At 33.4% G+C, this 71,914-nt stretch overlaps 6 protein-coding genes across 8 annotated transcripts; 4 read left to right on the top strand and 2 right to left on the bottom strand.

Annotated features, from left to right (window-relative positions):
* The first annotated feature begins 12,423 nt into the window (after positions 1-12,423).
* On the top strand, positions 12,424-15,884 carry LOC111371464 (CASP-like protein 1E2). Of its 2 annotated transcripts, none has more exons than XM_022993470.1 (2): positions 12,424-12,810; positions 15,463-15,884. In XM_022993470.1, the coding sequence occupies exons 1-2, from the start codon at positions 12,539-12,541 to the stop codon at positions 15,728-15,730; spliced, it is 540 nt and encodes a 179-aa protein (XP_022849238.1). In that variant the 5' UTR covers positions 12,424-12,538; the 3' UTR covers positions 15,731-15,884. The 2 variants fall into 2 exon arrangements, with proteins under 2 accessions (XP_022849238.1, XP_022849237.1); XM_022993469.1 differs by having other exon boundaries at positions 12,436-12,810; positions 15,391-15,884.
* An 870-nt stretch (positions 15,885-16,754) lies between these two features.
* On the bottom strand, positions 16,755-22,207 carry LOC111371463 (E3 ubiquitin-protein ligase MIEL1). 2 transcript variants are annotated; one of them, XM_022993467.1, is made up of 13 exons: positions 22,141-22,207; positions 21,972-22,064; positions 21,490-21,577; positions 21,148-21,204; positions 21,007-21,039; positions 20,837-20,914; positions 20,647-20,690; positions 20,160-20,200; positions 19,806-19,888; positions 19,629-19,720; positions 19,450-19,519; positions 17,347-17,388; positions 16,755-17,232 (listed from the first exon to the last, which is right to left on the bottom strand). In XM_022993467.1, the coding sequence occupies exons 2-13, from the start codon at positions 22,025-22,027 to the stop codon at positions 17,107-17,109; spliced, it is 810 nt and encodes a 269-aa protein (XP_022849235.1). In that variant the 5' UTR covers positions 22,028-22,064; positions 22,141-22,207; the 3' UTR covers positions 16,755-17,106. The 2 variants fall into 2 exon arrangements, with proteins under 2 accessions (XP_022849235.1, XP_022849236.1); XM_022993468.1 differs by having other exon boundaries at positions 22,182-22,200.
* A 10,852-nt stretch (positions 22,208-33,059) lies between these two features.
* On the top strand, positions 33,060-34,266 carry LOC111371212 (high mobility group nucleosome-binding domain-containing protein 5-like). The gene is made up of 2 exons (XM_022993107.1): positions 33,060-33,806; positions 34,054-34,266. The coding sequence occupies exons 1-2, from the start codon at positions 33,215-33,217 to the stop codon at positions 34,131-34,133; spliced, it is 672 nt and encodes a 223-aa protein (XP_022848875.1). The 5' UTR covers positions 33,060-33,214; the 3' UTR covers positions 34,134-34,266.
* A 580-nt stretch (positions 34,267-34,846) lies between these two features.
* Positions 34,847-40,960, bottom strand: LOC111371462 (lipase). The gene is made up of 11 exons (XM_022993465.1): positions 40,660-40,960; positions 40,500-40,569; positions 39,930-40,027; positions 39,613-39,678; positions 39,433-39,480; positions 39,235-39,302; positions 37,339-37,411; positions 37,077-37,238; positions 36,466-36,660; positions 35,887-35,975; positions 34,847-35,273 (listed from the first exon to the last, which is right to left on the bottom strand). The coding sequence occupies exons 2-11, from the start codon at positions 40,564-40,566 to the stop codon at positions 35,060-35,062; spliced, it is 1,080 nt and encodes a 359-aa protein (XP_022849233.1). The 5' UTR covers positions 40,567-40,569; positions 40,660-40,960; the 3' UTR covers positions 34,847-35,059.
* Positions 40,961-57,351: 16,391 nt separating this feature from the next.
* Positions 57,352-58,031, top strand: LOC111371461 (monothiol glutaredoxin-S2-like). The gene has a single exon (XM_022993464.1). It carries the CDS (start codon positions 57,466-57,468, stop codon positions 57,772-57,774), a length of 309 nt encoding a protein of 102 aa, XP_022849232.1. The 5' UTR covers positions 57,352-57,465; the 3' UTR covers positions 57,775-58,031.
* Positions 58,032-62,636: 4,605 nt separating this feature from the next.
* LOC111371460 (probable serine/threonine-protein phosphatase 2A regulatory subunit B'' subunit TON2) lies at positions 62,637-70,432 on the top strand. Its single transcript, XM_022993463.1, has 12 exons — positions 62,637-62,978; positions 64,665-64,756; positions 65,021-65,083; positions 65,367-65,465; positions 66,095-66,253; positions 67,016-67,087; positions 67,214-67,346; positions 68,031-68,095; positions 68,493-68,568; positions 68,850-68,951; positions 69,368-69,560; positions 70,066-70,432. The coding sequence occupies exons 1-12, from the start codon at positions 62,837-62,839 to the stop codon at positions 70,304-70,306; spliced, it is 1,437 nt and encodes a 478-aa protein (XP_022849231.1). The 5' UTR covers positions 62,637-62,836; the 3' UTR covers positions 70,307-70,432.
* Positions 70,433-71,914: the final 1,482 nt, after the last annotated feature.

Genomic DNA, 71,914 nt, shown 5'->3' with positions numbered 1-71,914 from the left:
AGTTCACCAAGTGGGGCATCGACTTTATTCGCCCGCTCCCAAAAGGAAGAGAATGTGCTACCTTTTTCATTGTTGCCATAGACTACTTCACCAAGTGGGTTGAGGCTGAACTCTAGCAAAGATCACCGAGGCGAATACCACAAAATTCGTTTAGAAAAACATCATTTGTAGGTTTGACATTCTCCAGTCCTTAGTGTCTGACAATGGAAGGCAATTCGATAACTCAACATAAAAAATGACTTCTCAACGCCTCATCACTTCATCACCTTCAAGCAAATGGACAAGTTGAGGCAGTGAACAAAACTATTAAGCATACCTTGAAAAGAAAGCTTGACGCCTCGAAAGGGGCATGGGTCGATGAGCTTTCCCCTGTCCTCTGGGTCATTCGCACAACTAGCCGAACCTTAACAGGAGAAACACCCTTCTCCATGACTTACGGATCCAAAGCCATGAGTTCGATCGAGGTGAGAGTCCTTTCTCATCGTCGAATGCATTTCAATGAGATTAACAATGATGAAACTCGAGTGTACGAACTTCACCTCCTTGAATAAAGGAGAGATTCCTCCCAAATAACATTGGCTAAGTATCAAAGAAAGATGACCCGTTATTACAACTCCAAGGTTAGAAACTGAACTCTTCATCTGGGAGACCTCGTCCTCAAAAGGGTCTTCCAATCATCAAAGTCAACTAGGTCCGGAGTGTTTAAACCGAACTGGGAAAGTCCCCATCACATCCGCAAGGAGTCCCGACCTGACACTTATGAAATCGAAGACATCGCAGGGAAGGTGCTGCCTCATCAGTGGAACATTGAACATTCGAGGAAGTACTATAAGTGAAAAGTGTACGCTCTGATCCGATCTCCATTTTGTCCAGTCTATTGTAACATTCCTATCTTACTAGGTCTTGAAACTGTCTTAGTAAAAGATAATGTTGTAAGTTATAATACCTTAGTTCCCCATTACGTTCTGTGGATTATTCAATTGGTGCCTCAATTAATCAGTATTATATATGGATCAATTCTTGTCATCGACTAGTTATTGTTGGTAAGTGATGCTTTATTCCTTTTAAGTGTTCGTTACTCATCAAGATACAAATAGTTCAACATAAAAGTAAGGGGAAAGAAGCAACAACACTAGCAAAAAATTACATTTCATTAATATAAAAAAGATTACAAGAGTTGGGCCAAAGCCGTTACAATGCAGCCCTAATCTATTGGCACTATGGCCTTATCCTCCACTTCCACCACCTCCTAGGGAGCCTCCGCAGCTTCCCTGGCAGATGCGATGTCTGGGCGACCCACAGTAGGTCTACCGAACTCCACCTCAAGAACAGAAGTGTCCAATGTCGAATGATCCTCCTTCGACCGCTCCAGCATCGCCTGGACGTTCTAGGAGACCCAATAGTTGGTGAAGGTGTCATATAAAGGATGCTCCTCGAAATGATCAATGAAGTACTGCACAGCTGACTCACCGACCACCTTTGCCTTAGCCTTCAGAGACTCAATCTCCTCCACTTGGGCCTCCACCCTCTGCCTCAGCTCAGCCTTCTCTTTGTTCGAGGCCTCCAGAGCCTTCATAGCCAAACGATGGTGCTCGCTGGTATGATTAAGTGTGACGCCCCGAACTTAAGTTTCGAGAGTCACATACCAAATATAATAGCTTCTGCCTTTGGTACATGTAAATACTCTTAAATAGAAGTATTACATGTTAGAAACTTATTTTCAATTTGGTAAAATATCTCTCATAAAATTTAAAGGTCGGTAGAAGTGCATGTCAACATGAAATTATACTTTATTTATACGGACTCGGCACTTCCACAGTTAGTTGGGGCAGCAAGTTCGACTATTTTTATAAAATTCATCCCAACTCCGTTTTCTATGAAATTTATGACATTAGAAAGATATTTTCAAGTAGTTTTCTAGGTTAAAATATGAAAAAGTTCCAAGAACATATGATATGGGCGTTTTACTGAAAATAGTGAGATATTGCACAGAAATTTCAAATTGACCCTTCAATGTTTGAAAATTCATATCTCAGGCTATAGTTATCCAAATTGAGTGATTATAGTGCCCATATTAAGACAACTCAAATGGACGTTTATGGAGTCAGAAATAACGTTTTGAAGTTGACCCAAAAACTGTCCTGTTTCTGCCTTTTTATCACTTGCAAGGGAAAGTAAAAAAAAAAAACGTCTCTTAATATAACATGATAGATATAATTACATAATTTACTTCTAGTACCATATTACATCATGTCTTATACATGTTTTTATATAATAACAAAAGCAAAACATATGGAAAGCAGTCAAACAAAACATACAAAACAGAAATTTCGATGTAAAATAATTTTGTCCTTGATCCATCATCAATTTTGCCGACTGACTTCCACCAACTCCACAATTATGAATCTGAAAATTTAATATGAAATACTATGAGTATAAAGAATACTCAGTAAGATACCATGCTTGGATTTAACATGTTAATACTACACAAAAGAAAGCATTCAAACACATACTTGCACATTCCGGTTTGTCGGTGCCCTTTGGACTTGTCCTAAGGCATAAATAGATATCTAACTTTGTGGACTTGTCCACGTCTTTCATATTATGGTTTTCATGCATAACTTAAGCATAAATATTACCATGAAATCCTACCACTTAAGCATAGAAAATATTTTACAATAAAACTTGAAGAAATCTTGGTTGAAAGATGAATTGAGAATGCTAGACTTTATCCCTTCTTTCTCACGTCAACTGCCCTTTAAAACAAGTGATATTCTGATTTTTCTTGAAAGGAAATAAATGGCAGCAACATTACTATTTATAGGTAAGAAAAAAAATGATTAATTAAGGTGATTCTTCAACCAATTCTATACGTGGGTAGCATGAAAGAAAATCTTAATTTCAATTAAACACCTATGCATGCCTTTAGCCACCACATGCTTAAGTTAAAACACCTCATGCATGCCTTAGCCACTTCATGCTTAAATTTAAACAATTCATGCATTGCCTTAGCCACCCCACTCACGGCCAAGAGGAGAAAAAAAAATGTTTACCTTGGTAATTAGGTGTAAAATGAACATTTATCCCAAACCCCTAATTAACAAATTATTTGGAAAACTTTTTAATAAATCAACCAATCCAAAATTTGGCAACCATAAATAATTTTGGCCATAATAAATTTTGAAAAGTTAAATTACTATCCTAAAAATTAAATGAGCACAAAATTCGGAGTATTACATTAAGTTGCCTCGTCAAAGTAGCCACCTGGCTCTCCGTCTTATGGAGCTCCTTCCTCAGTCTCTTAACATCAGAGTTAGCTCTCCCCAGCTGACTCTCCGCCTCTGCCCTCTTCCTCTCCGCCTCAGCAGTCTTGGCCTCCACCTCCCGCACTACCTCCCCATATTGTAAGCTCGCCTCCAACCGCTTTGCCAGGTCAATATTTTTTGCCCTAAGGTCCTTCACCAAGGCCTCAAGTTGAACACTTGTGCTTAGGGCTCTGGCCAGGCACGCGGTGCTGGCAGAAGCCAGATCCTTCTCAGTACAAGAGGCGGTGTGGTCCCTCCAAGCTTCAGTCCAGTATTTGTCGTGGGCCACTGCCACAGCTGCTATCTCAGGGGGGAAGAACCTCCAGTACCTCCCCCACTAGCTCCTCCTCATTCTGCCCCAAGAAATCCAACTCTTTTTCAGGGCGAGCCCTCTTTCTCCTCTGCTGTTCGAGCTGCTGGGCCAGAGGTGTTGCAGAAATGGGGGCCGGAGTGGTGGCAACCGGGCAAGCCTCTGGCGGATGGACAATCCTTTCTCTGATCACAACCCCGATGGTGATCGTGGTCTAGCGCGTGGCAGTCCTTGCCACAATAGGGCCCTTGGATTGTTTGCCCTTCTTCAATAGGGGGCTTCGGTCTCTTCTTCCTCCTCCTTGGCCATGGCAGGCTGAACTTTCTTGCTCACCGCGACCAGATCCTCCGTCTGCTTCTTGTACGTAGAGGAGATTATCTTTAGCGCTAGAGCTTCAGCCATCACTTTCTGGATGGTCTTGAAGTCGTGCTTCAGAGGCCTCTTCTTGTTAAAGTTATCTGCAACAAATAAGACAAAAAATTAGCTAAGTATGAACGCTTCAACCATAGACTAACGATGTAACCTCTACACTCACCCTGGGAGGCCATTAGCTCGTACTCCACAAAATGGATATTTTTCCTTATTAGCTTGTTGTAAGACCTCCTTTTCGGGGGAAGCTGATAGACGATGCAGATAGTGTCGAAGTCTTCTGTAAACAACTCACATCAAGAAAGTACACCTACGTGAAATAGACAAGTTAAATTTCGAACTGTAAGTGAGAGGTATGCAAGTAAATTCGAAGTTTCAGTACTCACTAAGAGTTGGGTATTTTGTTGGTGCTGTCAGGGGGTCCCCCTTCATCGTATCCCACCTCCCTGAAGCCCAGCACCACGAACTCGTCCAATCTTTCATGGAGCTTGGCAGGTCGAGAACGAATGGAGTGTGGGCCCCCAGGAGTTCAAGTAATACCACCACTTCGTTTTATCCCCCCGCTATGACCTTAGGTATATACAGGGTCTGGAAGAAAGAGAAGGCATCTCCTCCCTATAAGACGCCTCCTTCCACAACATCCACGAACCCACCACTTGGCTCCAGGAGTTCGGATTTAACTGAGTAGGGGCTAAGCTATAAGATCTCAACACATGCCTAAAGAAATGGTGGATTGGTATCCTAAGCCTCGCCCTAAGGATGGCTTCGCTAACCATCACACACCCCGGCCTGGAATAGCAGGCTCGCTCATCTGGCCCTGGTAATTTGAGATCCACACTATCCGAAATCCTACACTCAGTCCTAAGTTTTATTAGGTCGGTCGACTTCAATTTGGAAGGATAGTCGCACGCCCCCCCAATGAATCGAAGTATCTACAGGGCTATCTGGTTGTCTCCAGATGTTCTTTCCCCTATAATTGCCTCGGAAATTTCAACCGAAGTGGCCAAAACGAGCTCATCTACCCTGACAACCTCTAGGTTCCCTCTAGAATACCCACTACCCTCAGAGGCCATATCTTTTCAGAAAAAATGAAAAACTCATGAGAATTTACGAAAGTCAATCGAAATGGGTGTCTTAACACAGGAAAGATCCAAACAGAATAGAAACTCGTCGAAAATCGCCAAGAAATTTGAAAGCAATAGGGATTTTGAGTTTGCAAAGGTGAAAACGTTCGAATGGCACTAAGTCCTTTTATAAGAGACCTCAGACGATCCCTACCGTTGAATTCAAATGATGTTAATCTAGGCCGTTCATCTCATCACAAATTTGGATCGTTGAAATGAAACGCTAAATTTAATCAATGCCCAAGATCTGATTGTGTCCCTCACGCACGCTTAAGACGCGTCGCCTCAAACAACGACAGCCGTCAACAATAAGTAGCCGCAGCAGCCCCTTTTTTTGGGGACAGGCATCATATCAGCCTTGAAAATCGCGACAGCTGTCACATCGATTAACATCATAGTAGTAAGCTCCTCGGATCGAGGCCAAGTTGTTCCAAATCACCTTAGGTGAAGCTCTTCTTTAGCTTTTCAGAGCTTCAACACACCTGATGCCAAGTCCTTTGAGGGTCTTCGCCTCGGCCGCTGTGTTTCCTTTGTAAAGCCTTTTCTCTACGTGTCGTCCCCTGTGGGTCAACGCACCGGTAGTAGATACGTTTCTTCCTCAACTTTTCAGAGCTTCAACACACCTGAAGTTCTTCACCTCGAACACTACGTTACCAAGCTTTACAAAGCTTTAGCTATCTCCCAGCGTATCGGTGGAAGATGAGCTCTTTACTCAGCTTTACAAAGCTCAGACGCACCTGACGCGGAGTCTCCTGTGGGTCATCGCCCCGATTGTTGTGTTCCCTCCTAAACTTTACAAAGCTTTAGTCATTTCCTACCGTGTCATCCCATTCGTGCCAACGTATCGGTGGCTGATGAGCTCCTCACTCAGCTTTGCAAAGCTCAGATGCACCTAATGCGGAGTCCCATGTGGGTCATCGCCTCGGTTGCTGCGTTCCCTCCTAAGCTTTACAAAGCTTTAGCCATCTCCCAACGCGTCGTCCCATTTGGGTCAGCGCATCGATGGTAAATGAGCTCTTCCCCCAGTGGAATCACAACTCATATGACTCAGTGAAACATTAAAGGCTCATCACGAAACAATAAACGACCAACCAAGAGGACGCCTTTCCCACATCGCCTCGGATCTCACTTAGCCTCAGCCAACAGATGTTCAGCACATCTGCTTACTTCACCCTTTAACATCAACACTTCATCAGAATTTGCAGTCCCTACCCTAAGGCCGGCATACACGATCAGCAAAACAAGTCCACCCATGATATGAATATTATGCTTGAACTTAGGGGGACCACTGTTACACCCCAAACTAAACCGCTTCGGAACCACTCTTCAAAGCGCCACGTCAACATGACGCGCTGCGAGAAGAAGAGTAGATCCACTGAAGCAACCGAAGTGCCCCTTGATTCCGAAGCGTTGAGCACTTCGAGGTGCTACCTTAACAGATCCCTCCGCCGCCACTTTTAGAAAGATATCTATCAGGATTCTTTCTGCCTCCAAGGATTAATTGATGTGACGTCTCCATAGGTCTAGTTGATGTGACGTATCAACTTTATGTTAACTTAACTCAGAAGAACTAATTGCCCGCCCACCTTAGACGCGGCTGATTGACGCCTATCGGTGGATACCTCACACCGTCAGATGTATACATGTGTTCCACATCCAACAGTGCTCTACGTCTATAAATACCCAAGGTTTGATAAGAGACAATAGTAATGAAACTCTTACAACTTAGCTCTTCATACTAAGACATATATATTCTCCTCCCCACTCTCTTGCATAACTTGAGCACTGTTCCAATCACTCAACACTGACTTGACCGTCGGAGTGTATGTGGTCGCCACCACCCCCGTTGGTACCGAACGTGTGCTTCTGACCGTGCGTTATTGGGTGCAGGGAGAATTATGTAGAGTGACTATCCGTTGACCATGTGGAGGGTCCAATTCGCGATGTCAACACTAACTAAACTATATTCGCGTTCAAATAAGATATGAAAAGAATAAACAATTTACTACTAACGAGAGTTCATGGTAGCAAAGTTGATTATAAAATATTATTAATACTAGAAATCAAGACTCAAACCTTGTCCACATTTCTGCGTACAAAAATCCCAGTTCGAAAAAAAATAATATTATCCTTGAAACTGAATATTTAACGCTTGATAAAAATAAAATATAATAAAATAGTGTCCAATAAGGTGACAGCTAGTTTGGGAGAGACACGAGATTATCAATGTACGAATTTATGCAATAGTCCAAATGGGAAGTGTCTTTTGGCAATTAAATTATTATGAACAAATTTTGGGATCAAAATGTGCTTTTTACTAAGTCTACTCACAATCCTTTCTTTTGTTCAACTCTTCTAAAAGAAACCTTTATGTATGCTTATGTTATTTAGACGATAGTTAAAATGAATATACTTTTAAGTGGAGTCATATATTATCTAAAGATTTATAGTAATGTATTTATAACTTTTTATGATAAAGATCTTGTAAAATGTGTTACTTGTTAGCAAAATTTTGCAACGTAAGATGTAAAGAAAATGATATGAACTCTAATAACATGGTATCTTTGACAATAGTTTTATGAAAGAATCACCGTCTTTCAACATATGGCCCCTTTTTTTCAGTAAATGAGTCTCAACCTTTAATTCTGAGCATTTAAGCCTCTAGCATTTATATTCGTAGGAAAGTCTCCAAATCTTTTTTCTTAAAATTTTTTTGCCCCAAAGCTAGGTAAGGTTCTTTGCAAGTTAACCAGTGATTAATACAGCAACGAATATAATAATATTAAGTCATTTTCATTGATCTAGGAAAATTATACGTGTAATAAATCTTTAATAAGAAAATTTGATTCGAAATGTATGAAGCATGATAAAAAAAAAATTTTTAAAAATATACTTCTCTCTAACAACTTGTTATTTTAAATGAGATAGTCTAACAATACTTTGATATTAGTTTATTTAGTGATAACAGACAAATAGAGTCATATGTATCCCAATCAAGCTGACTCAAATTAAAGAACTTTAACAAAGAAGTCAATTCTGCTACGACCAAAAATGTGGATGATATGTGCAGGAAGTGATAAATTGCACTGTAGGTCCGCAATCTATGGTATGGATAGAAAGTTGGTACCCAATTCTAAAGTTGAGCAAGTTAATCCTCAAATTTTTATTGAAATTGATTAACTAATCCCTACTAATGAGAGTATCTAACTTTCTATTAAATTGACATGTGACCCTCACATGTCTAAATCTATAAAATTAGAATTCCATCTTCGATGTGGGTTGGTGCTTTTAAGTGAAACACGTTTTCATAAGGAACATGTGATTGTATAACGAATATTTAGACAATATTCTTTGTTACTAGTGTCTTATTCTAAAACTATAATGAAAAGATGAGGATCAATTTGTTCATTTCAAAGGTACGGAACCAACTTGATACTTTGAAAACAAATTGAGAATCAGTGATGCAATTTTCCCAATAAAAAGTTAAGTATTTTTCTCTCTCTTTCTCCTTTATAAAAGTCCTTGTTCTCTCCCCATTTTCTACCATCTATCCCAAGTTTTACTAATTTCTGTCTGAAATGAGAAATAAAGGAAAGGAATTGGGAAAATGGAAATGGAGGCTGCATATATGTCTAGTGGAGGGGTGGAAGACGGCTTTCATGGCGGCGATAAACGAGTGTTGATGGTTAACAAGAGAACAATGAAATTTTCCAACTTCTTTTCCAAATTTTTGGGTCTAAGGCCTAAAAAGTATGGACACGGATACGTACAATCCACATAATCAAAAGGCTCCTCCTGAGTTCTTGTGAACACAACACGATATGAATATGTATACACGAGATTTTTTCCAAAAATAGGGACATGTACGTATTGCGGACATGTAAATTTAAATCGAAAGTTTATGTATGCATTTAAATTCTTTGAAGTTAAAATTTTTTTGTATTATGTATTTAACTTCAGACATTTTATATTTTAATAAGATTGGTACTTTTTCAAATTTTGATAAATCTTTTAAATTGGATGAGTACAGAGGTTATAAGTGTTTGTATCAGCGAAAGAAAAATGCCTAGATATGAAAATTTTGACGTAATATTTGCAGAATTTTTTTAACATTGTTTAAACATTTTTAGACAAAATGTTTAATAATTAAATTTTATTTATTTTTTTTTCCAATTAACGAAATTGGATTTTTCACGATCATCATAGTAAGGATGTGTTCTCACATCTAAGAGATAGAATATAAAACATATAGCACACATCGTCATGCATGTCATACAAATGCCCCAGTGAGCATCCCAACACTCTCTCAAGTATCAAAATTTTCGAAAAAATATATAAAAATAGGATAAACTATGTGGTTTGTCGAACAAAAAGTCATGGAGTGTTTGACACAACATTATACTCCCTCCTAATAAGTATTCATGCTTCATAATTCAGCACTTATTCTGGATGTAACAATACTTGTCGTAAATAAGTAGCAAGTAGATATCTAAATAAGATCAAAAAGACATTCATCATTCTTTACTTTTTACAATATAATGAAATATTTACCCGGTTTTTTGCATTTATAATGATTAGATTGATAATATTTTAGTACTTTCTAAAAATGTTGATCAACATTTTACTTATTTAAATATTTTTTTTAATACATTTAAAAAAAAAAAATCAGAATTGGAAGCAATTTCATAGTCTTCCCTTAGAAAACAGCAGTCAAATTATATTTCGGAGAGGTTACTAGTTTCCCTAAGATCACCTTACTGGTTCAGTTTCATCTTCAATGTTTTTGAATTCCTTGTTGGGATTTCTTGTTTTTCTTCCTTTTTTTGGTGGGAAATTTTTAGTTTATTGAATTTTGGTTTGAAAAACCGGAGAATAAGATTGGGATTGATTCGAATTTCTTCAATACAGTAATTTTTTATTGGTGAAATTTTTAATATTTATCAAATTTTAGACAATATCGATGTTCTTAATGAACTAAAGCTGCGAAACTGCAAATATGAAGGTAAATTTTGGAGTTAAATTTGTTTAACCGGTTTAGCGACACGGATTGTGTCCTCAGACTGTCAACTTTCCTAGAAGGTTAATTTGTCAAGTATAGAAGCTACATTTTTCTTTTTTCTTTTTTTTTTAAATATATTCTAAGATATCTTCATGTCTAGTCAATATGGAACTTTTAACAAAGTACTACATCATAATAGTCCTCACAATACCTCCCAAGTGCCAGCTTTTTTTGTCCATCCTCTTTCAACCAAGAAGAATAGCACACATCATCTCTATTGCACTAGACTTGCTATACCATGAAACTCCATCAAATTGAGAGCTTATCTTCACGAAATCTCCGGTTATTGTGACTAATTGGGTTCCACGCCTTTATTTAGCTCTTTCACATACTTCTAAAGATTCATCTTACACGTTCACATGACTAACTCTAGAACATGACTCTAAACTACATGTTGGGACATGAAGTTGAAGTTTCATCATAATAAGGTAATGGACTCAATAGAGTAGTTCATCCCCTTTATCTTCAAACTAAACCTGAATTAATCCTTTCTTCCCTCTCTCTATTTTAAGCTAATGTGTTAACATTTCAGCAAACAGAAAATCCCACTTCAAAAAAATATATTATTTTTGAAACAGAATATTAAATGCTTGATAAAAACAAAATATACCAATATATTGACCAATAAAGTGACAGCTAGTAAGGGATAGTTACATCACATGAGACTTTTAGATGAGTGAATTTATGTAATAGTCCAATTGGGAAGTGTCTTTTGACAATAAATTAATATGAACAAATTTTGGGATCAAAAGTTTTTGACCAAATATATGCTTCCAACTGAATCTATTCAAATCCACTTCCATTACTTTATGATCTGAATTTCTTGCATTCTATTATAATGATATATTTTTAATTTTAAAACAATATTTTCATGATATAGAATTCTATGTTAGTTGTTATCGTTATTTATCTGTGAGATACTTCATAATTTGTTATAATGATGAAGGATGTACCCTTTAGGCTTCTTGAATTTTTAAGATGATTTCGAGACATATAAGTAAGCTTTCATGAACAGCTTTTCTAGCAATCCTTGTATCGCTTTTTTTGTTTTGAATCTTGGACTTTCGTTTTAAAAGGATAAACCTTATTAAGATAGTTAATTTGAACATTTGTACGTTGGTTATTACTTCATACTTAAGTGACATGGAATTTTAGTCTTACTATTCTGTCTCATTTAACAAAATCAAACTTAGATCGTGTCTGTTCTTGTCGAAAATATTGTTTGAACATTTTCAATTCTTAATATTAATATAGAAGTTCAATCTTAAAAAGTTAGACCGAAATAAAGAAAAAATTCATTTTTTTTTCATATTAATTATTATTTTATATTAAAGTGACGTGAAATTTTAATCTTAACTGTCGTGAACTCGACAAAAATAAGCACTTTTCCTTTCCAAAAATTATGTTGCCCACCCCTACTCCCTTCTCGTTCTTTAAAAAATTAAAAATAAAAAAATGCGACTTCACTTTCCTTTCCCACCTAATTGCCCAAAAACTAAAAAAGGGTTCTTCTTGCTCATAATTAACCATTTGTTGGGACATAACAAACAAGAGTGTTGTCAATGTACCGCAATCAAGTAATTGTCCAAAGATGTTAAAATAAGAGTCTACACCCACGATCGTAGATTTGAATGCCTATGTAATCAATACTTTAAAAAATAGACAATTTTAAATCTTCCGTCCAATTCAAGTAATCGTGAACTAGAGAGAAAATTATGATCATATAATAAAACCGAAAAAAGGAACTTTATCAACTATTTAGATTAATTGTGTACAAGATGAACTAGCTATTATATTTTGAATGCAGCTTCAAATGTACGCGTATATTCATATCAAGCTAGGATCTTAGAAAGAAGTCAAATACCCATGCCTACTACCATAAATGTGACTTAATCAACTAATTAGTTTATCGTGTACAAGATAAATTGGTTACTATTTTTCGAAGAGAAATACTATTTGACCAAGATTTGTGCGCAAGAGAGAATCTAGCCAGGGTCTGTGCAAATGACCCTCGTCAAATAGCATTTCTCTTTTTCGAATGAAGTGTCAAATCTATGAAACTATTCATTTCAAGTTAGGATCTTAGAAAGAAGTCAAATCCCCGTCCCCACGACCATAAATGGGAACGGCACATGCAATTACACTACACAAGAAATTCCCCCACGCAACTCCCATGCATTAATTTTCATATCCTCCTTTCACACTCATTACTCATAAGAAAATAATTGAAAATAATTAAAAATAATATATATCTTCTCTGTCTTCCCCTATATAAGCCCCTACACTCTCTCCATTTTGTATCATCTTTAGCAAGTTTCTACTTCTTTAATTCTTTCTGAAAAAAGGAAAGAAAAACACTTAGAAAATAGAGATGGAGTCTGAATACTTGTCTAGCAATGGCGGAGGAGAGATAGGGGGTGGCGTTAACGGCGGCGAGAAACAAGTAGTGGCGGTGGCTAACAAGAGAGCAACGAGTTTACCCGATTTGGTTTTGCGGTTTTTGGCTTTGGCACTTACGCTGGCGGCAGCTGTGCTTCTTGGCGTCAATAAGCAGTCGACTGTGGTACCAATAACTTTGGTGCCAACGCTGCCACCGGTGAATGTTGAGGTCACAGCGAAGTGGCATTACTTGTCTGCCTTTGTGTGAGTATATTCTACCCTGTGCTTCTTTAGAGCAAGTTTTTGCTTATAAGTAAATAAGAAATTTTTTTCTGATAAATGATTTGCAGAATTAAAAATAAGTTAATTATTTCGAGGCAAGTAAGGAATAATTAACTCTTGTTAATTATGTTTCATGGGATTAGTATTCTAAGGTTTTTGGTATTAAATGATCGCGGAAGGTTGCAAATGAGTTACAATTTCAAATCTTGAATCGGAGTTCAAATTGGAATTTTCTGCAACCATGAAATCTGGCAATATTTTATTTTGTTTTATTTTATTTCTAGTTTTTGGTCGTGGTTGCTCACTGTTACATAATATGGAATGGGGTTTTTGGTGTAGGTTTGATGGTTGTGGTGGTAGTTGATTCTGTGGCTGTGGCTGGTCGACGGGAGTTAGTGTCGTCGTTGCTGGTTTTGGGCAACGGATTTGGGTAGTGGTTTTGGGGGGGGCGGGGGGGGGTGGGGGGGGGGGGGGTGGAGGAGATTTTGAAAAATGGTAGACAAACAAGGGTTAGGGTTTAGAATTGTTTATGCATAAAGCCCTCATTTGATAAAAATTAAAATTTAGATTTTTATTAAAATTAAGGTCAACAATTAATTTTGACCACATATTTGATGAGATCCACAGTTTCACGCATTTCATTAACTTAGATTAAAATCTGTTAAAAATTTGAGCCAATTTTATTAATTAGTAAACATATAAATTAAATTTTGGGATATTTTAAATTAATATTTGATAATCATTTTGCTTAACTATGACAATGTTTGGTTGATGTGATAGGTAGATAACTCAACATCGTCTCAAAGAAATTTATTAATTTTACATTTATAATTTCATTATTCAATTCGAAATCTTACGTGCATATTGAACTTCTTTATGAATATTTGACACATGAAATTTTCATAAATAAATGAGAGTAACTATTGATAATTGAGTTCAAGATTTATTATTTTTTTTTTATTCTTATATTTTCATGTCATTCTTTTAATAGGGGTCGGTTCAACACCTCTCACTCCTTCCCCGAGCCTCAAAATATCGAAAAAAAAAAAACAAAAATAAGGAGAAAAAGACAAAATTCTAAAGGAAAAATTCATATTTAAGGTATATTCTTTACACCATTTCAAAAGTGAGGTAAAAAGTTTGAAAATTCAAAATTCATGTTTGTATTTAATTAATTAAAATTATTTATTACATAAATATATTAAAGTCACAGTTAAACAATTAATGGTCACAGATTTCACAGATTTATTTACCAGTCACATATCATCAAATTAATTGGTCACGGATTATTTCGCAGATTATTGTTTTAGTCATAGATCGTCAAATTTTAAGGTCACGGACCAAATCATTGAGGTCACAGATTATTGTTTTAGTCACAAATCGTCAAATTTTAAGGTCACGAACTAAATCGTTAAGGTCACAAATGTCAAATTTTAAAGTCACAGATCAAATTTTATGATCACCCCCACCACTAGTCCCATCTAACACCAATCTTGATCACAAAACACCACCACCCAATCGCCGCTTGCACACACCTAATCCCGATCCAATTCCACCGCAACACTTGGTCACAAACATCATCCATCACCACCATTGCACCCCTATCACGTCACAACAATCGGTCAACACCACAACACACTGCTCGAGCCACAACTACACCGCACAGTACCACACCAATATTGCACGCACCCAACCACCACACCTCCACTACACACCTCACTGCACCATAGCACCACCACAACACACAATTAAATTCGACAGCGCGGTGGATCTACTTCACCGTCGTGAGCAGAGAGAAGATGTGCTCACATGCCAAGCAAATGCAAAGGCTCTTGCCTATCACCTCGCACAACAGCGCTAGGTCACTACTGCACATTGTGATAGCAGCGCCATTGTTGTAATCAGCTTCGTTCGACAATGCTGCTGGGAAATCTCAGCCCTCACAGCACCACTTTTGTCACCGACGGACGTCCTCTCCTTGCGTAGGACATTTGCTCGGCGATGCTAGAACAGAACCTCCACCACCGCAGTAGCACGTGCAGCCGCCCAAAATCGAGGCTGGTGATGTTAAAGCGCTGCTCGTACCCGGGCCGCGCCACCACTGTAGAGAGAGAGAGAGAGAGAGAGAGAGGAGAATTTAGGGTTTGGCACACAGAATTTCTCTTAACATAATTTGGGGGTGGGGGGGAATATTTAATACTTAATAATTAAATGCAAACCTAAAATCTGAACAAAAAAACTTCAGGCCTCACTTTTGCACTACTATTTTAAATGTCGGGAATTATGTAATTTCCACAGATTCTAATACAAACTCCATTTTAACTCGACCATAAAATTTGTTCCAACACTAATAAACATCTAAGATTTTCAAGATATACAAACAAGATTAGACACTCATCTAACAATTAACAACACTTATTCTCATACCTAATTTTGGGACTACCGATGTAAAAAATTAAAGCCTATAACTATACCATTGAAAAACTTTGCTAGTATTTATGAAATTTATAACTGTGACTTTAATGCCACCATAAATTTTATTGTACTATGATATTCTGTTAGGTACTTTGTGGTGGCAAATGCAATAGCATGTGCCTATGCAGCCATCTCACTTCTACTCACAATGGCAAATAGGGCAGGAAAGAGATGTTTGGGAATGATAATAACAATCTTTGACCTAGTAATGGTGGCGCTCCTCTTTTCCGGTGTCGGTGCCACCTTCGCTGTTGGCCTTATCGGGTTTCAAGGGAATTCACACGTGCAATGGAAGAAAGTGTGTAACGTGTTCGATAAATTCTGCGATCAAGCGGCCGCTGCAGTTGGCATCTCCTTTATTGGTTCAATGTTCTTCTTCTTGATGGTTTTTCTTGCTACTTTGAACCTCCACAAGAAACGTTACTGAAAAATGCATTATTATGTGTTAATGAGTTCACCAGTATGTAAAAAATGTACTATGTTTGATGTGTTAAATTTTACTATATATCAAATCCTTGTAAGAAGATAAAAATTTTTGACTTTGGTCTCATTAAGTAATCCGAAGATTCCAAACGTTCGCATCTCATTAATCTTAACATTGGAGATCTCACTACCGTTTATTCATTTTGTCAACAAAAAGTTATTTACATTCATAAAAACTATAATGTTAATGTAGCTATCGACATCAAGAGAAAAATTGTATATCCTATGTTCTCTAACTTTTCTCTTCCATTTTGATGATAACTGAAGACTCTAATGACAATTCCCTATTTATAAGACAAATTAGGACAAAATTGAAATTACAAGTGTGTAATTACTAAGTCTCTGTTTGACAACCATTATTTGAAAATTCTTTCTTTCGATATATTCATTTTCAACTATATATTCATACAATAAAATATTCCGCACAGACCGAAATTTTTCCCTACTTTTAAACCACGCATTTTCCTAAAAATGATTATTTAAAACATTATTTGTCCTGAATAATGGCCATCAAACAAGGGCTAAAGTACATGGTCGATCGATGTATTGACTCTATACAACGATAATAATTAGGCTCCACAACTTAACAATTATCACAATCCTTATTAAACTTTTCATACATTTATACATACATGCATAAAATGATATTTTCTTCTGATTTTTACCATTGTTAATGTTAACTTTTATAAAAAATAAAAAATAAAAAATAATTGAGGACGATGTTGACTTCAAATTGTAAGGATGGAAAATTAATGAGTAAATAAAGTAATTAGTAACACATTTTAATGCTAATTTCCACTGAAGAAATAATGAAAATCTCCAAGCAAGCAGCCAAAAAACTGATATTAAAATTGAGCCCCATATTTTTGAAATTGGAAATATTGATACGGATAACACTAAACAAGATTAAGGGAATACTCAGTCTGTTATCTCGTGCAATATTGTCCAAAATTGTATATGAAACCATATAAAAAAATGCCGAATACATCTTTTATCAATAACATTGCTACGAGAAAATGAGTTCATCCCTTGCATTGACAAGACGACGTAAGTGTATACAAATAGTGTACAACAATTCAGAGTTCAGGTTGCTGAATTTTTCTCTACATTTTTGGAGAAAAAATTACCTTAGAAAAATTTTCCAAGTCACAAATTCATCAGAGACTGTAGTTCAATGGGTGCAACTCACACAATAAAGAAGTCCAATAGTTTCTTTCGACATCTTTCTTTTAAGTCGGAAATAATGGAAACTGATAAAAACCAAAGGTTCCTCATGTTTCAGGCTCAGAATCAGAGGCTTTGGATGAGTAAAAATGATGTTCATTGAGGAAGAACAGGCGGTGCAATTGTCCGAGTGTTGTACGATTCACAATGGCTGCATTTCTGACCAATTACATGGAAGTAAACCTCGGTCGTGTCATTGCAATCGTTGCACAGGATCCAAACCTGTGAAATAACCATATCCGTGCATTATGGCATGTTTGATAAGTTGGATTAAACAATATTAAATAAGACAAAAAAGTTAGAATAATGAAATTAAGAAGGGCTGCACGAAAGTACCTTCTTATATCTGTACTCATCAGGCATGACGGTCGCTTCTATCTGTAAAGAGGCAACATTTTTAATATGAATTGAGTTAATTCGACAAAACAAATGACAATGGGAGGGAGGTAAAAGTGCTTATTTATATAGCCCTGAAAAAAAGTAGAAAACTTCAATGAAAAAATCTCAATAACAAAGTATGTGAGACGAGGAAATGATCTACAAAAGAGTTCCCCCATGTTTTTAGTAGAACAATGAAATTAACGAATAGACAAGGTTCTCGCAGAAAAAAATGACTTTAGGCAGACTTAAAATCTCTTCTAGTGCGACAAGCTATGAATCATAAAGCATAAATTGCAAGACAAAAAGAACTACTATCGATATGCAGAGAAGTTAGAGGTGAAAGATGTTGGGTTGTGTGCCCATATAATATATTTGTTATGATAAAATAATTATTTAGAATAAATAAATTGCGATTTTATTTATTTATTGCATTTATTTATTATTGAACATGCAAATTAAAGTGCTTATGATCACTTGTGGTAATATAAATTGGGTATTTGCATTGATAAGTATAGTGTGACACAACTTATAATTTGATCAATTTGTTCACAACCAATGTTATAAGGGTTGACATCTTGTACTGAAAGGTTTTAATGTTGACCGATTGACTCTTTGTGATTTGTCATTATTACAAAAATAGTTAAATATGAAACTAGTACCCTTGGAGTGTATTGAACGAAACATGTGTCGAGTTTAATTCTATAACACGACCGCGTGGATAATTAAATTCCACTTGACTGCTGTGTATTTCATCTAAATCCCTTGACAGGGTTATATGTATATATCAGTTTGATTTGTCAAATATCTCGATAAATTGGGAATTTGAGAATGAACGAAGAAGATAATATGAATTCGTATCAGGAATCGTCACTTTGAAAATGGATAAAATGACTACTTAAATATTTTCTGTTAAACAGTTAAAATCTAAGCTCAGTGTTTAGCAACTGCTAAACTTCGACATTTGTGATTACTTCACAGGACCGTCGAAGGAAATAATACTTAAATTAGTGAGAATAATTAAAAATGCAAAATGGTCATTTATGCTCGTATCTAATTATCGAATCTTGGACGAGGATAAAATATACACACGGCAAGTCATAGGAAAGTATTATAGATTTATTGGTTTCAGTGATCTTATATATTCCAACAATTTAGTCTTTTGCCTTTAGTAAAAAAAAAAGTAGAAACTAATAATTAGATTGGGTGGTCTAAGGTCGACTAGATATGATCTAGTTATTGAAGCTTGAATAATATATGTCCAATCTAATTATTACTAGTTCTATAAAGTATTGAAACTTAATTACGATAATTATAATAGTTTCGAATTTAATTGTAAATACGATAAAGTTTAGTACTTAGTTGTAATTACCATGAAAGTTGCAAACTTAATTATAATAGTAATTGAAGTTCTAAGACTATACATGTAATTAAATGTAAACTAATTTGATTTGAACTTTAATTAAAACTCGATTTTAATTATAACTCTTATTTGGATGTGAAATTATTATTGTATAAGGATTGTAACTATTCTATTTCTATTAGAGATTAAATGAAAACTAGACATCCTATGAGATCGTAAAACAATCATAATACATAATTTCATGGTGTTCAAATTTGAAGAGCGAAAAAAAGAGAGAAAATAATTATTTTATCATCTTATTCAATTATTCAATTCAAGAATTAATTTCTTAATTTAATTAAACGAAAGTGCACGCTCAACGGTGTAGTCTTGGTTTTAGAAAATACCATAGAAGATTTGGAGGTTTTAAACATCAAGCTTTTGGAATTAAAAGTTGAAAGTTCGTGATCCAAAAGGCTGAAATTCGTGATTCGGAATTAGTTAAAGAATTGGTCATTGAATTTAGGTAAAAATTCGAATCATTTATTCTTGATATAACATACACTTGAACATCTAGACAATTTTATTTATTGAATTTATGAAATTTTTAATTTCTAGATAATTCCCTTTCCGTAGTTCCGCATTCCATCAAAAGAAATGCTACAAATATAACCGAAATCAGCTTCCCACAGTGAAATCATCAATAATTGAAAACCTACCTCTTCATCCATTCTCTTCCAGGTTCTGGACATGTCCATGGTCGATTTAGAGCATATTGGGCAGCAGTACCTGACGACACCATCAATGCAACTTGGTAACAAAGTCGTTCACAAATTCTTTTTAATGAAATTTGAAAAATGAATATAGAAGTACATTTCAAGGTTAATTGTGTAATTACTTTTCACGCTTTATCATCTCATTGTAACAGTCGCAATGCATGGTATGTCCGCAATTCATAACGATTGTATCTTTCAAAGAGTCGAAGAGATACTGAAAATACCAAAAACCGGGAAGTATTAGAATCTGACTACTCAAGATTAACAGGAAAGAAATCAGAAATGGAAAACAAAGAAACCTCGTAACATATAGGACAGTGATGTCGCATAGAGTTTTCCACACATGAATGATTGTTACGCAAACTAACTGAATAACAAGAGCCTGCACAATTACAATAAAATATAAGAAGAAATTCAAGTGCTGTAGTGTTCAACTTAAAGAGGCCGTGATATCAGGTTAAGTTCTAAAGACTAGTTCTATTTAGTTGATCACAAAAAATTCAAGTTCAAAATAATTATAATCCTCATATTCAGAATTAATAATGAACTTCAAAAATTTAAAGGAGAGTACTCATCAGTTTTTAACAGCAGAGATAATGAATGGAATTGCGCAATGAATAACCATATAGTTATGCCAAAGAGCATTTACGTACCACACTTCTTACAATGAAAGAAGTTCTCACGGCCACCAACTCTAAATAAGAAATCAGAAGTTAGATCAAATAAGTTATAGAACATCATATTTGGAGCAATTTTGGCAAAGCTGAAAAGATAATTGAAAGTAAATTTTAAAATATATAGCCCCTGTTTGGCCCCCATTTTTTTTTCCAAATTTTAATGTTTGGAATAGTATATATATATATATTTTTTTTTTGAAGAATGTGTGGTTGAAAAATAATTAAAAGTCTTCCATTTACGTGTAATATTATTTTATGGAAGATTGTGTGGTTGAAAATAAGATAGAAGAAAAAAAATGAATGAGAATGGGGGCCAAACGGGGGCATAATTTTTAATTTCCCTCAGAATTTGAAATGAGTAACTTTTTGCTTAAAAGAAGAAAAAACAAAAAATAGTAACTTCATATATTTTTAAGCTTGGCCAAACATCAGCATGGGCAAAAGAGAAGCTGCATAAACTAACCTGCAGATCCCACAATCATCACAATGAAACTGTCCTTTGTCAATCTGCATCAAGCATAGATTAGCATTGATTAAGAGAAGTGACCATAAGAAACAAAATCCAAATAATAATTCAATTGGTTCACAAACTCAAAAAACAGCATAACTAACATAAATGAAGAACAAAGTCATAGGCATATTATCTTATTTACATCATCATCATAGAATTTGCACACGTCACAAAAGTATTCTCCCATATTGACACCGCAATTTGTACAAACACGGGCAACCTGGATCACAGGGAGATCATTTTTATGAAGAGATCAAGTATCAATAGGAACAAAACAAAAAGGCTAATAATTCAAGTCCAAGATTAACATACAGGCTGCTGTGCATCACAAACTGAACAGATAACCTGCAAAAAAAGTGAGTGTATCTTCAATCCATGTTATCGCGACTTTAAGAACAATAAAAATGTACATCAAATACAAACGAGCAAAGAATAGAGATGCGAAAAACGTACTTGTTTTACATCATACCGCACCAATTCATGCCGATCAAAAATGTTTTGCAGCAAATTCTGTTGATATAGACTCGAAGCAAAAAAAATCAGATAAAAAGAAATCAAAGACGTAAATTAGAGGCATGTTTGGTATGCAGTACTGGACGGAATTGTACACATTGACAAGCAAAAGGTGAACTTTTTCTTCTTTAACTATGTCCAGCTGTTCAAAAGATCTTTTGCAGGTAGAATAAATCCAACAAACAAAAATGGATAAACCCCTATATCAAATAAAAGCAAGAGACGATTCTATTGGACTGAAAAAAGAGATAGAGATGGCGATGAGGGTGTCTGGAGAAATACCGTGGATTCATTGTGACAGTGGCGACAATCATAGACCTCATTACAGCAAGGAGCTCGAATCTTGCATCTTCTTCTGTAATGTTTGCATCTATAATAGTTTCAAATAATCAGAAAGTGGATAACATTATACCAAAAAACTCAGAATTATCTCAGAGGTTAAAGATATGAAATTTTGTTTTAAGCACTTAAAAGATTTAAACACTTTGCAAATATACAGACGAGAATGGACACTTCAAGTTAGAACCCCAAATTAAAGAGGAAAGATCCAAATTTTTCTGCAGATTTGAAGATTCAAATATACAGAAAAACACACCAGACCAACAATTTTCAAATGAAATATCAATAATAAAATCGACCAACATAACAGATACCCCAAACAAATTATAGATTTTACACGAAATTCAGCATAACATCAAAAATCATTTCAAACTCCTGCATCCAAATAGCCAATAATAAATATAAAAAAAGAGGGAGAAAAATACCCATAACCCATCTTCCCAAAAGTAAGCCGATCATTGGAGCGGCCTTCCATTAGCATTGGCAAAAATTATTTTCCAGAAACAAGAGGTATAAGCCTGAAAGAGGGAAGTAGATTTAGGGGAAGAATGGAAAGTGCCCAACCAAAAAAAAAAAAGGAAAAGAAAAGCCTACAATCAAATTGAAAATGCCATTGTCTAAATTGGGACACTGACCCTTTTGCATCCGCGAAATAAATAATTCAAACCTCACTTCCTTATTTTAAATTTACTATGAGTTTGAGACTTATTTTTATATAAAAATGTATTTTGAAATAGTAAATTGATGAAAAATATGTGATTAAAAAATAAGGAAAAAATTTTGATACATGTATAATATCATTTTAACGAAGAATGTGTAATTGAAAAAAAGAGAAAAAAAATATATTTTGAAAAAAATAGGTATCAAACAGGGCCTATATATAGTTTCTTGATAGATTATGCCTTTATATGGAAAGCGTGAAACGTGGGTAGGGAATGGGTGACAATGGAGACAAATCGCCGAGGAAATGGGCCAAAGAGATTACGAAGAGTGAAAGCAATTTCACAGAAATAAAGTTGACTGTGCTCAGTTTGTCTCTCGTTAGAATAAAATTCTTTAAACCTTATATTTATTTTTAATCACAGATCCATAAGTTAAAATATTTTACAAGTAAATTTAAATTTTTTTTCCCACTTTTTAATTACCTATTTTCCAAAAAATCACTATTTAAAAAAATTATTTTTTTTCAACAATGACCATAAAAAAGGCCATATTGAACTGTTTAGAGTGGGGAATCTTAGCTCCCATTTTTTGAAATGAAAATAGGTGTAATATTTCTTTTTTTTAAAATGAGTGGTTGAAAAAGAATAAGTGGTTCGCGTTAAGAATAAGCCATAGATTATTTGCTTTTATTTAGCCCCCACTTCACAACTATTAAAGAGTTTTTGAAGAAAATGAATTTCGAAATAGTAATTTTTTGAAAAATGTGTAATTAAGCCCTTATTTGAGTCCCATATTTTTTTATTAAAATACATTCTTTAACAATGATTTGATCACATTTCAATCATACATTTTCAATAAAATTATTACATGTAAACTCAAAAATTTTCTTATTTTTTAACTGCACATTCTACATTATAACACTATTTCAAAATGTAATTTTTGAAAAAAAAAATTGAATTTAAGTGTAAATTATTTTATTTTGAAAATATGTTATTGAAAATGAATTGAAAACAAAAGAGTTTTATCTTAATGATTGTTAGACTGGGGCTTAGCTCTCATTTGATAAAATTATAATTTATTTATGAAGATGAATAGTAAGCAGAATAATAGTAAATCTTACAAATATGTAGATACTAATGAGTATAGTTATGAATAAGAGATTGAAATTAATATTAGACTTTAACATTTTATAAATATTTTCTTTCCAAATGAAGGCTAAAATAAGCCACCCCAACATGCTCTAAATAATCTAAGTCACCACCCTTCCAACGTCATGCGAGACCACCAACTCTGTTACTCCAAAACAGGGCGTCTCAGGCGAACAAAAAGTATATATGAAAAAGTACATTATTCTGCCTTCATTTTTCAAAATTTATTTTTTTTCATACTCATTATCAATCACACATTTTATGAAACTCCCAACTTCAATTAATTTTTAATCATACATTTTAACAATTTTTATTAAAATTTACTAAAAATTTAATTTTTATGCAATCGAAATGCTTACCAAGCAATGCATTTTCTTTTTCTGTGAAGGTCTGAAAAGTTTGTAAAAAAATTCAATTCAAGATTGATTTGTGAGGCTTCTTGTATATCAATATAAATTGACTCACTCACCATCACTAAAAGATGTGAGTTGATTTATTCTTCAAAGAGTCTTATGGTATCAGAACCCCTCTTGGATTAAGATCCATAAACCATTCAATCTCACCCATGGCAGCCAAATCCACTCTCTTCTCTTTCAACACCATGATCCACATGGTAACAACTAAACTCTCCTCCTCAAACTACTTTCTATGGAAAAGCCAACTTCTTCCCCTTCTTGAGAGTCAAGAACTACTTGGTTATGTAGATGAAACACTGAAGCCTCCACCACAATTTGACCCACCCACCTCTCAAACACCAAACAACAAACACTTGGCGTGGAAAAATACTGATCAAAGGCTTCTCAGCCTTCTTCTCTCCTCTTTAACTGAAGAGGCCATGGCTGAAGTCGTCGGCTTCTCCACCTCACGCGAAGTCTGGCTCGACTTGGAAAAAACCTTCAATCATCGCTCCAAAGCTCGCAAGATTCGTCTCAAAGATGATCTCCAATTGATGAAGCATGGAACACGCTCTGTCTCTGAATATGCTCATGCCTTTAAGGCACTTTGTGACCAACTACATGCCATTGGACAACCAGTTGATGCCACGGACAAAGCCCATTAGTTTCTTCGAGGTCTTGGCGTTGATTTCTCATCATTCTCGACTACACAAATGGCAATTACTCCTATCCCCTGCTTCGTTGACCTTGTCTCCAAAGCTGAAAGCTTTGAATTGTTCCAGAAATCTCTTGACTCTCCAAGCCCACCCACAGTGGCTTTCACTGCCACGAATCGCAGCTTCAATCGTGTGAGTCACTACGGCCAACCCTCACGTACCAATCATGGACGCAACAGCAATCAGGGCTTCTCCAATCGTGGTAGTGGATGGAGCTTCTCCAACCAAAGACGCCGCCCCCTACGATGTCAAATTTGTCGAACCGAAAGACACAATGCAGATTGTTGTAACCAAAGGTACACTCGGCAAGACAAATCTGCTCACCTTGCTGAGGCTTTCAATAAATCATGCTCAATGTCTAAAAATGAGGCTTCAAACTGGTACTTGGACACTGGGGCTTCAGCCCACATGACTACCAATCTATCCATTCTGGATCACTCAAATAATTACACCAGTAAGGATTATGTAATTGTAGGAAATGGTGCTTCCCTACCTATAACTCATACTGGTGCTGTCGCTCCCAACCAAGATCTTCATTTACTTGATGTTTTAGTCATTCCTTGTTTAACTAAAAATCTTTTGTCCATTACTAAATTAACTTCTGATTTCCGTCTATCCGTTACTTTTACTAATAACTCTTTCACTGTTCAGAATCATCAAACGGGAAGGGTGGTGGCAACCGGTAAACGAGATGGTGGATTATGTGTACTGGAGCGTGGATATCCCACTTTTATTTCTGTTCTTAAAAAAAAGTCGTTACATGCCTCATATGATTTATGGCATTTTCGCCTTGGATATGTAAATCATTCCATTATCTCTCTTTTAAATAAACAAGGTCATCTTTATCTTACATCTCTATTGCCTTCTCCAACTCTTTGTAATGCATGTCAAATTGTAAAAAATCATCGTTTACCTTATTCACGTAATGACAAACGATCATCTCACGTGTTAGATTTAATTCATTGTGACATATGGGGCCCCTCCCCCGATAAATCCACTTCAGGGTTTGTCTACTATGTTGTCTTTATTGATGACTTTTTTCGCTTCACTTGGCTATACCCTTTGCGTTTAAATCTGACTTTTACAATATTTTCCTTTAATTTCAAAAATTTGTGGAAAATCAATATTCTGCACAAATAAAAAATTTTCAAAGCGATGGCAGTGGAGAATTCACTAGCAATCGTTTCCAAGAACATCTTCGCACATCTGGCATCCATCACCAACTATCTTGCCCGTACACACCAACTCAAAATGGTCGCGCCGAAAGGAAACGTTGTCATGTGACTAAGATTGGCCTAGCTCTTCTTTTTCACTCTCATTTGTCTCCTCGTTTCTAGGTTGACGCCTTCAGCAATGCACTCTACATCATCAATCGCTTGCCCATACCACTTCTTGGAAGTAAGTCTCCTTTTGAGCTTTTGCATGGTTCCTTTTCGAATTATGAAAATTTCCATCCTTTTAGTTGTCGAGTTTATCCTTGTTTACATGATTTTATGCCTAATAAATTTTCTCCTCGCAGCATCCCATGCATTTTTTTGGGATATGGTCTCTCCTATAAAGGATTCCGTTGCCTAGATCCTATCGCCTCTAGAATATACATCACTCGACATGTACAATTTGATGAACATCACTTTTCCTCTTCAGAAACCTCTCACGCTCAACCTCTCTCATCTCTCCATTTTTCCAATTTTCTTGAGCCTGTCTCATCCCATACAAAACCATCTCCCCTTGAGCACCATCCTCCTTCTGTTACTCTATCTGGATCTAACCCGTGTGTTATTTGTACTAACCCAGTGGATAAGTTTGTGCAGGTTGCTGACTCTAATGCAGGTTCTACTTTAGTCCACTTGGACCCCCGACAATCCCCTGTTGAGTCAGACACCGCTCCTCAAGTCCATGATCTCACTCCAGCACCTCCATTAGGCTCTCAACCTATGATTACATGAACCAAGGCTAGTATTTTCAAAACTCACCATCTGGCTAATATTGGCACCTTGGGTTCTTCTGGTCTTTTTTGTGCTCTTCTTACCTCTACTGAGCCTAAAGATTTTAAATCTGCTACAAAGAATCCAACGTGGCTTGCTGCCATGGATGAAGAAATGCAAGCCTTGCAAAATAACTGTACCTGGATTTTAGTCCCTATGCCCGCTAACACCAACATTATGGGCTCCAAATGGGTATTCAGAGCCGATTTTTTGTCTGATGGATCCATCGAGCGTCTCAAAGCTCGTCTTATTGCTAAAGGTTATACACAAGTACCTGGTCTCGACTACAATGATACCTTCAGTCTTGTTATTAAGGCTTCCACTGTTCGCGTTGTACTCTCTATTGTTGTGTCTAACAAATGGCCCCTTCGCCAGCTTGATGTTAAGATTGTGTTTCTCAATGGCACTTTTACTGAGCATGTTTACATGGAGCAACCTCCTGGATATATTGATCGACGCTTTCCCAATCATGTATGTTAGTTGAAGAAAGCTATCTATGGTCTAAAGCAAGTGCCTTGTGCTTGGTTCCAGCGCTTCAGTTCCTTCCTTACTTAACTTGGATTTTTTTGTAGTCAAGCTGACACTTCGCTATTTGTCTTCCATAAGCACTTTGATATCATTTATTTGCTCCTCTATGTTGATGATATTATTATCATTGGCAACAATCCATCTCTTATCCACAGATTCACTTGCAAACTTAATTTCGAGTTTGCTACTAAGGATTTGGGTCATCTTAGCTACTTCCTTGGCCTTCAAGCCTCAACAACTACGAACGGTCTATTTATCAGTCAGCTGAAATATGCACGGGACATTCTTACTCGAGCTCAGTTACTTGATAGCAAACCAGTCCATACCCCTATGATTGTTTCTCAGCACTTGTCTGCAAAGGGTACTCTTTTCTCAAACCCCACTCTTTACAGATATCTGGTTGGCGCCTTTCAATACTTGACTATCACGTGCCCAGATATTGCTCATGCTGTCAACTCTGTCAGTCAATTTCTGCATGCTCCAACAATAGACCATTTTCTTGCAGTTAAGCTTATTCTTCGCTATATCAAAGGCACCCTTCATTTCGGCCTTATCTTTCGCCCTTCTACTACTCCTAGTACCCTCATTGCTTACTCTGATGCTGATTGGGCAAGATGCCCTGATACTCGTCGGTCTACCTCTGGTTATTCCACTGTCTTGGTGAAAATTTGGTTTCTTGGAGTGCGAAGAAGCAATCCACAATCTCTTGTTCTAGCTGTGAGTTTGAATATCGTGCCCTTGCACACACTGCTGCTGAGCTTCTTTAGATTACACACTGTACGACCCGGACCTTTCACCCAAACCGTTAACTTACGTACTGTCCGCTTTGGGTGGGCCTTGCGCCCACTTACCCCTCACGACTTTCTGTCGCGTCCTCTAAAATTAGAACTCTTGACCTGTACATAAGAGAGACTTAAGTTGAATCCTTGTACCAATTGGGCAACTTGTCTAATTGGTACCAGGATTCAACTTAAGTCTCTCTTATATTGTCCAATTGGTATCAGGATTCAACTTAAGTCTCTCTTATATAGAGGTCAAGAGTTCGAATCTTGGGGGACACGACAGAAAGTCGTGAGGGGTAAATGGGCGCAAGGCCCAACCAAAACGGACATTATGTAAGCTAACGGCTTGGACGAGATGTCCGGGTCATTATACACACCTTCTTAAGGACTTACTAGTGTCACTTCCACAGTGGCCCCTTCTTCTATATGACAACAAAAGTGCCATATTTTTGAGCTCCAATCCTGTTTCTCACAAACGGGCCAAGCATGTTGAATTAGACTACCACTTTCTTTGTGAACTTGTTGTTTCTGGAAAACTTCAGACTCAGTTTGTCCCTTCTAACCTACAGGTTGCTAACATCTTCACCAAAAGTATCCCTCAACCTCTTTTCAAATTCTTTTGATCCAAGCTTCACATTCGTTCTAATCCGATGCTCAGCTTCCGGGGGGGAGGGGTGTTGAGGATAATTTGCCTCAATCTAAGGCATAATAAATGTCATAGAATTGACTCCATCATTCTAGCCTAATTCTGTAATATTCTTTCCATTATTTCCATTGTAATTTGTATGTAATTACTCTAAATTGATTTGTGAGACTTCTTGTATATCAATATAAATTGACTCACTCACCATCACTAAAAGCTGTGAGGTGATTTATTCTTCAAAGAGTCTTAAGGACCCTCTATCTTCCCATCCATAAACTTTATCGTTTTTTTTCCTGCAAGTTACTCGTTTTGTAGATGATTGAATATTCTCTTAGGTTTTTCTTTATCAAAATGGCAAACATTTTCTTGCATAGTTTATTTTAATCAAATAAAAAAATTGACCATTGCTTGTCTAGTTGGGCCCCGCATGTGTGTGTTAAAGTCAAAAATTGTAGGCTAATTTGATAGAAAAATTTTAGATGTACATAATTTTTGTCTATAAGGGTGTCCATGCTTCTCACATAGGGTGGGATAAACAAAAGTGTGGCCCCCACCCCATGTGAGAGGCATGGACACCTTGATGTACAAAAATTATGTACATGAAGCAAAGTTTAATTTGATAGCTAACGGTCTCATTTGTTCTACAAATGATAAAAAAAGAAAAATTATTGGTGTACATAAAATTTGTACATGGAAGTGTCCACACCCCTCACATGGGGTGAGACCGGCTGAACTAAGCAAAACTCGATGAAAAATTATGGTCCAAACAGGGACTTACTATATTATGCAGACAAGATGTTTAAAAAACTAAACCTATTATCATTTGGTTGAAATAATTACGTCGATGATGAAAATATTCAGTAATCTTCTCACGTCAATAATATAACATGAAATCCTACAAAATAGAGCACCATAAAGCTGCTTGACTTTCAATAAAAAGAAGGGTAGACGACATAAGACACTCTAATGTCGTTTATCCTTCTCTATATGGAGACAGAAAACAGTTTACAGGACATTTATCTTATACTCTATTCACTGGTAGCCACTCTTTATCTCAAAACTTTTGAAGATATCATGCTTTGTTAGGTAAAGATACTATTTCAACTAGTTGGAGGGTACATATTATGTTCAATGATAATTTTTCTAAGCTTGTTACAATGCTGACATTAAGTTTGTTAGTTTGTTAAGACTCTTTAAATTGATTAATCTCACCCGCTTTCTATTTTAGTGTCTTGTCGGACCCGAATAGTACCTGCAGTCTTGATTGATAATAGGAGTGGTTTGAATGTTTGCACATTGAATAGTGTAAAGGCCTTGGGGCAAGGCATTTGGATATAAAGAAAAAGACGATGACGATTCGAGCATTTGAAAATTTCGTCTGCCAAACTGTTGGAGTAACTGAACTTGATGTTGTGATCGGGCCATACTAGTTCAAGATCAATTTGAATGAGGTAGATATCAAGGCATCATTCACTTTCCCATTGGGAATACTTTGGCTCATCTACGCTGCACCAAAGTGTAAGTTCATTATTGACGACCAGCTAGTCACTATCTTGACACTATATATATATTTCATTGATCAAAAACTGATGTACAATAACATAAGGCATAGCCGGGCAAATAAAAAATTAAAAGATGTATGAACAACAAAGATATATCAATCCAACGTTAGAGATTCAAAATGAACCAAAAATCAAAAGAAGTACAATATTGAATGGATGAAGTATAAGTCAAAACTACTTATTTACTCATTAGTATTTTGGTGAATATTTTGTTACATGTTGGTATCATTAAATGGATGAAGAGTGATGTCAAGCGATATGGAGGGAGGCACGAGATTTCTCAAATGCTGCTCATTTTCCAACGTTTTAGGTCATGTCCTTATCCACTTGTGCAAAATTCTCAAATCAACTTATATGGGAGATTATGCAACTTCACAGGATTTCATGGACTTTCATCGAGTGTCATGATCATATTAATATATGTGATAGTAATGTTAAAAAAATTGAATACATTTTTTTTACATGGAAATTGATGTTGTTTATCACTATAAATAAATGTAAATAAAATCGAATTAATATTAATATTTCGGTTAATTTTATTTAATTTATTTAAATAAAACATAGGCCGGCCAAGTAGCCTTGTGCCATCGAGCATAACACAACTTGATTCATGCACCATGCTACTTGTAGACAACCGGCCAATAGGGGGGCATCACATTGCCGCTTGTTTTGACAGGTACCTTTTTTAGTAAAATTACTCCTCGATTCATAGTCTAGCTTTTAATGTGTGGGTCCAACTATTTTAACTTTTAGGCCTAGCACCTACTTTTGCACCTTTAATTTTATTGTTAGAATTTCTTTATAAAGAAATTGAATTAATGATATGTGTTTTGAATTTTTTATTTTTTTTTATTTTTTTGCATTCAATTTAGGTAAAGAGGAATGGGAGGAGACTAATCATATGGAGAATCAAAGAGGTGGAAGAAAAGAGTGAAAAGGGGGTGATGGGCGAGGGGCCAGCTAGTGAGGATGGATAGAGTGGAGATGGTAGATGGCTTTACTCTTTTTCTTTCTTCTTCTCTTTTATATTTAGCCCCTATTTGACGACCGATAAAATGAATTTTTTGAAAAAAAAAAAAATAAATTTTAAAATAATGACATTTTAGAGGATATATAGTTAAAAGTACAAAAAAAAAAAAAAATTCTTCTTCTCTTTTATATTTAGCCCCTATTTGACGACCGATAAAATGAATTTTTTGAAAAAAAAAAAAATAAATTTTAAAATAATGACATTTTAGAGGATATATAGTTAAAAAAAAAAAAAAAAAAAAAAAAAATTGGATTTATAGGTAAAACATTTTATTGTGAGAATATGTGGTTGAAAATGAGTTTGAAAATAATAATAATAATAATAGAGTTTTGTTTTAATGATTTTCAATCAAAGGCTTAATTTTTCTAGTAAAACTATATCTATATATTCATATTTTAAACTAACCAGATAAATTTGATTCAAGCAAATCACCTTGCATCTCTTCTATTTCCTTGTAATATATTTTTTAATTAAAATGCTATTTTAATATCAAACTCTTTCGATTCGACAACAATGCTAAATTATTATTTTGGACTTCACCCTAAAAATAAAATAACAAAAACCAAAAACTTTGGAATCATCCATAAGTTATTATCAGAATGCTCAACTCCTCCGCCAGCTGCCAAAGAGCCGGCAATAGTATCAAGAAATTTAAATTATATTTGAAGTTTTATATGTATTAGACAATTAATTATTTTTGTCAAGCCAAGGTATATGCTCCATCCACTTGTATTTGCCGTCGACCTCGTGAAGTTTTTTAAGATAATGGACATTATAGTTAACTTTATTACGATAACGAAGCAACATGAACGATATGACACATTAATTAATTGGTGAATAAGTTTATAGTAAGTTTTAAAAATTAAATGATTTACTAAATAATTGATGTGTCGTGTCACTTTTGTTTAGAGTTATTTGGGACGTCTCCAACCCTTACACCAATTTGGCATTTTACGCCAAATTCGTGTGAAAATTCCTTTCATTAACCCATATTTTGACATCAACTTGGTTTAATGAACATTGTTGCACCAAGTATAATTTATAGATTTTTTTTCTTATATCTCATTTTGCCCTTTATTTTATACTATTTTGAACGTTAAGTTTGGGATCCTCAGCTTTGTCTTATCCATGCCATGGAGGAAACTCATTAGAGCTTCATACCGTTTATGTAAGAGCCACCTTATAGCACACAACAAATTTGATTCATATTGTATCATTTAAAAAAAAAAAAAACCTTTGTTTAAATAATTTAATTTATTTATATTTATTTTAATTCTATTATTATGTTTATATTGATGTTAAATGTAATATTTTTTAATTGTGGAATTGAGTCTAATTTTTTTAATTATTAATAAATACAACATTTTAGTTACTTAATCATAAATTTTAATTTAGTTTTATTATTAATATATTTTGTAATTAAATTCTTTGAATAAATTAACTGTTGAAATTTTGAAAATAAGAAAACAAAGGAAACCCTATTCATTTGATGTAATGAATTGGAGATAATTAAATCAGATTTTATGGACGTTATAAAATTTTGGTGTGAAAGTTGCACTATTTTAATAAAACGATTTAGAAATTACCTTAATAGATAATTTCTCATCGAACATGACAATGTGTAATAAATGTTCATTACATAGTGTTAAGGTTGATACTTTACATTATTTAAAGTTTTAATTTTTTCTTTTGTTTAATCATTTTTATTACTGTCAAAATCTCTTGAACTGCCGTCGTGAAAGTATTTAATTATTACAAAATTTAAGTGAGAAATCAGTGATTTAGTTGCATGCAATTATTATACATTGTACATTAGATTTTTTATTTTTTATTTTTATTTTTATTTTTACCGTGAATCATACTTTACTTTTACTATATTAGCATGCATCAAACATGACTAGATACATAATGTTAATAAAAAATAATAATAATAATAAATTAATTAAAATCTTCTTCATTATGCCGTTCAATGGATTAAATTTTAGATAGAAGACAATTCAAGTGTTCAGCGGCTCGGCTGTTCTGAATGAAACCCTTTTTATTTCAACCTTCAAAAAACTAACGAGAAAATGGGTTTCTCTTCGAACTATAAAATAGAACAAAACCAGGTAAAGATTGGCTGGAAAGAGAACGGAGGAAAATAGTTTTCATTTTCCTCTCTCTCTCTGAGGAAAAGAAAGTGAAAAATACAGGAAAAATTTTCAACAGCTTGAAAAATGGGTTGTGGGGAATCAAAGCACGCTGTTGCAACAGAAAACGCCATTAGCAAAAGTAAACGCAAGAATTCCAATTCCAACATAATTGCAGAAAATTCTGTTGAAGGGAAGGAAAAGTTGAACAAGGAACCTGGTGTGGACGTAAATGTGGAGGTAAGGGAAAATTTGGAAGGCGAAAAGGAAAAGGAAAATGCCAAAGTAATTGATAACGGAAATGTAGAATCAGGGATGGAGGAAAATGAGAAAGGAAGGGAAAATTCTGAAGATGGAAAGGAAAATGCCAAAGTGGAGGAGGAAATCCAGGGAGCAAATGCCAAAGTAACTGATAATGGAAATGGAAAATCTGAGGAGGAAAACGTGAAAGAAAAGGAACGAAAATTGGAGGCTGCTGTTGTAACCATGGAGGAAAATAAGGAGGGAAAATCTGGCGACATCAGTGTTCATCAAGTTCAAGAACCAGAGGAAGAAAATCTCAAGAGAGAAATGGAATCCATTATTCCTGATGAAAATGCATCAGAAGGGAAAATAGATTTGAATGATGATGTGGAGGGAAAGGAATTTCATCAAGAGGCTAAGGAGGAATCCAAAACTGGTTTGTTTATAATCTCTATTTTACATTATTACGATTCTGTTAATATTTTGTTGCAACTGGCACAAATTTATTTCTTTATTTGAATTTTATTTTCAACGCATTCAAGTCAGATTCATAATTTTCATAAATGGGTGGCGGCAAATACGTTGAAAAAGTTGTTGCATGTTAAGAGACAGACAAATTTCTTTATTTAAATTTTATCTTAAAGGATTCATCAATATTGTAATTTGTTTATCTTTGGCTGCAGAAGACGATATTAAGGTGGAAGAAGAAAAAGAGGTGATAGAAGTAGTGTTGCCAAAAGATTCTGCCACCAAAGGGGAATAGATGGATTGTGAATTTGAAGCTGCTGATTATACCAGACAAGGCTTCTTGACTGCTGTATGAGTTACAAATTATTGTATAATTTACAGTTTAATTGAATATTTAAATATAAATAAATAACTTTTAATGGTTGAAATTTATAGATTAAATTATTATTTTTATAACTATGAGTGTTCGGACCAGTTCATGCGCACCTCGACTAATCCTACAGAGTCCTGAAGTTTACAGTCGAGTATTCACCTCCCTCGCTATGAGGGGACTCCAACTAGTGACCACTCAGGAGTAAATTCAAGGTCTGACCACAGAACTATCCCTCAGAGTTATTTATAGATTAAATTATCGATTAACATGGTATCAAAACATGCGACAATAATCTTTCGTGATGACTTTTAACTCTGTTTAAAACACGAACTTCTTGAGTATAATTTTTTGAAAGATAGCCGAGTCTTCCTCTCAACTCTCATGTTAACTATGGAAAAATAAAAAGAGTGACAAAACATTCGATCCCACCTTTATTGAAAATAAAACTTAAATATATTATTTCGGCTATAATTCAGTTAAAAAATGTGATAGAACTGTTCTATTATGACCATAGATTAACTCTGAAAAATAAAATCAAACTCCATTTCCATCAAAAGTTATACTCCATCTGCCAAGTTCAGCAAAATAAACTGAAATTCAACTTTGTTTTAAGTTAAAAGCTTGGAACACAAAGGTGAAGCAATAAACCAACCACAAAACAATGGAAATTAACTAGTTATTCACATCAAGTATGAATGTTACAATAGTTATGTACAAATACACCTTCTCAGAGGCTATATGCCCCCTTCAGATGGTATCATTAGAGGGAAAAAGTCGATAGGCTATGTGCGGGTTACCTCTTCTGTTAACTCCTAAACAAACTTGACACGGTTAACCTGAGTAAATATCTACAATGCGCTTCCCAGATCATCCAGTTCTGTAATTAATTTCAAATTGGGAGCCGAGAGATCTCTGGATAAGACGAGATTTCCATCAAGATCTTTTCGGACAAATGCAGAGATACGGGGATCCATTATGATTTTGCATGTGCCTGATGTCTCGCATCTCATTTCAACGCCATAGTATGTCAAGTGATCTGAAATACTATTCCCAGCTACTGACCTGAAAAAGGTTTAGGTAAGGTCAGCACCAGCTTTTGCAAATACAGCTGCTTAAATTCCAATTACAAATAACCATGAGCTAAAGGAATTCTGAAGTAAAAAATTCTTTCTTCTATAGAAATGCAAATTTGCAGATGCAGTGGTATAGGTTCCAAAATGTGGTGTTCATCCCAAGCCCAGGCCCTGGCATGGTACAGGTCATGCCGTACAACCTTCAATAAAAATCAAAAGAAAACAGATACTTGGAATGAAAACGGTGCACGGGACCTACTTGAACCATTGATGTAAACGTCATCTTACAGTCATTCAAACAATAAGATTTTATTTGTTTCTATCTTTTGTTTTTAATTGAATTTGTACATGACGGGTAGGCCCAGCACACCTAGCAAATTGTCTCAGGGTGGCCGGTTTTCAATCATGGATAGAGGCTGACTCTGTATGCTCTTAGTGATGTAACATGGGCGTTGATCGACCAAGATAAGAAGCACCAAAGAAGTGAACATTGTATGTTTTAAATCTGAAGTCAAAAATGTAAATAAACTAATAATTTTCTGATATATTCCATTATTTTCTGATGAAATTTCTCATTGTGCTCAGAGGTAATAACTACTTGCCTGCTACACTTTGGGTCTTCCCCAGAATTATCGCAGACCTTCTCAACTGTATAAATTAAACTTCCAAGCCCAATATTGTAGAGCCAGACCTGAAAGGATGAAGATAATATAAATCGAGAAAAAACAACCAGCATAAGTTGGAACAAAAAGATAGAAGTTAGATTTTAGGAACACCCTGAAATAAATTTGATAAGAATGTCGTGCTGTTGTAGTAATTTGAGTAATCTTAGTAGCCAAGAGAAACAACACGTTCAAATAAAAAATTGAATTAAAATGAAAATTACAATAACTTGGGGAAGATTGTATGTTTTAATAAATAAATAGGATAAACGAAAGCACAACATTGAAGGGGAGTGGGAAGGAGTAACAATAGAAGATTTTCCTTATCAACATTTATCTAGAGAAACCTATGAAACTAAAAAATAATAAAGACTAACTTACACCATGTTTCAGCTTACTGAAAATAAAACTTAAACACCCTTAACTCATTATATATGTGCACCATTTAAGGACAAGGATCATGCCACTAAAAACGAAATTAGTGGTATCTATGAATTTTGAGTTACGAAGAACCATTACCTCTCTTGGGAAGTGATGGTATGTCTTTTGACGGAAATAATGGTAGTAAGGGGGCAAATGAGGCACAATATCATGTCCATTGGTGACACGAATGGTATTTGGCACCACTTGGCTATAGTAGGATGCAAAAGCAGCATTGCCGATCCTAGGTTGTCCAAACGTCATGACCTGAACATTCTGCTTCCCAAGAGCAAGCTGAGAGTATGACAAGAAGTTTTTCACTAGAAGACTCGAGAAAATCCAAGAAAATAATACTTACAGCAACAATTACACAAAAACCTGAGATTGAATCTCAAAATTCAATTTCTATAGACATCCAGGAAATTCACAAGTTTTGCATAGAAATAAGAAATTTGGTGATGTGATAATTGATTTAGTACCAAAGGTTTTGAGGTTTAACTTGAGAATTGAAAGAATGCCAATAGAAAGGGATATTGCAAGAATTAGTCATCAATGTTCTCCTTTTTCCTTTTATAAACAAAAATAGCCAGAACAATAGCTATGGCACACACTAACAGCAAATTATATGTCAATTAAGAAAAGGCCCCATATTCAGGAAAGGTATAAAAACAACAGAAAATAATAAGAAAAAGTGGGAGTAAGATAGGTACACTGAGATCGAGTCCACAAAAACCAGCCATCGCCCCACCCATTGAATGCCCAGTCACAATAATATTAATTTTTCCATATGAGTCCATTGCCTCTTTAACCGCATTTAATACTCCAGGCCGTAATGTTGTGTTGTAGTAAGCAGAATAAAATCCATGATGCACCTGAAAGAAAGGAAGTCCAATGACTGTACGCATACCCATATGAACATTCAATACACCTTTACGGAAGAGACATCCAATCACAAAACTTGGTAGTTCTAACCATTGCATTATCGACTCCAGGGTAGTCTATATCAAGCTGCTTCCAGTACAAATCTTCCACCCAATTCTGTATACTGTAAACCCAATTAAGCACAACATAAGGAATAAGCAAACTAGTCACAAGCACACCATGATCATCATGAACTAAAACAAATTGTTGTACTATCTGAAAATGCATATGCCAGGATGATCACAACCAGCATTGGGGAATTATAGATTAAAATATAGTATACAGATGATCATTTTTTTTTATTTCGATGTAAAACAAGTTGATGACACCCCAAATTCCCTTTACCAACTGCTATTTTTGAATTTGGGCCTTGCTCTTAAAAAATGGAAGTTTAAGGACCTAATTGATTTGTGGCCAATAACTTAGGGACCAAAGTGCATTTTTCTGCAAATTTGCAGATTTTAGCCTTTGTTTGGCCCCTATTTTGTAAAGTTTATATTTCTTCAAATTTATTTTCAACCACACATTTCGTGCAACCCACAATTTTGATCAACATTTCCACCTCACATTTCATCAACTTTTATCAAAATCTATTAAAAATCTCATTTATAGCTAGATCAAATAGGGGATTACTGACCAGCTACAGTAACTCCTAAAGAGTGTTTCCTTTTCGGAAAATATTCTTTTTAGTTTTAAAATCATGTCAAATAAGAATCTTCTTATTTCATTGATAAAGGAACATATAAAGCTAGATTTTTATAGATGGGTATGATTTATTTTGTTTATATTTATACATGTTAATATATAAATAAATATATTTATTAGTATAAATTAGGATACGTAAATAAGTATATTTACTAGTATAAAGTGGGAATAATTGTTGTTAATATGAATTAAGGATACTTTTGATTTTAAAACATGGAATGACGTGTGAGCTTGAAGGAAAAAGCTATGATTGGAGACTATTGCCTAAGGAAATGATTAAGGTTTCCAAGAAGGCATTTAACCAACATCAAACCTTAGCAACTATACACATGTGGACAGAAGCCACAAGACACCCCCCAACTCCCTCACACATCACTCCTCCCCCCGCCCCTAGCCCAACAAAATACACACACAAACAAAACACTCATTAAGGTAGTGATTTGTTATTTGAAAAGCCAACAAAAGCCTCAATTTTGTCCCAAATCATTCTCGACTTTCTAAAAATTTTTAAGGGTAAGTACAACATGATGTATGTAAACTATGTATACTTGTTTTTAAATCTTGAAAATCATGTTTATGGGTCCCAAATGAATATGATTATTAATGTTAGCAGGATGCAGGGACCGGAGTTTAGTAGCTCTCCACACATGTAATTTATCACCTAAGTTCCGTAAAATTCTCGTCTTCTCTATATATGTTATCAATTATCTTTTCTTGATTTTTAACACATTATAGATTTTACTAGCTTATCGAGTATCATCTCACCCCTCAGAAACCTAACGGATCGAGGCGGTCAAGCGGGAGATAGCTTATAGGCAAGATATAATAAATGTATTCATCGAAAATTATTTTTTTTGTTATGGATTTAAGTGATTATCATCGAACTATTTTCATATTATGTCAGAAATCGACAGCTTCACTTCATTTTCAAAAGATTAATTTATTGCTATTAATGGCATGGTCATTTATTTTATATAATCCCATATAATTTTTCTTTATGTTTCATACTTGAAACTCTTATGTAAGTTTTAGTGATGCTCAGGAACTTAAGAGTCGAAGCATCACAAAGATGATGCATATTAAGGCAGAGACTGAACTGAAGAAGTACCCTTACAAATTCCTTTTTTTAAATCATTCATACAAAAAGATAGCAATGGAACATTTTAATTCAAGCATCAAATTTGAGGTAAAACATGTAATCATAGAGATGATAAAAACATGAAGCACCAGTATAGGCCAAACCTGCTTTCCTGAGTTCCTCTGAATGCAATGACAATAGCATTAAGATCCTTTGCAACACCAACAAATGCCTGCACAAGATCTTAATAGTTCATAATATACTAATACACGTTCAAAACATGACAAGATAGAAATAAATTTCCCTTAGAAGGGGTTCAGCTAAAAAAAGGGCAGGACTCAGAAGAGCCCATTTTTCCTAACCTGCAAGCAGCGCTTCACATCAATAATCAGGTCAATAATTTCAAATCCCTGCATAGGTCACAATATGACATCATTGCTAAGATCAGATTCTATATAGATGTTCTATGATCATATAACTAACATTAGCATGTTATTTATACTTAATCTTGGCAAATCTTGGCACTATGTCTTGCTCATTACCTTGGTTAAATGATCACATCTTGAGCAAGTCCAAGTAAACAGTTCGGTCAAGTCTGACATATACACCTGCAAGTGCAAGACTTAGTTACGTCGAGAATTCCTCAAAACCTTGTGCGAATAGAATGTCATCATAGTTCTGACCAAACTATATTATTTTATGACTATTATCATTATGCACTTCTAGATAATAGAACTTACTCGATCAAGTAAGCAGACAATAATGATATTAATGATTTGCCCGTTTATTTTTAAAAAATTTACTCGAAATAATTATCACCTTCTAGACTTGTGTAAAATGTTATTTACAACAAACTTACAGCTGAAGCATATTCAACCAATATTCTTGCAAGTGTGTGATTGTAAGTCGCAATATGATGATGATGTTGATGTGTATGCTTCGCCTTTACCTTAAGTTCTGTAACCAGACCAAACACAAAAAAGTAGGCAGCAATTAGTAATTTGTCCCCAAAAAAGGCACTGGAAATAGTAAAGCAGCACACATAAACAATTATTCGGCAGACACTTGGGGAACGCCTTTCATGGGAGCTAGATGAACGGTTCCCTATCTATCATGTGAATTGAATTCGATACCTGAAGCTTCGAACAATAGATATATTTTTTATTAGCTAGTTGACAGGAAGGAAGATAGGATGAATTCTATCAAAACAAACATCAAAACAAATTCTATCCAGAGAACCAAAACAACATCAATTCCATCAATTATTCAGTCGAAAACCATTGGCACAAAGTAATTGAGCTAGTTTTCACAAGAAATAACTCCCAAAATTCTAGTTATTGCCATTCAACATAATTAATCAAAATCCAAATGCTAAATGAATTATCTAACTAAAATCCAAATTTCTTCAGAAAGAATGACCGGTTATCACCTCTACCAGATGAATCGATAATTAAGCATAAGATAATTGCCACAATCATCCAGCCCCTTTTTTCCATTCTCTGCCAAAAAATCAATAAAAATTTTAAATCCTCAAGTTAACACCTCATTAATTACAGAACAAAAATTTCGAAAAAGAATTAAAAACTAACCTAATTAAAGGGACTGCAATGTAATTCAGTTCTCCAAAGTAGATGAATTCCCGGTGATCGTAAAACGACGACGGTTTTCCGGAGGGGGGGCGTGAGAAGAGGAAAAACGACGACGGATTATAACGAGTCGATCTCTTTTAGCTACGTTGAATTCACACAAGAAAATGAGAGGTCTTTTAAACCCCCGGAGAGACTGAAATTCCAAGATTGCCCGGATTGCAGAGACTTTTGCCGGTGGGTTATTGTCTTGGTACGTCGAATTCTAAGCAGGGGTGATTCTGTAATTTCAAGATGGAGATGTTACGTTTAGGTTGCTTAGGACAAGGGCTTTGCTTGGTGGATATATATTTTTTGAATAATGCTGACGTGCCAGAGAAAAACTATCAGAAGGGCTGACCTATCCTCACAGGCATGGGACTCGCTTGAATATAAAAATGTCGATCTCATTGTGCTTGTGCCTGTTCGGTCAGCCCATCTGTTAGGGCTTTCTATTGCTGGAGCACCCTCAATTTTTTTGTATACCAAAGTGTCCCACACTTATATGGGTTGGGATTTGCTCGAATATCAAACACATATTTTTTGTACGTCAAAGTGTCTCACACTTAAATTCGAGTGGGCCCCACCCTATTTAGTTTGCTCAGGATAAGGGCTTAATTTGGTATACATATTTTTCTGTACATCAAAGTGTTCCATACTTACATGCGTATTCGAGCCGATCCCACCCCATGTGAGTATATGGATATCTTGATATACAAAAAATTATGTACAAGTATTGTTATCCTTGAAATAATACCGATATAATGCTTGCACAAGTTCACGTGTATTGCACGTGAATCATATGGAATCATATCATGTTACTTGTACATAATGAAATTATTTAAAGATTTATATACTGATCATATGTCAAAAAGAGATTTGACAAGTTATTTATTTATTTATTTCATTTAGTTGAATAAATTTTTACTCAATCATATTTTACAATATCATGTATATATAAGCAATTATATAAATTATTATGTCTGTGTAACATACCTGTAGAATATATCATATTTTCTTCAGTCCGAAAAGAAAAACAAAAATTATTTGTATTCTCTAGAGACATAAATGACTTTCATAGAAAAGTGTTAGATAAATAACAGTTTATTTTTAATAATTTAGAACTAAATATATAACTTTTATTATTAGTTTATTCAATTTATTGTTAGATCTAATTGGATTGTAGCAAAAAAAAATATTAATAATAATAGGATAATTAGTATATAGCATCATTACCTTTCAGTGCACTATTATTGTGAAAAATATATTTACCTTTCATCTTTTTTGCATTATCACCATTATATCCACATTTCATTGCTCATAAGATTATTTCATCAATTTTCTGAAATGATGAATGCACCACTATATTTAAATAAAACACAAAACAAAAAGAAAGAACTCATTATAGTCCTAAAATTTTTAAAAAGTACAAATTAGTCAAAAAAATTATTAAAAAGGTAATTAGCACACAATGTTCCTATCTTTATTATTGTGAAAATTCTCAATACCTTTTTTTTTTTTTTTTTTCATAATCTATCTCAAATCTGAATAAGGAATGAGAATTTAAGTTGATTCATAATTTTTGTACAAGGGGTTGGCTGATGGAACGGGAGATGAGCCGAGATGCTCGGACTTGACATAGATAAGTTGGGGATGCAGAAGTGAATTCCCACAGCACGTTACTGTATTGTAAGTATAGTTTCAAATTATAGTTCTATATAAACAATATCATGTAACCATATTTTGAAGTTAGTAAATTTTTTGCTTCATACAGTGAACATATGCACATTGTCGACCCACTTAAATTTCATGTATCAGTATTATTGTTGTCTTCTTTTCTATTTTATTGTTCATGTTTGCACAACAAGTTGGTTGACAATTAGCATAAAAATTTGTTACATCACATGGTAGGAATATTATTACACGTCAATAGACATGACAATTAGGAGATTTGTCATGACATGCCTAATAATTATTGAAAATTGAACTTAATTTGTTGTTAGTTCGAATTATGGAAGAATGATCGACTATTAAATTAACACTTAGAAAAAAAAATTAATGAGTTGCATTTTGAGTCATGTTTAGGAAGGGTTATGCAAATATTCAAATTAAACAACCTTAGTTTTGAGCATATTTTCAAGTCTTAATAATATCAAAGTTTTAAACATTTATGGTTGTGACCTAGTTTTCATAATTCTCGATCAAAAAAAGGTAAGATGTATATAAGAATTAAAATATTCATGCTGAATTTTGAATTTCTCCTCGTGGCCTAAACATGAGATCGTGAATTTTAATCGAAATCGTGAATTACTACTAGTTTATTAATTAGCTATCTAGTGTGATATCTTGACTCAAAAAATTATTTTCAAATCCTTTTTTTTTTTTTTTTTTTGGAATTCTCACATTTTACATATTTAATTGCGCAAACTATCCTTCTATCCATTTTCATTCAATTTCTCAATAAAAATTGTGAAATGACAAATATACCCTACTATTTAAATAAAAAAATTAAATTTCTAATTTTTTGATAATTCATTTGGGACTTGCTTGTACTTTTTAAATTTTTTAAAGTTTTTATTTTTTAATAATTTATTTGGGACTCATTTGCAACTTTTAAAAAAATATATAATTTCTAATTTTTTTAATAATTTATTAGAGACTGTTGAATTATTGTTGCAATTAATTTTTTTATTTTTCATTTTGTTTTTATTTAATAGAAGGGTATATTCCTCATTTCGTAGTTTTGTATTGAGAAATTTGATTAAAAAAAATGATACAAATGATGATTTGTCCAATCAAATGTATAATTAAAGGTGAAAATGGCCAAAAAAATGAAGGGTGGGGACTTTTTCACTATAATAGTGAAAGGTTTGACGTTATGTGCTAATTACCAGTTTACTAATTTATTTGGGACTTGTTTGCACTTTTTAAGAATTTTGGGACTATAATTAAATTAGAACATGTTTGGTAGAAATTTTAATTTAATTAACATCAATTTTTTGACCGCTATTTGATTATTTCATTCGTTATTTTTGAATTCTTCTCTCACAGGTAGAACTCATTTTATCTTTAACAGTTAAAAAATCAGTTAACAAAACATTATATCTAGTTATCCATGTTAATAAATAAACAAATAATTGTACTATTAATAGGACCTTCATAATTTGGTCTAGATTGATTTTACATTTTAGCACAAAAACTTACGTTTTGGATAAGTTTAAAAATAAAAGTTGGATCCATTAATAAATTTTACGACATGATGCATGTTAAATTTTAATATGGTCATGAGTTGAAATTTGATCTATTGAGAAACAAATAATGTAATGTAAGTGAGAGTATAAAATAATTAAATTATAAATAGATAAAAAATGAATGGATAATAACTTAAATGGTACATTTGGATATCTTGAAATGCGTGAATAAACATTGACTTGAGTGTTTATGAAAAAATTATAAAATTAATCCAAACCTAGGTTTTAAGTAATGAACGACAACATTCAAATTTCTTTAAAAGAAATAGAAAAATAAATTACTTTAATTTTACTTTGATGATTGATGTTTTGAATATTTTATTGAGTATATGTCAATTTAGCATCACGTACACAAAATCCTTTGTGCAACAAATTACTTTAAAGAAAAAAAATTAAATTTAGCGTAATATACCGGACCTTTATGAGTATCTTAAATGGAAATTTGAAAACTTTAGGACTAAATTTGAATTTCTTGAATTCTTGAGGGGTCAAGGTGAAAATTATAAAAAATATTTAGTCAAAGGAATGTTGAAATCTAGAGCTATCTGTGAGAATATGAGTTATTTGGGCAGTGAAAATAAAATTTGAAAAGTTCATGACCAAACTGCAATCCAAGAAAAATTACATGTTTATGAATTCTGGACCTCAGGTAGTCCTTAATAATATCATGTTTGAGGTTCGGAGGCATTGATGAAATTCTGGTAAGTTTGAGGATTATTTGAAATTTTACAAACTTCAGGGACAAAAATGTAATTTTGAGGGAAAATTACAATTTCGTGATTTTCAAACCTTCGAGAACTTGCTCGGATAAAGCAAAGCAAAGCAAAAAGGAGCCGATTATATAGTATATTAAAAGCTGAAGAAACCACATTCTTAGCATCAAAGAACGCATTAAACGAAGAATTCTCTATCGACACAAGATTGGCCCTAGGCCAAAGCCAACTAGGCAATAGTCTAGGGCCTTAAATCAAATTTGCCTCAAAATGAAATTCAATACATGTAAAAAGGCCAAATTAAAATACTAATTTGTAAAAGATGTATTAATTAAATATTAATTTAACTATAAATTTTTTGATCGATTCTAATTAGGGCTAGTCATCGTTCAGTTCTAAAGAGAATCGAATCGAACCCGAAATTCTCGGATATTTAGTAAGTGAAACTATCATGTCCAAATTTAATTATGGAACCGTTCGGCTTCGAGTTCGGTTCCATTCAATTCAATTCGGTTCGATTCCCAGGTCCGTACTATAATTAATTTTTTAATATTTACGAAATTACATTAATTCAACTAATAATATATTCAATCTTAACTTTTACAAAGTAACGTAATCTAATCATATGTATCTTTTGCGTCTTTCTTTGTTGAGTTCTTCATAAATTTGATTGTTAAAATCATTGGAAGAGAAAGATAGCAAACTCAAAATAATTAAGAGAGACGTTGTCAAACTTCAACTCTATTTCTCCAAAACGGTAGAAAATGGCACTACGGTAGAGTAACAGATTTGGATAAATTTTAAGTCAATTTGATTGAGTTGGCTTTGACTGGAAATTAGAAATAGGAAAAATCATATTTTTGGGTTTAAACTAAATTAACTAGTTAGCAAATTTATTTAGGCAAAATAAAATAATTTGGATGATTTAAAATAAAGTAATTAAAAAAAATTAAGGAGATTTGATTTTTATTCGGTTCTCCGGTTCTTAATCTAGAATCGAGAACCAAACCGAACCTGTCGATTCTCGATTTAGATACCCGTTCAAGTATTTAATTTAAGAAGAACCGCTCGATTCGAGAATTTTGTCCAGCCTTAATTCTAACTTGGTTCTATTTTATCTAAAATAAATTTTTTTCGAGTTTAATGTACATAATTAATGACGAGTTACGAAATGAGTCCAATATTATTACGGTAATATGATTTAATTTGGTAACTAATATTAAATATCAAGTAATTTACTTTAATGAGTTATAACTCGAATATGGTTTAAGGAAAAATTCAACAGTCAAAGGTTAAGTATGACAAATTTAATTTTCAAACGTCAAGTTTCAAAACACAAAACTCAGATATTAGCTAATGAATTAAAAATATTTATTAATTAAATTTAATAATGTCACAAATATACAATTAATGGTAGCATATACATAAATATATATATATATATTACAACTTTTTTACCTGTCACATATTGTCAAATTAATTGGTCACAGATTATTTCGAGATCACAAATCAAAAATTTTTACGTCGCAATTTATTTCATTGGTCATAAATCAAAAAAATTATAGACTACGGTTTACTATCGATTACAAATTTTCAAATTTGTTGGTCACAAATTATATTTTAGTCACAAGTTATCAAATTTTAAGGTCACAACTTAATACTTGATTACATATAACTAAATAATTGGCTCACCGCCACCAACACTATCGTCATCACCATTTACGACCACCCTCATCAACACCACTACCATCGCACTACCACCACAGTCAACACCTCCATCTGTACCTCCAACAAAAATTGCTACCAGATTTACCATCATGCCAAATTTAAAAGCCCAAAAAAAACCCCCAAAAATGTAGATCGATCCACTACACTACCACCATTGCCGCCACCACCTCACCACCAACACCTCAAAAATCACCATTTAGATCACCATCACCTCCACCGCTATATCCAAAAACCTAACAAATCCCCAAAAGCGCCGAATGCACAAAAGTGCGGTGGTTATGCTGTAGTCGAACGCCCAAAAATCGCAATCACATATTCTTTTAGGTCACAAACTAACCAATAGTCACAACACCCAAACAATGATCACACTCTTCCTTTCCACTCCACTACTGCCGCTATCACCACCACTACGACCACTACCACAATCGCTACCATCACCATCACACCGACATCAACTCACCATCACCGCCAACAGCGCCACCCTACAATTCTAAAACAGTCACCACACCCACATCAACCACAAACCACCATTACAACAATCACACACACCACAACAACCATCAGCCACACAAGCCACCATAACCATTGGAAAAATCAAACTCAGAAATTAGAAAAAAAAAAGAGAGGGGAGAAAAGAAAATAACAGATTTGCTGATGAGCAATCGCCATTGTCTAGTACCAGATCGCCTAGTGCGAAGGAGCGCTGCTATTGCACCGTGATAATAGCCGGAGTGGGTGTGCCATCAAGAGTCATCGGAGTGGTTGCATCATGAAGAGACACCGAATGTAAATTATGGATTGAAAATGATTTATTAAGCAGGAGTGGATGGGTTTGGTGGGTGGGGATATGTAAAGTTATTTACTTTTGTAATAGTGTTATTATTAATTACCTGATTTGTGCTTAAGTAAACTTCTCACCTGATTTAAGAATATTGATTTTTAAAATCTTGGTGGGATGTAATTTCCCCTTTGGGTTATTTAAAATATTTTTTTCTCGAGTCCATAATATGCCATTTATTAAGAGTTTCAAAATGAGTCCAATATTGATAAGGTAATTCTCGATCCTCCAATAAATACATATATAGTCCAAATACTTTATTTTCATATTTAGTTCCTCAAAATCTCAAATTCATTAAGATGTTTCTAATCAAAATTATTAGAATCTAGTTATGTTTCTTATCACTAAATAATTCTAACTCATCGTGTTATAGTCTAAAAATATATATTTCTGAATATTTTGGAATCTAGTCCCTAATTTTTGCACTTTTTGTAGCTGAAAATCATTGTTCTTCTTACGAGTCATCCTTACAATACTCTCAGGACTTCAAATTATGGTTCTTAAACTTTCTCATGATATCTACATTTCACCTTACTTGAGTTTTCCCAAATAATAATTCTGGAGATTACTATTTAAACTCTAATATTATTTTTTTTCCTTCAATGGGATAATTTTACTAAATATTGTATTATCCTAGTCTCTCGAGTTGTCGAGATTGTTTTACTACTCTATCTTTTGGATGGTACTAAGACATCATTTAAAATATAAATATATAATTTATTTACATATTTAAGTATTTTTACACTTGTAAAAAAATTTACGTTTAAATGTCTCATAATAATGAGTCATCTAGAGCAGGGGTAGACCTAGGAAGATAATTCAATTGGAACGAGACAAAATTATGTAAAAATTATGGATTAAAATTATGAACTAAAAATTATGTGGACTACTTTGTAAATGTCAAAAATTAAGGGCCCAGGGGGTGCAATTGCACCCACAGTGTCCTTCCTAGGTCCACCCTAGCCTAAGGCATCAAAATTTTTAGTATAAACCCTATATTAACATGTTCGTCCAATGCATGCATTGGGGATTATATAATCTCCAAGCAAACATGTCCCATTCTTTTGAAGAGTTGATGATTTGAGTCACGCAATTTTCACTCTATCCATGATTTACTTTGTTAGACCATGTGGTCATTATCTTTTTGAAGCATAAGTATTTTGAGTAGGTTAATCATTTTTGTATCACATGTAATTAAACGAACAAGAAGGCTTGTTTTAGTATTGTAAATTAAGCCCTCGTTCGGCCCCCATTTTGTGGAAATGAAAATGGTTGGAATAGTATTTTTTTTTTTGAAAAATTAGCGGTTGAAAAAGAAGGAAAAATTATCGGTTAACGTATAATATTGGCCACGTTTATTTTCCATTCTTTAGCCACAAAAATATAAATATGACCGTTATTCATTACATCAAGCCATCATATTTGACTTTATTTCTCTTGTGTGGGTCCCGTAATGACTATGTTTTTTTATTTTCATTCTTATAAGAATGAGAATCAAATGGGGGTATTATTTTATGAAAAATTGTGTGGTTGAAAATATGAGACAAATTGAAATGTAATGGAATGGAAATTAATAAAGGTCAAACGAGGGCTAATTTGCATTTAGGGTTATTATTGTGTAGGGAAAGTTGTTATTCTGTTGTAGCTAGCAATATTTCACTGACTAGTATGTGTTGAAGGGACATGTTATGTATTCCACATGGTTGTATGGAAAATATTTATTGATTTACACGTTGGTTAAGTTTAAAGTTGGGTCAAAAAAACGTCTTAAAGTAGGAAAGTCAAAGAATAGTTATTAAAACCGGCCAGTCCAGTTCAAAAATTGGCAAATCAAATTGTGATCTGGTCCAGTTGATATTATTGGTAGATTTAGCAAGTGAACCAGTGAAAGATCAATTGAACCGCCCAAAATCATGGTCATGAACTTGGAACTGGTTCACAGATCCACCGATTGAACCGCAACTCGGTGACCCAATGATTTTTTCTAGTCAATGAAATGGGTCGGGTTTGATAACTATGAGTCAACGTTAGCCTTGAAGTTGATTTCGACATGCAAATGGCGTTTTATCATCGATACAATTCAAGTTTTGAATACACTAGAATGATTCGGAATGGAGCATCTCATTTGTTTTCTCTAAAAGTTTCTACTACATTGGTGCAATAAAGCATAATCCAACGTGTGATTTATTAGCACTTTTAGGATTATCGTCGTTCATCTTTTAGAAGGAATAGTTACAAGATAGAGCAATTTACACATTCCCAAAACCTTAAAAACCCAAATAGTGATCCTTGAGAAGCCAAGAAGCACATGCCTTGATCTTCTTTGTCTTAGAATGCTTTTGTAAAAGTCACATTCTTTTTTACAAGCTCTATCTTGTATTTCATTTCCTATTTCTCACCGGCTTATTCTCATTATTTTTCATCCATTGATCTCCCTGCTTTCTCAGTTATGTATTCTAGGATGTATCACTAGTAAGTCTAGAAATGTAGGCCAGCTAGATCAACATAATAAAAACATAATATACAATCCTATCAACTTCTAAGATTATTTTTTCTTGTCCGTAGTTGAAGTTGAAGGATGCAAAAAATCGTACTCCAAGTTGTTTATAAACTACATTGGTGCATCATATGTGTATGTCTTAAGGATAAAATTCGACAGTTGAATATATTGGAATTTTGCAGGAAATTTTGTATTATTTGGTGAATGGAAAATTAAGTCAAAATTTAAATCACTTAAATACGTGAATTATTGGAAAAGTGCGTAGAATATTATGAAATATTCTAGAAATTATTTGGCTGAAAATATGTCTTTCTATATGAAAGATTATGACATTTGACATTTTCATTTTTCAAGAGACATGTCTCTTTAAATATAGAGACTAATTCCAATGGTTGTATCATTTCCATAGATTGTGTCTTTTGAGACAAACATTTTCAACATCTATATATTGACCCCATATGTTTGGATTTATTTATTCAAAAATTTCATTCCATTCCATATTTTACACTTTACTATGCATAAAACACTTTGTAGAAGTGATTATCTTTTACATCAAAATCATGATTATGGTAGGGAAGGAATTCCGTTCGAGTTCGCTGGTTGAAGTCATTTGGAGTGCTCCTATGGTTTGACGTAGTCGTTATATCTTGGGAAATGATTGTCGGAAAACCGTTAGCACCAATGCGGGACAAATTCATCTTAAAGAAATAGTTATACACTTCTTGGCCAATAGCATCACTTGCATCTAATTTTTTCTTATTTCTGATTTCATTTCTTCATACTTGATTTCAGAAAATAATTAATTTTATTTATATGGTATATACAAGGTTCGAAATGAAGAATCACATGTTTTAATTCAAGAATGAAAATGGTCAGATTTGATAATCATTGGTTAGTTTCTCAAACTCCATTTCGGTAAGTCGAAACCTTGTTTCAATTTCGTGAATATGTAAGTTACGTTTTGTGAATATAATATGCATATTTGAATCGATGTATCCCCCAACAATCTTAAAATGAATTTGTCTTCATGCATTTACATTTTTCATTATTCTGTTTGCATGAACAAAGTATTAAATGGATTGGATGATAAAATCTGATTGAACAAACTTGACACCGATTTATGTTTTATGCTCAGTGAGGTCCTGTGTAACTTTTAGAAAAAAAAAAAAAGAACTGATGCATACATGAGAAACTATTATGTTATTATATGAATTGTGTCTTAAGTGTTCTTGCCATCCATTTGTTTAGTATATGATGAAAGTGAAGTATTATATATTGCACATAGTTGCAATTGTTAATCAATATATATGACTGTCAATACATATCTTTCCATAAATTAGTCAAGGACTATAAAGTTGTTTTATTTTGGAAAAGTGCATGTGGTTTTTAAGGTAATTTATTAAATGCATTTTCAAATCCAATTTTGTATTCACATAAACTCGACACCGATTTATGTTTTATGCTCGGTAGGGTTATGTGCAACTCTTAGAAGAAAAAAACTGATACATACATGAGAAACTATTATGTTATTATATGAATTGTGTCTTAAGTGTCCATGCCATCCATTTGTTTAGTATATTATGAAAGTGAAGTATTATATATTGCACATGGTTGCAATTGTTAATCAATATATATGGTTGTCAATACGTGTCTTTCCATAAATTAGTCAAGGACCATGAAATTTGTTTATTTTTAAAAACTGCATGTGGTTTTTAAGGCAATTTATTAAATAATGAATCTTCATTTTCTAAATACATTTTCAAATCCAATTTCGTAATCTATCATCAACTTGATTATCCTATCAAATAATATGACATATATATTTATTTAAATAGGATCTATATATGTTGGTCATTGGTACAAATCCAATGTTATTGGAATAGATGCCAACTAATTGTGAAAGTATATGAACTTTCATAACTATTCTTTTATTGAAATATGAAATATGACATGGTAAATTAGTTAGTTATATTTTCATATCTTGTTAAAATTATACTAACTTTGATTAATGTTGATAGCCTCATTTAATCCTATGGAATTAAGTGAGATGACTTTTGTACCAGTTATATTTGCATAAAGTATGACAAAATGTAATTTGTCCTAATTTGATTACTTGGAATTGGTGGAAAATTATGTAGAATATTATGAAATATTCTATAATCAATTTAGATAAAAAAGTGCGTCATTTCATATGAAAAATCATGACTTTTGATATAATTATTTTTCAATAGGTATGTCTCTTCATGGAGATTATTTCAAGAGGTGTGTCCTTTTGTAAAGGCTGTGTCTCTTGAGAATGCAACTTTTCAACCTATAATTGATTCGTTTATTTAAGTTTGAAAATGGTGAATATGTACCTTATTATTTGACATGAAATAAAATTATCATGTGAAATGTCATAATGTGATAAGAGAAGTTGCAATTCTTGTGAATCAAGATGCTTAGCCCTCTTCACTATTGAAATTGACTTCAATCGTGAGACCAATTAAATTGGTTTATATTTGGAAAGCATTGCTGGTCTATATGATGACCTTGATTTAATTTGGATGATCAAATTAAAATAATTGGATTGAAGTACGTTATATACAACTTTAATTGAAATTAATTGTAAGTCAACGACCACTATTTTAAAAGTATTTAGACTTTCACGAAGCACTCGATATGGATATTATCTGAGAGATAAATGAATAGAACTATAAAAGAGTTGCTGAATTCTAAGTTCAAGTATAATCCAAGAATGTGGGGGGTTAAATTTAATGCTTGTGAACTTGAAATGGAAAGTTCAAAACTTGTGGATACAACATTACTAAATTGTATATATATTCCTAACTGAGGAATTGTGGAGGTAACTCAATTTAACAGTTACGTTTGCTTCTATCTTATAATCAAGAACGACATCTATGAAGGTGGAAAGATAGAAAACCCTTATACTAATTATAAGAATAATATATACTAAGTCTAAAGTGGATGAAATGAGTTGTAAAGTCGATTATGACGTTTGTTTAGACATGCAAGAACAATTGGAATATATGAAGAATATTCATAAAGTTCAAATGTATGGTAATATTTTAATGATGATATTGAATACTCATGATTCTGAAATCCACTAATAAAAGTGATTAACTAGTGTAGTATTTAATAGAAATCATCTAACAGTATCTAGAAATTGATAAAGCTTTAGATAAAGCTAATGATGCATATATTTTCATGAGAGGATTTCTTGATGGCGACAATTTGTATCTATCAAATAAATCGATCATTGGCTAGCAATATTTGATAAGATACTAAGTCACATGTAATGGTAGGTCTAGATGTATAAGTCATGGACGTAATACCATTAAGCAAATGATTTCAGTAGTGTAAACTAATGGTACCTTTAAGAGATTTATCGAGAGATCAAGTATACTGCATATCGAAAGGAATGAGATTGAAACCTACTACGTTAGAGTCTTTATAATGGTAACCTTACCTTATTGACTGGAGATCCCAAGATCTTGGTTCAAAGGGACTATTAAGTTATGAGGATTCCATGAAACACTAAGAAAAATAACTTTCTAACTCATTCCTACGATATTAAAGTGCTTTCTGGAGAGTTGCAAGAGGTTAAGATAATCTTTTAATAATTCCTATATCTTGATTAAGTCAAGTGGAGTAGGGCATATTCTTAATAGGAGGTCACCTATGTGAGTGTGAAGTGGGGCCGCTACGATGAGAATTATTTAAGGCTTAAATTCTCTAAACACTTGCAGAACCAAGAAGAGTTCAGGGCAAAAATGAACCAAGTTATGAGAACCATGAACGATTTAGGGAAGACATTGTGTGAGTATCGTTGTCTTGGCTTACACTAAAGGCTGAATAGTTCAAGACATCACGTTCACCAATTAGTCGAATAAGTCCGATGGTATTTCACTAAGGGGGATTTAAGGCCAAAAGTTACCATCCCTGATGCAGTATTTTTCGCTCTCTCTACTAGTGTCCGCATAGATATTTGCATTAATTTTTATTCATGTGGGGGATTGTTGGAATTTTGCTGAAAATTTTGTATTATTTGGTGAATAGAAAATTAAGCCAAAATTTAAATCACTTAAATACGTGAGTTATTGAAAAAGTGCGTAGAATATTATGAAATATTTTAGAAATTATTTGGCTGAAAATGTGTTTTTTTATATGAAAGATTATGAGTTTTAGTATTATCATTTTTCAAGAAACATGTCTCTTTAAATATAGAGACTGATTCCAATAATTGTGTCACTTCCATCGGTTGTGTTTTTTAAGACAAATATTTTCAACATCTATATATTGAATCCATATGTTTGGATTAATTTATTCAGAAATTCCATTCCATTTCATATTTTACACTTTGCTATGCATAAAATACTTTGTAAAAGTGATTATCTTTTGCATCAAAATCATGGTTATGGTAGAGAGGGAATTCCGTACGAGTTCACTGGTCGAAATCATTTGGAGTGCTCCTATGGCTTAACGTAGTCGTTGTATCTTGGGAGATAATTGTCGGAAAACCGTTACACCGATGCGGGACAAATTCATATTAAGGAAAGAGTTATACTTACCTCGGCCAATAGCATCACTTGCATCTATTTTTTTCTTATTTTTGATTTCATTTCTTCATATTTGATTTTAGAAAATGATTAATTTTATTTATATAATTTATGCAAGGTTCGATATGAAGAATCATATGTTTTAATTCAAGAATGGAAATGATCAGATTTGATAACCATTGATTAGTTTCTCAAACTCCATTTCAATAAGTCCAAACCTTGTTTCGATTTCGTGAACGTGTAAGTTACGTTTTGTTAATATAATAAGCACATTTGAATTGATGTATTCCCCAACAAAATACAAAAAACATTCTTCAATATGCAAGTTTGGACTGTTGTTCTCAACAAAACTGGCCTTTGAGATTGTTAAGCGGCAGGCCACTTATGCGCACTTGCTTCCGTACTTTAGTTCAGTGCCCTTTTGTAGGTGAATCAGTATATGACCCAAATTGCTTCGACAGATACGAAAAGTAGAAAAAGCTGAAGGGCTTTCCAAATGTTGAGATTTCTCCATACAAGGCTTTGTTCATTGGTAAATATATCCTTTACATTTGGATCGATGTGAAAAGAATGGAGTTCTTCTAATTATTTTTGGTCGATTCTTGATCGAGTACACTATTTAGAGAGGTTTTTTTTTTTTAAATATTAAAAAAGAGGGTCTTTTAGAAGATATCTTAAAAGATGTATTTTCATCTTGTAGCACATAGAAAACCGGCAAAACCTCAACGCAAAAGGAAGCCCCAATAGCATGCGATTCTAATGTGGGAGAATGTGATTCCCTCTACATTTACATTTTTGTCGCGTTTATTAGATGAATAGTGATAAGAGTTGAATTCAATTTCATTATCTTCTCTCAAATTATAATACAAGTGTATTAAACGATGAAGAGCCTCTCTTTTTTTCTTTTTTTTTATTTTGGCGGAATTATTGCTCTTGTTAGAAGAATTTTTTGAAAAAATTACCGTAGACTAGCTTCCAAAAAATTTATTCAAATTTGTTCAAAAGCATATTCTTAGTTTTATAAACAATTTTGAACTTTTCAAAAACACTAACAAATGAATCAAAATATAATAAGAAGTCGTTTATGTGTCTCAGCTATATGTGTGTGTGTGTATATCTCGTAATAATATGCATGGCAAAAAGTAAAGAGGATAATGTTCTAAGGGGACCTCGTCAATTTATGACAATTGCAACATTCTTCATACGTAAGACCTAAAAATGACATCAACTTTATTAGCTATTGCACAAACAAATTTGAAAACCAATTACCATTTTCTTTAGGAAATAAAGAAAAACATATAATTAGAAGTTACGTGACAAGATAAAGGCTTACAAGAGAGGACTTGAAATTGAGAATGATAAGTTTTACTCGATAGTCTAATTAAAAGAAAACATATTAGACACTTAAAAAATGCTTTGTGTTGGGCTCGTCATCTCCCTTCTCTTTTTTTCCAAACTTAAGAAGATCTGTTTTTTAGTAAATTTTGATAAAAGTTGATAAAATGTGTATTTGAAAAACTAATTAAATTTGTGGATCCTACAGAATATGTTGTTGAAATTAATTGTTAATTTTGACTTAAATTTTTATCGACTTTTTAAGCTACATCAAACAGAGGATAAGCGTAACAATTAACTAAAAAATTTATTATTATCACGTGTTACCCATGTGATTACAAAATTCTATCCTATTATTGTTTGTGGCTTTCCATTTTCATTTGGGAACTAGATGCCACGAATCTTGTTATGGAGAAAAGAGATCCGAATTGGATAAATCCGATTTCCCTCTCCAACTCACAAGATTCTTCCTAGAAAGATACATCACAAAGTTATTTGGATCACATTTTGATCTTCTTATTGATTGCAAGCATATAATTTTCATGGGAAGAAAATAAATTTTATATAATTCAATTGCCTAAAACTTATTTGTCTGAAAATTATCAATTAAATGTGTTTGATTAATTCAATTTTCAACATAAAAATTATTATACTTGTTCTATTTTTATTGATGGGTAGATGAGAGAGAGTGGATAGATAAAAGAGAGAAAAAGATAGTGAATTTCCTAAAAAAGAAAATGCTACTTCCCTTAAAGAAAATATTTTTCTTGATTTTGAGGAAAATATGGTCACATGACCAAAAGTAGAAAAGTATTTTTCATGAAAAAATGTCAAGTCAAACAGCACAAAAGTAGGAATTTGAATGGAGAAACACATTTTTCAGAGAAAATATTAGCAATCAAACGCATCTTTAAATTTTTTAATAAATTACCCACACAAATACAAAATATATTATTTACAAAAATCGAATGTTAGGATAAATGTCTAAAAATTGATCAAACTCCTTCTCAAATAGATTCGAACCTATAATCGATCAATTTATAACAATCAAATGAGATTATTTATTTATTTTGAGGAAAATGACCTCAAGGAAGTAGTTTTTCGTTATGCTAAACTGAATTATATAAATGGATAAGTATAATCGGGTACAAGTGACACAACAACCAAATGAATAGAATCAACCCAATTCTGAATAATCAAGGAAGAAGTAATGAAAGAAGAAAGATTATAAATTATTTTCGTTATATAAGAACAGGCGAAGACAATAATAACAACCCTTCCATAAGAGAGCTGTGTTAATGTACTAGGAGCAAAGAATTACGTTAATTGTACATTATTTGTGTACACTTGAATGATATTTGAATATGTAGCAAAACTGGGGTATTGTTTTAAGTATTAGAAAAAAAAATTAAAATAAATGAAGAACTGAATGTAAATCTTTATAATTAATTTTTTTATCATATAATAATCATTTAATGATAGATTAAATCGAAGCCGTACAAAAGTTGAGTATGTGACAATATCCGTATGCAGAGATTCGTTATTGTGCAACTTTTGCGGTACGACACATCAATCCCTATCAAATCAAACATCAAATTTTACTACAAAAGAATTCAAAATCAAAATAATCTAATCTAAACAAATTCCTTCAAATCCAATGTTATCCTCGCCTTTGCCAGATAAAAACTTGTCCCCACAAAAATTCTATATAAATGTCCCCATGCAGTTTCCATTTTCCTCACAGCAAAACCAAAGTACTTCAGTACTCTCCTAGCTTTCTTAAGTAAGTACACCAAAAAAATAAGCAATATTCTAACTTTTTTGTAAGTACTTTTGTGTTGCATCAATGGATAGGGTGAGCAGTATTGTGTCAGAAAATCCAGTGGTGATCTTCAGCAAGAGTTCATGTTGCATGAGCCACAGCATCAAGTCTCTCTTCTGCGATTTCGGCGTAAACCCGGCAGTTTTCGAACTGGACGAGATCCCGAGAGGCCGGGAAATCGAGGCAGCTATGTCGAGGCTTGGCTGCAACCCGACCGTCCCGGCGGTGTTTATCGGCGGCCAATTTGTTGGTGGAGCTAATGAGGTCATGAGTCTTCATCTCAAGAGAAAATTGAAGTCAATGCTCAAAGAGGCTGGTGCTTTATGGGTTTAAAAATTTTTTGCACCTTTCTTTTCAAACTATCCGGCACTAATAATAATAATAATAATTAATTAATGCATTTCTGTTGCATTAATTTGATGGTAGTAAGAAGTCGGATTAGAGTGTAGTTTTAGAGTTGAGAGGGCATGAAGTTTTCCTAACCATACTAACTAGCAATAATGTGTGCTTGTTAAATAAGCAACTTTTTTTGCTGAAGCTACTTATGCTTTTGATTAGTTATAATAAACTTCATGTTTGATTACTTAAAATCTTTTTCATAGCACGTTCAGCGTGTTGAGCACGTTCGATCCAACAAGCATGAGGAGAACGAAATCACAAGTTTTATTAAAAATGATCTCTTCTTCATTTGAACATGTTATAAGCTCATCTAATTTATCGAAGTAATCATTTATAATTTGAATCATGTTACAAGCTCATCTATTTTTGAGCCTTTAATTTCCTTTTATCATTTTTATAACAATTTTAGTGCGTTTAGTTGCAATTGATTCGATGGATCATATCAAGTCAATCTTGTCTAGTTTAACATAACAAACATGCTCTTTAAAGAATGTTTAGTGTATAATTGGTCTCGAATGGAGTTCAAAAGACTATATATTTGAAAAGTTACACTATTTTCTCCTTTTTGAATAAGTTTTATATGTTTGTGAGTATATTCAAATCAACAAGTCTAAATATACCATTCGCAAATTTTCTCAAAATGTTATTTTCTTTGATCATATTTAAATAATTTAATTTACAATACCAACACATGGTCTTAGAAGATGATTAGTATCTCAAATCGCCCTAGAGTTGATATCTGCCGTCCACCCAATGATTCATTAATACATCATTTTAAATTAACGTATTCAATTTTTTTTTCAATCTCACATTATGCGACAATTAATTATTGGATTTGAACAACAAATCTTATCTCCTTATCCGAGGCCAAGTTCGAAAAGCTTGACATAAAAATCACTTGAAATATTTGTTCCATAGTAAATATTTTACAAGAAGAGAATCTGACATCATCACTATGCTAATGCGTGAAATTGCTGATTTGCTTCATGAAAAAGCTATATATAAACGTGACAAAATGCTAGAAATTTCGACCACCACTACTTTTTGAAGAGTCGAATGTTTGATAATTCCATCAGATGTAACATATTTATTCGAAAACTATCATTCTATAATAAATTATTACTGATACAGGGATACGTTTAAATATATGGAGAGACTGCTCCAGGATCTCAAACCTTTCACAAAAGTACAGTGGGTTCCAAAATATTGAGACCAAAGTTCCAAACTTTTAAATTAATATGCACAGCGAGCAGGATCGATCTTGAAATTTTAAGAGACTTATGTCAATTTGAAAACACACACATTATATTTATGAAAAAAGAGCGTAAAAAGAATTATATTACATTAATATTTTTTTCATTTAGTATATTATTTAAAACATATATTTATTTTTTTAATTTTAAAATATCTTGCTTTCAAAAATATATATATATATAATAATAATAATAATTAAATTTATCTATTTTAATAGTCAAATCTCAAATATCCGATTAACTTCATTAACATATTAACAACCCAACAAGATAATAGGCAACCCAAAATCCAAATAATCAAAGTGAAGAGTGAACAGTTAATTCCAGGTCCCTTTTCGTCATTTCTCTCTTATTTACCCTCTAACCCACAAAAACAATCAAACAGAGAAGAAAAGAAACTCTACCGTCATTCTTTGTTCCTTGCTACACAACAATACAATTTACATCTTAATATCGGCATTTTGAGATTTATTTGTATTTTTCTTATTCACAACATGTTAAAAAAAAAAAAAAAATTAATTATCATTTTTTGCAATGAAATAGTATTATTTGGTTTTTTTTTCTTATTGTATTTTTTTATTACATGAAAGGGGCACCATTTTTATATGTTACACAGGGTATTTGAAGTCTCAGGGCCAGCCACGATAATAATTATAAATAAATAAAATTATTTAAATTTATAAAAATAATAATCTAAAACTTTCAAATCTAAATTAAATTTACTCTTCTAAATTTTTGATAGAAATTAACAAATACAATATTGCAATTTATTTTAGAATTTCTCTTTCAATAGATGCCATGTTAATTCATTCAACTTTTCTTATGACATTGCTAACAAAATAGAGGATTTTATCAACTTCACTTTGAGAAATTATTTTTGGCAGATATAATTGTAACAAGTATAGTCAAATAATATTTTAAAAACAATTTATATATTTGAAAAACAATAGTCCATTTTAATATAGTCTAGTACTTCAATCATCATTTTGGTCCTTTCTGACAAACAATTTTTCAAGCTTGCAACTCAAAAATTAACTCTGGTCCATAATATTAGAATTTTTTTAGTGCTTAAAAAATTCTTCAAATTAAACCAAAACTTCAAAGAATTATCGCCTGCAGTTTTCAATTTCTTTAGAATAAAAAATAATTTCATATTTTTTAAAAGGCTAATTAACATAAAACGTCCCCACTTTTCAATGTTTTTGTACAAAACGTCCTTAACTTTTATTTTTTGTTAATTTTACCACCACTTCTACCTTTTATTGCTGAAAAGGTCATTTCATCCACTACCGTCAAATGCTCCGTTAACTCAACAAAAGTTAATTAGTACAAAACATCCACATCTTTCAATGTTTTTGTATAAAACGTCATTGCCTTCTGTTTTTTTGACAATTTCAACCTCACTTTCACAATATTTTTGTTGAGTTAACGGAGCATTTGATGATTGGTGGATGGAATGATCTTTTTTCGTAATGAAAGGTGAAGGAGAGGGTAAAATTACCACAAAATAAAAAGGTAGTGACGTTTTTCACAAAACATTGAAAGGTGGGGACGTTTTGTGCTTATCACCTTTTTTAAAATTATTCAAACTTAACTTAAGTAAAGAAAGAGTCTGATCAAAATATATAAGAAATAATCAACTCTAACAGATTTTTTTTTGTTGAATGTGCTATCTTACTATTGGAATTTTCATCAAAGTATGAATAATATGTTCGTCGTGAAATGTGTGTTCAACTTTCATATGAACAGCAATTTCTTTATCTATTATCTTGTCAGATTCAAAATCAGTTTTTCGATATATTTCAAAAATTAAAATAAGTGATTTTAAGTAACTAATAGCAGTTTTAATAGACATGACCTCACTTTACAACATATTGCTTACTCTATTAATAATTGATATATATTGTACCAAATAATCATGCCAAACAAGAAACTCAACTTTTATAATATCAAAAGATAAACTTTAGGTTCCGTTTGATTGTAAAAGTGAAATTTGGGTTGAAAGAAAATGAATTCCAATGAATTGAATTACCTAGAAATTGTTTTACTGTGAATTGTCAATTATTGTATTTAATTGGTATAATTTTTCACGTGAAAAATGTTGAAATAAAAGTATTTTTTGATGTTCGTTTGACTTTATTTTATATGAAAATTGTCAATTAAAGGGATGTAATTTACAGGTATTAGGAATAGAATTTGTTTCTATTGCCAAAAAAAAATCAAGAAAATCATCTATCTTTTGATGTTCGTTTAACTTTATTTTACATAGAAATTATCAATTAAAGGAAAATATTTTTTTACAATTAGGGATATAATTTGTTTCTATTGCCAAAAAAGGAAAAAAAAAATAAATCAACCAGCATCCTAGAAAATGAATCCTTCATCAATTTAGTGGAAAATAGTTGAGGTGACATGAAAGTGAGAAAATGAATTGCCTAAAAAAATATACCTATCAAATTTTGGTGGATTTCCATTTTCCATGGAAAATGGGCCTTATCAAAGAGACCCTTAGTATTCTAAAGTAGCTTTTTATTTGTGCTACTTGAAATCTAATTGTTTTAATATTTTCAACTTGACTTTCTCAATATGTTTATGATAGTGGCATAAGTGTCAAACATTTTACAATATTATAAAAACAATTTCATCGCTTTATATATACAACACACGTAGCTCTGACCTTTCAAATTATCAATATCAAGTTCAAATATTTTAAAGATTTGGAAAGAAATAAATTAAGAGAGTTACATTCCCTTCAAAATCAATAGTAATGATGGTGATGGAGGCTCTCCCACTTACCATCGGGTGGAATTGGATGTGTTAGGGTTTAGGAGTTGGATTGGGTGATTGTGTGAATCGAGAAAGATAAATATTTTTGTCAATAGATAAATTTTTGGTAGACAACCATTCGAAGTCCTTATGAAACACTTTTATTAAAAGTTTGGGACCTTTGCTGCATATTTTTGAAAGATTCGGGATATCCAATGTAAAATTTACATTTTTTTAATTAATTAAAGGTTAAAACTTATCTTAACATTTTTTAAAATTAGCCCTTGTTTGAGCCCCATTCATTTGGAAAAATATATTTTTTAACAATGTTTTGGCATCATTTTAACCACATATTTTTCAATAAAATAATATTACACACAAATTCAAAATTTTTCCTTATTTTTTAAACACACATTTCCCACCATTACACTATTCAAAAATTTATTTTTCCCAAAAAAAGGGGCTCAAACAAGGGCTGAATCAAATTATGATCAAATGCCCATTTTGGTCAACTGGCGTGGCTCTGCATGGCTTATTCTTTTGTCATAAAGGGCAGCCGTTGAAAAAGAAGCAGCCCAAAGGATTCGTGGAAAGTTTGTCTCGATAGCAAATTGTCTAACTAAGAGTTGATATTTCTTTAATTGAAGAAGAATCAAACTTTCGAAAGATTTGGAACCTTCACTACTACTATTTTAATGTTTGAGCATTAATCTGTACATTTTTGAAAAATTTGGACCCTCACCTACAATTATCGCTAAAATTTATCAATTGCAGTACCATTTGGTCCAGACCGGTGACAGTGCAGAAACAAGGAAGGGACCTTAACAGTTTACAGAGCCTTTCAATTCAGCGAAAATTTTCTTTGCATTATATCAATCGGGTTTTCCGAGCTCCAAGTAGACTATATGCGACCCGCATGTGAATATTTTTTTTCTTTGAAATTTTTCTCGAAGTGTTTTTGAATTGGAAGTGGAGATATGTATAGTGGATCGAGCAATGGCGAAGGGCACGATTCATCGGCTCCGAAGAAAATCCCTCCGGTCTCTTCCATGCTATGGGTCCGAAACCTCCGCCGGTACATCGGATCCGGTGCCGGGCTTGGATCCGAATCCTTAATGGGTCTGTAATTTCCTCCAACTCCCCCATTGGTAGTTGTAATTGTTATAAGTGTATGCTTATACACGCTTTGATTGATTGCAATGGGAGCCAGGGGGTTCAGTAGATACAGTGTTAGTTTAAGCCTATATTTGGTAATGATATTTTGAGAATAGATTTTGTGGATAATGATTTTTTTGGAGAATGCATGGCTAAAAAGTAGTGAAGAATTATAGATCTACATACAAAACTATTTACTTGAGAGAATGTTTAGTTGAAAATGAGTCTAGGGATAAATGAGTTTTAGAAAGTGGGGGCAAACAGGGCTTAGTATTAGCTGTAATACGGTTGAAAAATGAGCTGCTATATATGATTGGGCTGATCTTTAATAGTGATTGTTTTAGATATTTAGTTAAAGAATTGAATTGTATCTGATGCATAGGGTTTGAATAGGTAGGATGATATGGATTAGTATGGAGAAATTTCGTGTTATAGGATGATCCTCACAACGTCAGTTCCATTTACCAATCGTTAGATTTGCTACACTTTATGTACTTAGTGCCAGGCTGTTACATCATTTCAACCACATATTCTTCAATAAAATAATATTACACGTAAATCTAAAATTTTTCCTTATTTTTTAACCACATATTTCTCATTGATTTGACATGAATAATGCATTTTTTTTTTTTCTAAAATGTGACTCAAACATGTGCTTAGTTTTGAAATGTAATTTTTATATATAAAAGTTTTGTATTTGAGGTCCAACTTTAACGTTCGACTCCGATTCAAAAATTCTCATGTCAAACCTAGTTGGCTAGTTCCAAATTTTATGGGATGTTTGATTTAGATTACACAAATTAACACCCCGGCGACCACCAAAACAGAAAAACGTATAGTTCAAATATTTGCTGACATAAAATACGACCTTCCAGGTTTGTTTCTCGACATTCACCATTTTTCCTTTGGCGCCCGAGAAAATGTATGAAAATAAAAAAAAAAAAAAAAAAAAAAAAAGGAAGAAATTTGTTCCCTTTTGTCAAGTAATTAAAGTGGGCATGTGAACCACCTTGCCTTAGACAATTCAAACAGAGCAAAGCAGGAGGCGGAATAGAGAAAGGAAGGGGACAATAAGGACGCTAGGATGGATATGTGAGCATACTAGAATAAGAAAGGTAATAAATGAGATTATATTTTTATAAGTGGAGGTGCTATTGAAAAGGGATGACCTAAGGGTAGGACAATTGAGGTGTTACCACATGTTTTGCGTAGACCTAAAGAGGGTCTCGGTCATAAGAGTTGCAATTTCAGTAAAACAAGTTAAAAGGATGGGTAAAACAAAACTAACTTGGGCAGTCGTGGTTGTTAAGGACTAATTACTTTGGATAGGTAATAATGAATAGAAAGTCGTGACGAAAAAGGATTCATATGGTCGACTGTAAATGTATTTGGAATATATATTAATTTGTTGTTGCAATGTGTTGTAGCACAGAATACTAGCCATTGAGATTACGAAGAACTACCATTTCTGTTGCAGTATGCAATGCATGCTTATATCTTGCTCATGGGAATTTCTAAGACTGCTTCTCGATTGGATGATTTGGGACTTCATAGCCATAAAATATGCTTGGGTTTGCAATTTTTATGGATTCCTGCTTAAACTAGCAGCAAGCAGGGAAGTTTCTGACTTATTCTTTGTCATTCTTTCAGAGCTAGAAACAAAAAGAATTTTATTAGACATGTTTAAAGAGAAGCAACAAAACAGCTTTGAAGCAGGCACGATTCCTAGTTTCTACAAAAAGGTATATATTTATTCATTTTATTTGGAAATGAATTTATTATTATTATTATTATTATTATTATTTATTTTTTTTATTTATAGAAAATGGTATCTTTCGATAAATCTGGTTATCAATCAATATGTAAACATTATTGGATATCCTTTTGCATCTATGGAGAGAATATTTATTGTGCTTTGCTTTTCCAAAGATATATTTTCTAACCCTTCTTGAACGTAATTTGCTGAATTTTTTCTTCAACTCATGCTTCTGTTTTTTGCCATTCAGAAACCTGAAGAAGGATCCATCAGTCAGAGAGTCCAGAGGCTAGCAAAATATCGTTTTCTAAAGGTATTGGGGCTGATTTGTCTACTCCATTATCTACTTTCTTAATCTAAAATCCTTCATGTTGAGCATCCACAATGATAATTCTGAGTAGCTTGGTGGTGAAAGCGTGTCTATTGATTGTCATTTTGTGACTCCATAGTTTCAGCTCTGTGCAGCAATACTTTTATCCGCTTATTTGCAGCAACTCATGCTATGTTTGTGGATCCGCAGTTCCTTGACCAATTTGTGCAGTGGTTGGATTTGATTCTTGACAAATTATGATTGACATTGTTGTATTCTTGGACAGAAACAAACAGATCTTTTGTTGAATGCTGATGATTTGGATGCCATGTGGCTATGCCTGAGGGAGAATTGTGTCATTGATGATGCAACTGGTGCTGAAAAGGTCAGTGGTTGCTCTAATTCTTTTTGTCTGTTTTGCTGCAAATGTTGGATTTAAGCATTTATAATCTCTCATATTTTCCTGCCTTATTTTTACATTACATTCTTTCATAGATTTTTCAGTTCAGGGATTTGTAGATTAACTTGCTGCATAGTGAAAATTTAATGGAAACTCTACTCGACAGTGGAATGCAGTATCTTTTGAACTTGTATGTGTGCATATCATGCAGCCCATCTATAAAATGGTTGAGAAATTTCTTAAATTATAACAATTGGATAGCTTTCTATGAAACTTGCTTTTCACTTGTGGCTTGCCTGCTTTACAGCAGTTCAATTTGCATTACAGGATATTGAGTTTCTTTGAAAGAAGTCATCTGAACTATATACTTCAAGAAGTACAAAGAAAAACTAATATAACTTCCAACTTATTGCATTATTTTTGGAAAAGCTTACATTGATGCCTGTCTTTTATAGTGGATTGGTCTATAACTTTAGTTTAACTAATGACATTTTCTAAGCTTTTTCTTGGTTGTCCTCAAATTCAACAATTTCCAGTTAATGTAACCATATTGTGTTTTCTACTCTTCTGCATAAGAAGTTATGCTAAAATGCTTTTCACTTGTCATCTGTTAGATGAATTATGAAGACTTTAGCCACATTGCCTCTGTATGTACAGAACAAATAGGCTCCAAATGTCGACGCTTTTTTTGCCCTTCGAATTTCATGAAGTTCGAAAAAGACGAATTGGGAAGAATTGCCATTCTACCATTCTATCTCTATGTAATGCGTACGGTAGGTTCTGCTGATCCTTGTATGCTCATGGAATGGTGAGGCGTTGAGCTGCTTTTCCTTTGATGCTTAATCTAATCCTCTTCCCTTCTCCCCCTTTCTATATCTTAACTTTTAGCATGATTCTCGTCTTTTTATTGCATTATCTTTCTAGGATTAAAAAAATTTAGTGGTTCGTATAGACCGGCTTTTGGTGAACCATTTGTTATTTGATGGACCTCGAATCCTGTCCCTGTATGTCGCAAGAAAACAGAAAAAAAAAATAAGGGAAGAATATGAAGGAAAAAAAGAAATGAGTGGTCACAGTAGATTCTATAATGCATAGTTCATCAGTACAAGAATTCACCTTAAATTATCAGTAAATTGTAGAGTTCTCTCCTGGATCTCTGATATAGGGAAATTGAGAATGTCAATTACTATCTACACTTTAAATTTCTATGATTATAATAGACATTAGAGTGACAAGTGCTTGAGAGGACATTCCAATGGAGAAGCCTACTTGGCCATGTAGATGGAAGGTGTCCCACACTTCACATAATAGTTGCTCATTGTCTGCTAGTGACTGCCACTAGATACCATCATCCAAATAATTATTATTAGCAACTATCCATTGGGGGTTGCATTCTTTCTGAGTAGAGTAGTTAGTGATTGGCATTAATGAATACAAAAACTAAAGGATTGAAAAAAGTTCCAAACTTTTGCTGCCTAAATGCGACTTGGAAAAACTGTTTATCTTGTTATACCTGGCTTCCATTACTTCCTCAGGTTTCACTTACTCAAGCCAGGATTGATATGAGTGAGCTTGATGAGGATTCTGATGGCTTCCTTCAACCTCACGTATGGTTCTTTTTGCTTCTCTACACTTGGTTCCAGCAAAATGGAATGTATCTTTGGTTTTATCTATTAAAGCTATGTAGTAATGATGCATGTTTTCTAAAGACTGCCTAATTGTTCTTGGATCAGGAAATGGAATTCTATATAAGAGGTCTTATACCTAATTTGGCACAACTCCGGGACATACCAGAAGCTTTTGTGCAAATGTACTGTCGCATAGCTGCACACAAGTTTTTCTTCTTTTGTGATCCCCATAAACGAGGTTGGCACTCAAGTCTTTCTTAATTGCTCAAAATGATTTCACACAGAAGCATTTAGGATTTACAGTATGTTGCATTTTTTGGGCTCCTGTCATTTCTACATTTTTCCTTTTCTCTTTTTCCTGTTTTAATAGTGCAGTACTGCTGTCCACATGGAGTTTTGTATTTGTGTGTGTTGTGAGTATAGATGTATACATATTTCAATTTGTAACACTTGGCTCTAGAGGCTCCTTTGCAGCAACTATACTTGCTTTTGCTACTATGACGAACAAGGACTCCTTCTAGGTCGCGTGTCTATGTCCATCACATGTCGTGTCTTGTTGCACACAGACAATCTCGGACCCGTAGAACACGTGTTCGACGAGACCTGCCACATCTTTTTCTTATGTATCACTTCAAATTTTTGACAATCAAGGGATATCTTAGGGACGCTGCACAGACAAGTCTCTAGCATGCCATGTGTTGTGTCTTATATTAAAAAGTAATAGAATATTGATATGATATATAAAAAAGTTAAAGAATATAAATCAACATATCCGTGTCCCACTTTTTTGAAAAATTACGAGTTGTGTGTCCCATGTCTGTGCCCCTGCTTCTAAGTTTATCGGGGATTAGTCTGTTTATGTACTGTATTTATTGATATTTTATTTTACAATTGAGTTTGGAATTGCCTTGATTATCATCAGGCAAGGCGTGCATAAAGAAGGTGCTACTTAGTAATTGCCTCCAGGAGCTGATGGAACTACACCAGGTATAATATTGATGTTACTTTTTGTAATAGCAGATAATTCCAAGATAGAGGTGTCGGTAATTTTTCTACGATGTAGTAATATGAAATATAAATGTGTTTTCTCCGTGTTTTGAGATTGTATTGAAAGGGTTTACCGCCATTCAAGAATCTGATGCTTTTCATGTCTCACCTCCAGTGTATTAAACCCATGAAAAACTATTTTAAACCGTCTTTTATGAGCAACAATTTTTTCTCCTTTCCCCCACTTTGTTGCGCAAAGCAGCTGGACCTTCTCACAAGGTTAATGCTGACTATCCATTTATGTGCTGTGTAAAAGTCCAAAACACTGCATTATTGTTGTTCCTTTGCATTTCAGTTGAGAGCTAATATTTGCATTTTCCTTTTCACCTGCATGTAGGAAAGTGAGGATGAAGTCACTGATACTGAACAAGCTGAAAACTGGTTCTCGTTGACATCTGCACAACGCATATGTGGTTAGTACTTTGGCTGTGCGAAATTTTGATTTTTGATGCATGTTAAGTCTCTGATGTCATTTGACTAGCCTTGCCGCTATTGCTGGAATTTCTTAGTGTATATGCTGCATTATTAGGCATTGCATTTATAACTTTATTAAAGATTTTGCTTTATGGATGAGCGGGGTTCTTACCTCTCTATCATGCTTGTTCACGACTGAGAACCATTTTCCATCTTTTGTTTATCTTTTCAGTTGTTACAATCTTTGTATTTGGAACTAAAGAAGATTCTTAATTTGCAGATATGTTTCTTGCTCTTGATAAAGATATGAATGGAACTTTGAGCAAGCAGGAGCTTCAAGAATATGCGGATGGGACGCTAACAGATATTTTTATCGAGAGAGGTAGAAAAAAACTCTAGTTTCTCCTTTGTCCATCCATTTTCCCTTTTCCTGGAAGAATATCTCGTTACATTCCCACTTATGGAACTGGCTGCAATCCTATTTTCATTTTTCCTTTTGGGAACTATTGTCCTTATTTATTTTAATGTTATCTTCTTTTCTAATATCATTGTTAATCATATACGACTTTTTTATTCTTGTTTTACAATCCATTTCGAATTGCCTTCTCAGATAAATGTATCTAGCCATCTTTTAACAAAGTTTCATACTCATCTATGAATATGAATAGGCTTTTCTATTCTTTACCGCTGCTCATTATTTAAACATCTGACCTATTGTTATCAAGGCCTCATTTTCTTTAATGTGTTCGTGCCTTCCTACAACCACTTAATAATTCTTTCATTATTTTATACAATTAGTTTTTGATGAGCATATCCGGCGTGGAAAAAACGGAGGTGGTAATGCTCGGGAGATGGATTTTGAAAGTTTTCTTGACTTTGTTCTGGCACTGGAAAATAAAGACAGTCCAGAAGGATTAACTTATTTGTTTCGCTGTCTTGATCTCCATGGAAGGGGATTTCTCACGACTGCTGATACTCATACATTGTTCAGGTAACTTGCTTTTCGGCATTGAAGCTACACGTGTCTTTCTAGATTTCTGGTTTGGTGCATTGGACTGGATAGTATTTTGCAGAACTAATATGCAGTAGTATCCAATACTACATGCTGAGTATGCTTTTACATGTGCATCTTCAGGGGATAAAGAAATCATTCCTCGGTTCCTAGTATAAAATGTTTATGATTTAAACTTGTCCTTGACACTAATCATCTTTAGGACTAAAAAGAGAGAACTAACATGGAAATAAAGGAGAGTGACATTGAGAGGTTGATATGTTTCCTACTTCATCGTCCAACAAAAAGCTTGTGTGAATTCCCGCTTGAGGTTCTTGAGCAAGTTTTAAGTAGACAGATTGATGAAGTCACCTAAATCAAAACCTTCTCAAATATATGCAGGAGATTTCGGTCACTGATATTGTTTCTAATTTTATTTTGTTACTTGAATACGAATTTCGTATCGACTGAAATTGGATATTTATTCCCCTGTATCACTAAACAGGGATGTTCACCAGAAATGGATCGAGGGAGGGAACTACGAGCTTTGTATTGAAGACGTCAGGGATGAAATCTGGGATATGGTGAAGCCAGCTGATCCATTGAGAATAACACTGGCCGATCTTCTGGGTTGCAAACAGGGCGGGACAGTTGCAAGTATGCTTATCGACGTACGTGGATTCTGGGCCCACGACAACCGAGAAAATCTTCTCCAGGAAGAAGAAGAGCCACAAGAGGAAGCATAATCAATTTGTATTTCATAGTCATGAAAGTTGTAGCATGTATTTCTTTTTGCAGTTTGATTGGAAAAACTACTGAAATTATTTGTATCGTAGATTCCTTTCCTTAGTAATTATTTGTATTTTGGTTCAGTAAAGAAGTAGGTCAAAAGTAGTAGCAAGAAAGAGTCTCCATTAATAATCTTCTAATTTTCTTCGTAACTATAAAATCAAGAATTATCTACTGCATATCAAATATATCGAAATCAAGTTTTGGAGTTTAAGAAGAACGAGACCCTCGTTACACGTCAACTTCATATTTAACTAAAAAGAGCAAATCTCCCAAAAAATTACATAATAACTTCATTATCAAACTCAAAGTTGGATCAAATCTTTTAATATGACATGAGATGATTGGCCTACTCTTGTAAGAAAATTTCGGAAAACTATTTTGTCTTAACCTTTTCCCATAATTTTCTATTGAAAATTCTTTTGTCTATAAGATAATGAAATTAAGCAAGTCATATTGCATTAACTTGTTAAGAATGAAAACTCAATCATTTAGGACTTCTTTGGTAAGGATTTTGTTAATTGATTTTTTGACCATTAGAGATAAAGTGTGTCTTACTTATAATAGAAGAATTCAAAAATAACGAATGGAATAGTGAAATAACAGTAAAAAAAATGATGCTAATTGGATTAAAATCTTTACCAAACATGCTCTTAAAATATGAAAATGATAAACAACGAACAAGAATTTATGTAACTCTTCTTCACAAGTTTACTGTTTAAAATGAAGTCTCAAGACACACACAATTTTAGAAAAAGAAAGCCAAACAGGCTTAATTTTATTTATGAGATTTTTATTCAAAATTTAGTACATTGGACTAGGTATTTCTTTTTCATATCTATCCATCTCATTATATTTAGCTTATCAATTTTTGTTTCTCGACATCGACCGTCTATATTCATTATATCAGAAGTAATTTTTTATTTTTTATTTTCAATATTTTTTCCTTAATAGAAAAGATTAAAGTTAAAACGGGGTAAGTAAAAGGATAAACTACATCTACTTCTTAAAAAAATAATGTGGGAAAAATTCATGTGTCATGGCTTAACTATACCTCTAATCAATTTTAAGAGAAAATATTTACAATTTCAAAACTCAAGTGATATATATATATAGATTCCTAAAATCAAGCATTCAATTACCATCTCAAATCGAACTCTCCAGAGAACAAATTTACTATCGAACTGAAGAGAAAAATCACAAAGATCTATCGTATTCTTGATTACCACAGTCGAAATCTGGCTGACTGACTGAAAATAGTCGGACAATAGAGCCTGCAAATTGAAAGACATCATCACAATTTATCAGAAATTTTGAAGGTGGCAACTAACACTTGCAGAGTTGTTGTATTGAATTGTTGACGAAGAGCTTTGAATTAGATCTGAATGTGGTGGCTGCCATTCCCTCTCACACTCGTTCGAGATACATGAATACAACGGCTCAAGGGTGGTGACTTGTTTGGATTTTGAATTTACCAAAACATCGACGAGAATTGACAGATTATCTAATAGAATTTCAATTTAAATTACTTGTGAATTGTTACCTCTGATATTGATCTAATGGCT

Source organism: Olea europaea, chromosome 22 (assembly GCF_002742605.1).
Source record: "Olea europaea var. sylvestris chromosome 22, O_europaea_v1, whole genome shotgun sequence".
In the NCBI taxonomy this organism is placed as follows: Eukaryota; Viridiplantae; Streptophyta; class Magnoliopsida; order Lamiales; family Oleaceae; genus Olea; species Olea europaea.
Note: the sequence above shows the minus strand (reverse complement) of the source record. Positions and strands in the feature narration are given on the sequence as shown.

What these genes read in the sequence shown, in the direction of transcription:
- LOC111371461 (XM_022993464.1), top strand. Translation starts at nt 57,466, where the DNA reads ATGGATAGGGTGAGCAGTATTGTGTCAGAAAATCCAGTGGTGATCTTC.
- LOC111371464 (XM_022993469.1), top strand. Translation starts at nt 12,539, where the DNA reads ATGGAGTCTGAATACTTGTCTAGCAATGGCGGAGGAGAGATAGGGGGT. An exon ending in CATTACTTGTCTGCCTTTGT is followed by an intron (nt 12,811 to 15,390) that starts GTGAGTATATTC and finishes ATATTCTGTTAG; the next exon opens with GTACTTTGTGGTGGCAAATG.
- LOC111371463 (XM_022993467.1), bottom strand. Translation starts at nt 22,027, where the DNA reads ATGCTAATGGAAGGCCGCTCCAATGATCGGCTTACTTTTGGGAAGATG. An exon ending in TTTGGGAAGATGGGTTATGG is followed by an intron (nt 21,578 to 21,971) that starts GTATTTTTCTCC and finishes AAACTATTATAG; the next exon opens with ATGCAAACATTACAGAAGAA. An exon ending in GATGATTGTGGGATCTGCAG is followed by an intron (nt 20,201 to 20,646) that starts GTTAGTTTATGC and finishes TTTCTTATTTAG; the next exon opens with AGTTGGTGGCCGTGAGAACT.
- LOC111371462 (XM_022993465.1), bottom strand. Translation starts at nt 40,566, where the DNA reads ATGGAAAAAAGGGGCTGGATGATTGTGGCAATTATCTTATGCTTAATT. An exon ending in ATGTGAAGCGCTGCTTGCAG is followed by an intron (nt 39,303 to 39,432) that starts GTTAGGAAAAAT and finishes GATCTTGTGCAG; the next exon opens with GCATTTGTTGGTGTTGCAAA. An exon ending in GAAGACCCAAAGTGTAGCAG is followed by an intron (nt 35,274 to 35,886) that starts GCAAGTAGTTAT and finishes AACCTTTTTCAG; the next exon opens with GTCAGTAGCTGGGAATAGTA.
- LOC111371212 (XM_022993107.1), top strand. Translation starts at nt 33,215, where the DNA reads ATGGGTTGTGGGGAATCAAAGCACGCTGTTGCAACAGAAAACGCCATT. An exon ending in TAAGGAGGAATCCAAAACTG is followed by an intron (nt 33,807 to 34,053) that starts GTTTGTTTATAA and finishes CTTTGGCTGCAG; the next exon opens with AAGACGATATTAAGGTGGAA.
- LOC111371460 (XM_022993463.1), top strand. Translation starts at nt 62,837, where the DNA reads ATGTATAGTGGATCGAGCAATGGCGAAGGGCACGATTCATCGGCTCCG. An exon ending in CAAAATATCGTTTTCTAAAG is followed by an intron (nt 65,084 to 65,366) that starts GTATTGGGGCTG and finishes ATTCTTGGACAG; the next exon opens with AAACAAACAGATCTTTTGTT. An exon ending in ATGCAACTGGTGCTGAAAAG is followed by an intron (nt 65,466 to 66,094) that starts GTCAGTGGTTGC and finishes GTCATCTGTTAG; the next exon opens with ATGAATTATGAAGACTTTAG.